This window comes from Thamnophis elegans, chromosome Z (assembly GCF_009769535.1).
Source record: "Thamnophis elegans isolate rThaEle1 chromosome Z, rThaEle1.pri, whole genome shotgun sequence".
NCBI lineage: Eukaryota > Metazoa > Chordata > Lepidosauria > Squamata > Colubridae > Thamnophis > Thamnophis elegans.
Genome location: NC_045558.1, coordinates 27,311,348 through 27,383,436, shown reverse-complemented (window position 1 = coordinate 27,383,436; position 72,089 = coordinate 27,311,348). Strand labels below are relative to the sequence as shown.

Sequence of the window (72,089 nt, the reverse complement as noted above, 5' to 3'; positions counted from 1 at the left end):
GAAAAGGAACCCTTGAGTTGGGAGGAAGAGGAACAGAACAGCTTTTTGGAATTGAAGCATGCTGTGACTCAGGCTCCTAGTTTTCTGACTTGACAGCCTTTTCAGTTGTTTGTGGACATTAAGCAGAATATGGCCATTGGGATACTGACCCAAAAAATTGGGAACATGGTATCGTCCGGTTGCATATTTGTCCAAACAGCTGGATCAGGTGGCCGAAGGGTGGTCAGCCTGTCTCAAGGCTGTAACAGGAACTGCCCTACTTACCCAGGAAGCCAATAAGCTCACTTTTGGACAGCAATTAAATATCTACACCCCCCATGCTCTTCGAGCTGTCCTAGACCAGAAAGGTCATTTGTGGCTTACCAATCCACGAATGTTGAAGTATCAGGGGCTTATCACACATAACCCCCTCATCAAACTTGTTCAGTCATATGCTTTGAATCCAGCAACCCTGTGGCCTAAACCAGACTCTGAAATTACTCATGATTGTTTGCAAACCATTGAAGAAACCTATGCCAGTCACCCAGATTTGAAGGATAAACCCCCATCGCACAAAGATGCAACTCTTTGTACAGATGGAACCAGCTTTCTACATGAGGGCATGCGAAAAGCAGCTTATGCTGTAGTCACCCTTGATGATGTGTGGGAAGCCATACCCCTACCACCAGAAACCAGTGCCCACTTGGCAGAACTACATGCCCTCACAAGGCTTTGGAATTGGCATGAGATCTACGAGTCAACATTTACACAGAGTCCAAATAGGCCTTCCTAACCGTCCAAGTCCATGGAGCTTTAGGAAAAAGCTCGTCACAGGAAAAAGGCCTCATCACAGCTGGAGGAAAGGACATCAGATATGACCCCAAATTATGCATTTGTTGGACAGTGTGTGGGCCCCCAAACAAGTTGCCATTATGCATGTATGGGTCATCAGGAAGGGGTTTCAACAGCTGAAAGAGGAAACAAGAAAGCTGATCGAGTTGCCGGAGCAGTGGCCTTGGATCCCCTTCTTTAACAGGCCACATGCCTTACTCTGTGGACCCCGGCCCAGGAAGAACAACCCCCATTGTATAGTCACTCAGGAACCCAGCAAGCTGAAACAATAGGGGTGGAACTACTAGATGGGTGGTGGGTTCTGCCGGACAAAAAGGTGTTTGTTTCCCAGCAGTTGGCATGGGATGCTGTCTCCTCCCTGCATAAGCATTTGCACTTAGGAAAAACGGCTTTGAAATAAAGCCTTGGCTCAGGGAGGTCTATATCAACAATTTGTCTAGCCTGGCAGCTGCTGTTTGCTCTCAATGTCAGGTATGTGCTGCTAATAACCCTCCGTCAAGGCCCAGTTTAGGTGGGAGGGTCAAGAGGGCAGATCACACCATAGAGGATAAGTTGGCCAAAATTTGTCAGGAAACTCATCTCAAATGGCCGGATGATGCCCACAGCATGGCGTTTCTGGCAAAGAGGTGCACTCTCACCGAGGAGTTGGGTGTCTCGCCATTTGAATTGTTGTATGGAAGGGTTCCTAATTTGCGTGGCCCACAGGTGTTGCCCAACCCCAAGTTACAGACAAGGTGAAGCTCAAACAGTTGCAAGCCCTGAATGCCATAATCCACAAATTGCAAAAATATGTTTTGTCTTGTCGTTCTCATGAAATTGTAACTCCAGTCCACAACTTCCACCCAGGACAAGAAGTCTGGGTGAAGGACTGGTAGAAGGAACTATTGGGCCCCAAATGGTGTGGGCCGTATACTGTTGTTGTTTTTTCTCCCCTTGTTGTTAAGGTAACTGAAATTAGGCCTTGGATTCACTGGACCCATTTTAAATTGGCTGCGAAAGCTTACTGGAAGGCCTCCAGTGACCCTGCCAAGCCTCTATACCTCACGTTTTGGAAACACCAGGAGGAACGCCACCTCTTCTGCGGACACACGGGAAGCTGTCGCTCTACGAACAGGTGGTGAAGAACCAACGCCCTCTGCAGGTGTCGCTCCAGGTGCCGTCGACACCCATCGCACAGGCAACGTATCGCGTCTACCATGGACACTCCGCCCCGTCCAATGCCCAGGCACAACCATGAAGACTGACTAGCGCCTACGCCGAGCTGCGTGCATTAGGAGAGGCCTGATGCCGGCAGTTCTGATCGTGTTTTTTTCTCCTATTCATTTCTATTCTCATTGACTCTCTTTATCTCTATCAGGCAATCTTGGCCAGAGCAAAGGGTGAGGCCCATTGGTGGTGTGGGAAGTTCCGAATGATTACGGGGACCCCCGCTCCATCCTTTCCTATAGGGGGGAATGAGGATAATGAGGGTACTCCCCAACAAACAGAAGCTAGGCCCCTCACCTCTACAAATGACTCCCCTCCGCAGGTAACTTCTGAGCCAATGCTAGAAGAAATGGGTTCAGGGCCTTTCCCCCTTTGCAAAGACTGCTTTTATCAGGGTGAACAGGGACTGCATTTTGTGTATAATGAACGCTGGTTAGTAAATTGCCATCCGGAGGAGGGGCTATCCCCCTGTTCAGAGGAGACAGGGAACTATTGGCAGTGTTGCATGAACCCCAATGTCACAACTTGGGCACCAAACAAATGATACACTTTGACCATTAGGTGCCATCGCAAAAAAGCCCATTCAGAGACCCTTCCCAGACCCCTTTCCAGAAAGGACAAGGGCTCAGGTGAAGCGGGCCCCCCTTGATTTCAGTCTGAAAATGGAATATGACATAACTTATGACCAGATTCCCATAATAGTGGAGATAACTTGTCAGCTTATTGGGGATATAGCGAATCAGTGGTTTCTACAATGGTGGTCAGAGGATGAAAATCTGTCAAGCATGGATGCACAAGACCTGAGTAAGTACTGGCGCCTAGGTGTAACGTGCAACACTAGTGCTAAAGCCAGTTGCCTGGAGGTATGGATAACCCAATCCAACTACTTGGAAACATATCAATGCCATGCGGGGACACTTGACAAGAACCTCAGCAGAACAGCTATAGCCACCCTAAATACACAGGGAAAGGGAACGGTGGTTCTGGAGCCACTCCTACAACAAGGTAGGAACCCCCATCCCACACGCACCCCTCAGGAGGATGGGAGGGGCGGCTCACAAGGGAAGGAGAAGGGAGTCCCAAGGGAACCCAGGGCCACAAGGGAGGCCATTACCCCCTCTCCATTGGAATGCCCTCAATGCCTGCAGGATCCACAGAAGGACAACATGGGAAAAAAAAAACACAAAACCCCATCTAGCACTTGGGAAGCCCTGGAGAACATGTATTGGATTCGTGGCACATTGGCCTACGAAGTCCTCCCTGTGTTCTTGGATGGATAAAACTTTCGTTCTTTCTGTTGCCCATCCAATCACGACAGGTGCTAGGGGCCCTGGTGTATGACTCAGTAGGCCCCATCCGTCAGAAGAGGAAGGTGGACACAGCCTTCTCTAACTTTCCTTGTAAGGAACTGGCTGAATACGAGAAATCTGACATGTGGAGCTCAGAGAGAATCGTATGCACATATGGGAGGGCCACTAGGGCAGAGGATGGGTATTGGGGTTACCGCACCCCCAATCTACATGATCAACTGGATCATGCATTTGCAGGCAGTATTGGACTTGGCTGGGGAGAGGATTGATAAATCTTTGAATATCCTCTCCAGTGCCACTGGCAAACTCTGTACTGCAGTGTACCAAAATCGATTGGCTCTTGATTACCTCCACGCAAGGGAAGGAGGGTCTGTGGGAAGTTCAACTTGTTTAATTGCTGCCTTCACATTGGTGAGACTGGACGTGTCATTAAGCAGCTCACCACAGAAATGAGGCAACTCACTCATTTCCCAGGGTAGGAATGGAAAGGTTTTGATTTAACCTCCACTTCTAACTCCTGGTTCCCGAAAGTGCCAGGGTTTCACCCCTCTTGATGGAGAAATGGGCCACTGCAAAGGTCCTGGCCCTGGTGGGACGCTCAGGAGAAGGACGCTCGAGCAAATATGTTGGGCTCATGCTTCATGGAGAGGAACCTGCCATTTATGAAACTACACAGTAATCTTGGGATTGGGTGAAGTTTCAATAGGGGGGAATGATACAGCATGGGTTGCACAGGTAAACCCACCAGTGGCTGGCCAGGTTAGGTGGTCTTAATAGAATGGACCTTATAGATTCATTTTAGTTTGGCTTTTACTCCAGTGCCCTGGAGTCCCAAAGTTGACTTTTAACTTCCTCATATTACAAATAGGGCTGAACAGTGTGGCAAGACTCTGTAAAGGAGGGGCACAGGAAGCCAGACGTGGGGGAGAGATAGTACAGAGAAGTTGCAGAAAACTGTTGGTATGAATATTTGCTTTTGTATTTTTCCAAGATGTACTTCCCTGTTCTGAACAGGGGTTTTTACGTTTTGTATGAATACGCCTCTTTAAACGCCCTCTGATTGACGAAGTTTGATTAAAGGTATAAAATCACTGCCCTGGGCGTAGCCAGGGCAGTTCAGATGTTGGTGTGTGAACACGCTGAACTCGATGCATCCAATAAACCTGTTTCTCTTCCTTCGTGGTCTCAAGTCCTGATCTTTCGTAAGTAGATTACAAACCTCAATCTGCTGCAACATTTGGGCTCCAGGAAAGAAAGCCTTCCGTTCCTTTCATTCTAGGTTAAGCTGAAAGAAAAGAGCTCACAAAGGGCCACATAATACTGTACTACACCCACTCCTGCCAAATGATCTCACCTAATGGTTTCATCTACTGTTGGGATTAAAAAGGAGCAGCAACAAACTCTGGACACTCAGACCATGCTATTCATATGCTTGCCCAGTGCTTGGAGGTTTTGAATTTCACCATAGGGAGGAATGGGGTCCACCCACCTCAACCCTGGCTCTCAGTGGGGGACGTGCTCCTCAAGAGATAGCCGCTAGGCAGTTTGGGTTTTCTCTGGACTCACAACTATTGTTCCAGGAGTGGCTGGTAACTGCCTTTGCACAGAGCTATCTCCTGCAGCCATTCTTGGACTGAGAGGAATGCTCACAGTCTGTCAAAAATTGGTCCTTTCACAGTTGGAGTCATGCAACGGGCTGTATAGCTAGTCATGTTGTGGAAACTTTCTGTTTTTTTCTTAGGCACAATACAAAGTCCTGGGCATCACTTTTCAAGCCACAAATACAGAGATCCAGGATACGTGCCTCTCTCTGAGGGTACATGCCCATCCGACCACGTCAGATAGGGTGGGTCCCTCTTGGCCCTCTCGCTTAGATGTTGTCACCCAGTGAAACTTAGTTAGCGCATCTTTCCCATAGCTGCCCTGCCCTGTGAAAGAGGATTATGTGATCCAGCAACCTATCTCCATCCCCTTACTGGGTGGTAAGGAGACCGCAAACAGCTGGTTCTTTCCCCAATACATGGGGTAGGTTGAGACTACAGTCCAGAAGGTGTGGTGGTAGCGGGTGGGAAATGGTTTCGCAGGTACCATACGGTGTACAGTTTGTAGTTACTATCGTTTTGTTGGTTTTTATATTTTATTGTTTTGCACTGACCCATCAGGCTTATTGTGTATAAGATGTGTGTCCCCATCAATCTCTTAAAGTGAATGAGTTCAGATTCCGGGTTCTTTTGGTCTCTGGTATGGTTCCCTGGGTTTGTTTGCTTGGATCTACAGGGGAAGAATTTCTGTGGTTTTAAAGACTGATTCTAAAATGGCAAAAAAACTCTGACCGATTAGCATTGTGTATGTTATAGTTGAGGCCTTTCTGGCATATTGTGCTTCCCAGTAGAGAATGGTCAACTGGATGTGTTGACTATTCATTTGGGCTCATTTGCCTCTTTGTTTGTGGAGTTTAGCTTGAGTAGTTTGATTTGGAAGTTTGTTTTCCTTTTTTCGGCTTAGAGATGGAGTCATGACAGTGTCAACATTTTTGGGTTTGTTCCAGTTTCTCCTTGAGGTTGTTTACGGTGCATCACCATAAAACACAAATCAACTAAGTAGCTTAAGAAACCAGAGGCCATCTACAACATGTGGAATAAGGGCCGCTATGTAGGACAGAGAGACAGACTGCATCCATAAACACCAACTGGCAGTCAGAAGACACATACACACAAAAACCCCTTAATCTTACAACACATACACAGACTCAACTATAGTTTCAATTGGGAAACTGTGACCATCCTAGACCAAGCCAAATCCAAAAAGAGAGATTAACACAGTGGGAAGGGACTTTGTAGGTCCTCTAGTTCAACTCCTCCCCCCCACACACACAAGCAGGAGACTCTACTCAGATGACAGTTGAGTCCCTTCTTGAAAGCTTCCAGTGATGAAGCTTCCACAACATCTTAAGGCAAGCTATTCCATTGGTTGATTGCTCTCACTGTCAGAAAATGTCTCCTTATTTCCAGGTTGAATCTCTCCTTGTTCAGTTTCCATCCATTATTTGTTGTCTGGCCTTCAGGTGCTTTGAAAAACAGATTGACCCCCTTGTCTCTGTGGCAGCCCCTCAAATATTGGAACACTGCTATCATGTCTCCCCTGGTCCTTCTCTTCACTAGACATTGAGCCATCCAGCAATGGACACATAGAGATAAATCACATTTACACTTCATTCAAAAGAGACAATAAAAAGGCTAAGAAGGAAACAAAAAGACTAGAATGAATCCTCTCCAGTAGGGAGAAGGGAATCCTCTCCCTTTTAAGCAGGGATTAACACCAAACAACCACACCGAAAAGAATATCCTAACCAAGGAGAAAATCATACCCCCAACACTGACATGGCAAATTACAAGTAGTCCTCAATTTATGGCCATAATTCAGATTAGAATTTCTACTGTTAAGAAAGGCAGTTGTTAGGTGATTCAAACCCAATTTTATGATTTTTTTGGCATGGTTCTAAAGTGACAATGGTAGATCAAAGACAAAAAGGGATGATCAAGATTGTATATGACATACACCTTAGCTAGAGAACAGCTCACTGAATCAAAGAGATCCTTGGGAACTAGGAATTATGCCAGTGAGAGCTGGATGATTCAGGAAGATAACCATCAAAGTTAAAAGAGTCCTCAATGATAGCCTATCAAGAAATCTCAAGCCAATGGAATATGTTCAAGGACTGACAATAGCATATTTGGCAAGGAAAAAAAAGAAAGAAAAACAAGAACTATTGGAGGAAGAACTTTAAAAATTGGAAGCGGATCTGCAAAAAGATCTATAAAAAACCAACATAAAGGGAAAGAGAGATTTGAGAAAACATAAACTTAATTTGAAGTTTTGAAGAAGAAATGGTTCAGAAAATTAAAATAGCTAAACAACTTTTTTTTGACAACGCAAACAAGTGTGGTTAGCCCACAAACTAAAAAAAGAAAAAGAGAAGAGAATAATGCATTAATTACAAGATGAAAAGGAAAACATACAACACTGGAGGGAAGGAAAAAAAATATAATACAAAATTTATTTTAATATTATACAGCCATGAAAACATACCCACAAAATAACATTGAACAATACTTAAATAACATGAATTTTTAAAAAAATTGGGGAGACCAAAAGATAAATGTTAAATGGAAAAATTACAGTGATGGAATTATCACAGGCAGTGAAGATCCCCAAAAAATAACAAGACACCGAGCCCAGATGGAATACCTGTTGAATTCTATAAGAACTTACAGGAACGGGGCTTCCGGGGAGGAACTTGGCCGTCGGCAGCGGCTTAATTGAGCCGCTCCCAGATTTCTGGTTCGTTATCTAATTAAACACCCTTTAGATAACTCAAACTTCAGATAAGAAGATTGTAGTGAGCGTCTCAGCTGGTAAGAACTTTTCCTTGCAGTTTGTAGCTTTTTTTTTCTGCTGCAAACGAGGGGGGGGTTGTTTTTTTTTAAGCTGAGTCATCTCCGGCCAGATCTCTCTGCTGTATTAACGCACAAGGCCAAGATCCCCCTCTTAGGACAAATTATTGAAATTATTTTTTTTTCTTATGAAATTAATACAAGCAGAGCTCATATTTGAGAACTTTACGTCTGTTTTTTTAGGAAAACTCAAGCTTCAGTGTTAAAAAATTTTTTAAGATGGCGATTCTCCAGCCTTTGTATTTGCAATGATGGTACATTCCGGCAGCCTTTCTAATCAGCCTTATTCCCTTTGAAGACTCTTCGTTATTTAATTAAAAGTTCTCAAAGGCCCTTTGTTGACACAGAGACATTCCGAACAGGGCTTTTCTCTGATTTTTGTTTTGTTTTGCTGAACTGTTTTGGAGTAATGCCAGCCCTTTGAAATCCTCCGTAAAATTCTTGGCAAAAAAGGGAGAATTTTTTTTTCTCTTCTCGGCATAGTGGTTTGTTAAGTGCTTGAAGCAAAGATATTATGGCTTCCAAGTCGAATCCTGCGAAATTACCTCCTAAATCTGCTTCTCCCATACCTGGCACAAAGTCACAGCCCCCACCTTCTATGCCCCCTAGTGGAGATGTATTAACAAAAGAATTTTTGTTGGAAATGTTTAGAGAATCAAGGGAACAGAATTTGGAAGCTCTCAGAGAGTTCAGAGATGAAAGTGCCCCCTTCATGGAAGACAACGTTCATATCGTTGATACCCAAAGAAGACCAAGATCTTACTCAGCCGAAAAATTATAGATCTATTTCATTACTTAATGTAGATTATAAAATTTTTACCAAAATATTAGCAAATAGGTTAATGGTGGTTATCCAACAACTGATACATACTGACCAAACAGGTTTTATACAGGGCAGACAGATGAAGAGCAATGTCAGGTTAATTACTAATGCTTTAGAATACTTGGGAAAGAATAATCAAATCCCTGCCACATTCATATTTTTGGACGCTGAGAAAGCCTTTGATCGAGTCAATTGGCAATTCTTGTTGAAGATACTGCAAAAAATGCAGATAGGAGATGGCTTTTTAAGGTCAATTGGTGCAATATATCAGCAGCAAAAAGCCCAAATTATAGTTAATGGAAGTTTAACAGATTCCTTTCAAATAGAAAAAGGTACAAGACAGGGTTGTCCTTTGTCCCCACTATTGTTTATTATAACTTGGGAAGTATTGCTGAACAAGATACGGGCCTTGGATGCTTTAAAAGGGATCAAGATCAGACAGCAAGAATACAGAGTCCGCGCTTTTGCGGACGACTTGGTTATAATATTGAAACAACCGCAGGAATCCAGTAAGGTTTTAATGAATACGATTAATCAATATGGTCAAGTCTCTGGATTTAAAATCAATTTAGGAAAAACCAAAATATTAGCAATGAATATGAATACCAAACAGAAGGAAGAATTGGGAGTGATGTTAGGATGTGAGGTTGTTAAAAAAGTCAAATATCTTGGAGTTAATATTTTAACTTCAAATGGGAAATTATACAAGCATAATTATGAACCACTCTGGCATAGTATACAAATGGAGATGAAAAGGTGGGAGAAACTGCATTTATCTTTGTTGGGAAGGATAGCGGCAGTGAAAATGAATATTTTACCAAAATTTTTATTTTTGTTTCAAATGTTACCAATACTCAAAAGAGATGTGAATCTTTTAGAATGGCAGAAGGGTATCAACAAATTTGTATGGGCAGGAAAGAAGCCGAGGGTTAAGATGAAAATAATGCAAGATGTACGTGAAAGAGGAGGATTGAAATTACCAAATTTAAAATTATATTATGATGCAGTGGCTTTATCTGCAATTAGTGATTGGATCCATTTAACCAATGACAGAATATTGAATATTGAGGGACATGATTTGGTATATGGTTGGCATGCTTACTTGTTATTTAACAAAAAACTGGATAAGAATTTCAAAAATCATATTTTAAGAAATGCCTTATTGCGGGTTTGGAAAAAATATCAACATAAACTAAATGACAAATTGCCCATGTGGGCAATTCCTAGACATGCAATTGAAAATATGAATATAGAACAAAAACACGATAGAACCACTTATAGACAACTCCTTATTACAGAAAGAGGGGTGTTGCAATTAAAATCCTTAGAGGTACTTAAAAAAGAGAAGGTAGTTCAAACGTGGTTTCAGTATGGCCAACTACAGGCCAGGTGGAAAATAGACCAAAAAATAGGTTTTGTAATAGCTGAGGATAACTTGTTTAAACAAATAAGAGATCAAAGTTTAATGCACATAAAGAGGATATATAATGTATTAGTACAGATGGACTCAGAAACCGAAATGGTTAAAGATTGTATGATAAAATGGGCTCAGAATATTGAAGAACCTATAATGCTCGACACATGGGAAAAAATATGGGTAAGAAATGTAAAATTTACACAAGCACAAAATTTGAGAGAAAATTTTTATAAGATGTTTTATAGATGGCACTTAGATCCCAAAAAGCTTGCTTCTATGTATTCAAATGTTCAGCCTAAATGTTGGAGATGTGGTTCTTTTGATGCTACGTATTTTCATATATGGTGGACATGTCGTAATGTCAAGGCATTTTGGATAAAAATTTGGTGGATCCTGCAAAATATCTTCAAAAAAATGATAAAATTCACTCCCAAACTGTTTTTACTAGGTATATGTATTGACTTTGTAGCAGTAGAGATTAATTTGGTTCTGTACTTAATAACGGCAGCAAGACTCTTGGTGGCGCAATACTGGAAGAAGAAAGACCTGCCTACAATTCAAGAATGGACTTTGAAGGTTACAAACTTAGCCGAAATGGCAAAAATTTCAGCATATCTTAAAGAACATTCAAATGAGAGGTATAAACGAGACTGGAAAAAATGGATTGATTATATACAAAGCAAACATGGAACTAGGAAATTCCAGATAGCTTATGCTTAAAATTAGTAATAACTTAAATTGTTAAAAATTTGGGTAACAGCAAGAAGCTGAGTTCAATGTAGAGATATTTTAGACTGTGATTGTCAAAAAGTTATACCATGTATGGGCTCTGGGAAGTCGGGGGGAGGGAAGGGAGGCGGGGATCTAGGGGGAGGGGGGGAGGGGGGAAATATAATATGTGTTAAATTTTAAAGCATGATTGCACTTGTATACTGTGGTTTTCTTAATGTTAGTGTCAAAACAGAACAAACCGAATATATTGGAAAGTAATAGAAGTATACCGAAGGGAGGAGCTGAATGAAAGAAGAAGGAGAGTAGAGAGGGTGAGAGAGAGGAGGAGGAGAAGGAAGGGAGGGAATGGATTAGAGGGAGTGATAGGGTTAGGGTTAGATAGAGGGGGAGGGGAAGTAGGTGTAGAGGGGTATGAGAGAAGGAAGAATGAAAGTTGGAGGGGGATGAAAGAGGGTGTATGGTGGGCTAAGGCGGTATATTGGGTTTATATTGTAGGGGGCATTTTCTATAAAAGTGAGGGCTGTGTTTATTACCCAATGTTATATGCCCCGGTTGCACAGTAAACATGTGATTGTATAGAATGAAATGGAAATAAAAAGATTTGTACAAAAAAAAAAAGAACTTACAGGAACTAATAGGAACAGTAATCCTGGATTTGTATAATGAAGCACTTACAGAGACTAAATTACCAAAACATGGATGGAAGCATACATAGCACTTATACCCAAAGAAGATTCGGACCATCAAGAAATAAAAAAATTACAGACCCATTTCATTATTGAATACAGACTAAAAAATGTTTACATCTGTAATTGTGGAATGATTTAAAAAAAATACTAAATGAAACTATTCACGCAGATCAAAATGGATTTCTACCGAAACGACAATTGAAAAATAATATGAGAATAATTATAAACACACTAGAATATTATGAAGCAGAGCCCAGGAAACAAGTTGCACTGATTTTTTTGGACGTCCAAATGACCTTTGACAACTTGAATTGGCAATTCATTACTACACAATTAAAAAACAGGCAATTTGGAAGGAAATTTATGAAGATGGTAGAATCCATATATTCAATTCAAATGGCAAAAGTATTAATAATGCAGATGTTACAGAGAAATATAATATTTTGAAAAGCTTAAGACAAGGATGCCCCCTATCACCCTTATTATTTACTTTAAGTTTAGAGGGGCAACTAACAGAAATTAAACAGGGACAAGAAATAAAAGGACTAAAAATTGAAAAAGAAGAATATAAAGTCCAGGCGTTGCGGATGACTTAGCATTCATTTTAGAAGAACCATTAGAAATGGGGTCCAAATTAATAGGAAAATATAGAGGAATTCGGCAAAGTGGCAGGACTTAAAATCAGCAAGAGCAAAACAAAGATCATACCCCAAAAATCTTACTAAAAAACAAGAAAGAGAATCAGAAGAAATAATGGGCATGCAGATAGCAAAAAAAAGTGAAATATTTAGGAATTTGGTTAACAGGAAAATGTTCAACAATCAAAGAAGACAACTATAATAAGACTATGCAATGAATAAAAAAAGATTTGGAAAATTGGAAAAAACTGCAACTTTCACTTACAGGAAGATTAGCTGCAGTTAAAATAAATAATAAAATAAAATAATGTTTCAATGGTGTTCTAGCCCAAGCTCCAGTATCACATCATAGTGGACAGCCATTGGTTGATTTGTGCACTAGAGGGGATTGGAGGGGGTGTATGGTACAGAAGAACCTCTGGTCATGACCATAATTCATTCCATAATTTTGGTTGCAACCTGATTAGGTCATGACCCAAACCTAACCAAAATTAAAGCAAAATTAATGCAACGGCCACATGAGGACGTTGTGGCTTGTTGTTTACAAAAAAATGGCCTGGAAGAGGAAATTGGCAGTGGCCATGGTTGATCACATGGTTCATCATGGCCATTAATTATCTAATATTCTCTCCCTTCACTTTAGAATGTTCCCCTAATGTCCAGCTGAAAACCTTCCATTTTTTGATTAACCAGTGTTATGTTCTGGGCACAGATGTGTCCAAAGGTTTTCCCCACAGGCAATATAGGATGGTAAAGTTAGATGATAATTCACCAGAGGGACAAAACAAAGCAGACACATGGTGGACATTGAGAAATCCTCAATAGTTTTTGGAATCGTTTGTTGAAATGGTGTGACTTCAAGATAGCCATTGTTGCAGAAAGGAATCCACCCACTGAGATGTTCTCATGACCTGCAATGTTCTACTCCATCACACTCCAAAGTCAAAGAACTTTTGGTATAATGAACATAGTAGAAGCATTCCTAAAGTCCAACTTGATAAACAACCAAGAGGTTTTCAGGTGTTCTAGTTGTTCTGAAATTAGTAAAAAAGGAAATAATGTTTCAATGGTGTTCTAGCCCAAGCTCCAGTATCACATCATAGTGGACAGCCATTGGTTGATTTGTGCACTAGAGGAGATTGGAGGGTGTGTATGCTACAGAAGAGCCTCTGGTCATGACCATAATTCATTCCATAATTTGTTTCATAATTTTGGTTGCAACCTGATTAGGTCATGACCCAAACCTAATCAAAATTAAAGCAAAATTAATGCAACGGCCACATGAGGATGTTGTTGCTCAGTGCTTACAAAAAAATGGCCTGGAAGGGGAAATTGGCAGTGGGCATGGTTGATCACCATCCAAGTATGTGTTCGTGACCAGATTCAAAACTTTTGTGAATTTCTTGGTCAGAACCCGATTTGGTCATGATCAGAAGTGTTCATGACCAGAGGTTCTACTGTATCTGCCATGGCATTGAAACTCTAGGTGTTTTGAAAAAGGAGGACATGATGTTTGGGCTTGGTTTGCCAGAACGTATCTCCATGACAACAGGTTTGTGACTTCAGACTGACATTTTGCTGTTATAAGTACCCGCAAGCACAGCTGAATTGTTGAATTGGGCCCGGATCCTCGGTTTCTGCTAACTCTTTCTGAATTTCTGCCAATCCTTCCTGAAACTAGATGTTCGGGGTGAATTTCATTCTAGAAAGCATGTTTTCCAAAGACGAGCATGCAACACCAGTCAGTCCAAAGCTTAAGAGCAGAGTTAGGGTTGTCAGCCAGTCCAAGGATCGAAGGTTCAAATGTGAAATTAATACACAGGGATCACATTTGAGCTAACCCTCCTTTCCTGCTAAGAGCAGAGAGGGAGCCAAGTCTGTTCTGTAGGCCGTCACTCCTCAGAATGTTGTTGCAGCAAACTGCCACTGTCTGATTCTTTACTCTGTTGTTAGGCAACTAACCGAATGGAACTTTCCATATGTTCTCCTCTTCTCCTTTCATGGGCCATGACTGGTCAATGCTTCAGGAGCCAAAATAAAACAGCCAAAGGGACAAAGCACAACCTAATCTTGCCCCCTTCTGGATATAACATGGTTTAGTTAGATCACCATTGATCATAATTTGAACCTTCTGAGATGTACATATTGACTTAATTCCTTGAATAAAATTGTTGTCAAAGTGCATAATTTCCAGAACTTTAAACAAAAAAGACCAATTCCATTCAAAAGCTTTCTCTGCAAAACATGCCTTGTTTTTTATGTTGTAAATATCCTAAGGCATCCAATAAAGTTTTCTTTGATTAATAGAATAATAGAGCTGGAAGAGACATTGGATGACTTCTACTCCAACCCACCCTGCTCAAGAAGAAGACCCGACACCATAACTGGCTGTCCAATCTCTTCTTAAAAACCACCAGTGATGATGCAACCACGACTTCTGGAGACAAGGCGTTCCACTGATTAATTGATTTGGAATTTCTGAAATAGGCTGAATTCAGATCCCCCATCAAATTCAAAACCACTAAAACCATTTCTGGGGTAGGACTCTCAGCCAAGAAGCAGATGAGACCACCACATATATGAGGAACCATTGGGAATTTAGGGCAAAGGTTTGCCATTCACCTTTGCTATTAGAACTATGATATCCTTATATTGGTGGCATGAGGGCACCCCTTGTCCCCCTTCATATTCAAAGATGCCCAGTTCTTGTGAGCCATGTGAGATTCACCCATAGCACCTATCCACAGCTAGATAAAACATTATGTCTGTGTCATGAAACACTGATTGTGATGACTTTGACTGCTAAAAGAGACAATAAAATAGGCTAAGAAGGAAACAAAAAGACTAGAATGAATCCTCTCCAGTAGTCTACACCCTTATAAGCAAGGATTAATACCAAACAACCAAACAGAAGAGAAGATCCTAAGCAAGGAGAAAATTATAACCACAACCCTGACATGGCAAATTACAAGTAGCCCTCAATTTATTACGTAATTGATAACAATGTTGTTAACAAGTGAATATTGCTTCCCCCCCATTGACTTTGCTTGTTAGAAGCTGGATGAATAAGTTGCAAATAGAGATCATATGACCTGGGGAACTCCAACCACTAAAAATACATGCCTATTGCCAAGCACCCAAATTTTGATCACACGACCATGGGAATCATGCAATGGTTGTCAGTGTATTGATTATAAATCACTTTTCCCTGTGCTGTTGTAACTTTGAATAGTCATTAAACAAATGGTTATAAGTCAAGAACTAGCTGTACTGTATATGAATAGGGATCAAACCCTCATACTGATGGTGATGATACAGTGACATGCGGTGAGCTTTATGGCTGGTGAGGCAGCAATTGTTTTAGACTTGTGGACTTCAACTCCCAGAATTCCACAGCCATGCTCAGTTCCAATTTAAAGCGACAGCATTTTCCCCCCTTGCAAAATAAGTTTTCCCATTCTTTTTCTTCTCCCTCCCTCCCCCTCCTTCCTCCCTCTCTCCCTCCCTCCCCCCCTCTCTCAAAGAGACACACACACAGAGAGAAGTTGGATCCCTCTCTCACTCACTCACTCTCAAACAAACACAAACACAGAAATTGGATTGGATATATTTTCCAAAGGCTTGAAAGCAGCTCCTCTGCCATACCCCCCCCCCCATTCCCCTGCTGCCTTCCAATCGGGGCCTTTGATTGCAGGTGAATCACGTTGCCTTTTCAAACTTGTAATCAGTGAAGCTGGGCTTATATACTTTTATCCAGCTGTGTGTGTGTGTGGGGGGGTGTTTGTGTGTGTTTGAAAAGGCAACATGGTTTTGTATGCAATCAAACTTTTTGAATTCCTCCCCCCTCCCCACACACGCACCTTTTCCAGCCGTTTCAGAGACAATTTCAACTCTGCTTCTCCCTGCCCTGCCCTGCCCTCCCCTCATGAAAGGCCAGAGCTCTGTCAGACTGAGCTAGTTGCTCCCAGAGAACTCTAAAAAGCCTCTAAAAATGCCCTTTACAGGAGGCGAGAGAATACGTGCCTCATTTGCATAAGGAATTCTTCGCTTTTTAACCCTTGGTTAACTCTTAAAAGGCAAAAAATTCCTAATGAACAGGAGGCCCCTAGTTCTCTGACCTCCTCCTATGGTTAACACAAAGCACTGTTCCAAGTCAATGTGAATCTGGCAGCAACTACCTTGGCTTTAATTATTTTTAAAAAAATCTTTAAAATTCTTTTTCTTTTCCTCATGACTGGTGAGACCCCGCCTCCCTTGCCTCTAGTGACTGCACGTACCTGTCCTATATTATATTAAATTACTGCTACTCCTGGAAACATGGAAAGGCAATATTACTTGGCCAGTAATGAATTAAGTGCCATCAAGTTCAGGCTCAGCTCCTGATGAATATGTGGATAAATATTTGCTAACTCAATGTATTTATTTATTTTTATTTATTTATTAAATTTGTTTGCTGCCTATCTCACTGTGAGGATAGTTTTTAATAGTACTTTACAAATCTCCCCCCCCCAACACTTCCACTAATGGTTTTGAATGTGTCCGCTCACCTCAACCTTGACCTTAGTCTTCTTCTTTTTCCCTGATGCTTGCAAAACATGATTTTTTTCTTAGTCTACCATCCATTCAGATCACATACCCCAAATGCGTATGTTTCTGTTTGTTGATCATTGTATTGGCCTGATACTTTCAAATTTGTCTGTCAATAAAGAAGTCAGTACGGAAGTTTGCAAGTGTCAGTACGGAGTTGCTCTGTAAGTCCCTGGGTTTTCCTGTATTCACGCCATGCCATCTATTATCTGGTCTTCGCTTGCACTGCACTGCCTGTCTAAGGGCTTCCTGTTGGCCCTGTGAGGCAAATCAAACAAGAAACCTGACCAAATGATTTCATTCTACTTTCAACATTCAATTCTACAGTTCTCCCCCCATCCCCCACCCAAGAAACTAGAGAAATTCTCTTCTGAGCCACTTGTTCAACTGTCGACCTTATTTTACCAATCCCTTGGCAGCATCTCTTCCAAATTTCTCAAGGTCATTCCCGCATACCATTACACTTCCTATACACATGCAGATAGGGTCTGTAAAGCTCTCCACCGCCCTTGCCAATTCATACATGATCTGCACCAGACCTCAGAGGTTGTCCCTCTCATTTCATAATGTACCCCACGTTACTCCTATGTCAAAATTTAGAAATTTTTCCAGCTGATATTCACAAAGAAAGGGATAAATAGTTTCAGTGACCTGTAGCTTACTTCTATTTGGATTACTGTATTGTGCTCTATCTCATACGGAATTGAAAACTATTCTTCAGATTTAAATTGGTAGAGAATCTGATTGCAGAAAAATAATTATGTTCCGACACTGTAAGAATTGCATTATCTTCACTTACTCTTCTGGGCCCCATTCAAGGAACAGAATAAACATTGATATGGAAAGATCCTCTATATCTATTTTTGCATGTGAAGGCCTTTTCAAGTGCCCATGAGCAAGTGAAAGGTAGCAAGCAAAAATGAGTGAAAGGAATTGACACTATCCTATCACAAAGACCTTGTTTCTATGTTCAGGACCAAGACGTATTTTTTTGGCCAAATTTTTAAAATTCTGCAAGGCATGGTGGCGTGATTTATTTATGATTTCTGAATTTCATTATCATCTTGTTTTTAATTTTATTTTTTTTCTGTGTCCTGCCAGATATCTTTCTGATGAAGGCAATTTAGAAATAGCATAAAATACAATAACAGACTTCTCTTGATCTTATATTCACAATAAATTCCTGCTCTATTAGCACTATCTAATCCTCCTTCATCTATAACATCAATTTTTCAACTTACAAATTGGTAAAAGGAGACCCATCTGGTGTGGGAACAGTGGGGTGTTTTCTAGTTGTTTCTCCTCCTAATGTATTTGGGAAATCATGAAAAAATATTACAGGTAATCCTCACTTAACTAACCACAAGTTTAACAAATGTTTGAAATTGCAACAGTGTTGCAGTGTATTTATTCATTAGTCTTCTAAGTTCATTAAATTGCCATTTGGGCATTCAGCAATTAATTTGCAATTAACAATAGTAGCAATATCCTGCCCGTCCCTATGTGATTGCCATTTGTGACCTTCCTTGCCACTTTTCCATAAGTACCCACACCTTTCTCAACTTTTGCACATCTTGTTCTGGGCCTCCCAGGACAACCTATATCACCTGCATCAGCCTTCTGTTCTTTAGTTGGGACTCCCCCTCACTGGTTAATGATTTGTGCATCTTGTTATTAGAGTGAGTCGCCTCTAGACCAGACAGGTTATAGAAGGAAGGAAAGAAGAAAGAAAGAAAGAAAGAAAGAAAGGAAGGAAGGAAGGAAGGAAGGAAGGAAGGAAGGAAGAAAGAAAGAAAGAAAGAAAGAAAGAAAGAAAGAAAGAAAGAAAGAAAGAAAGAAACTGAGACTATCTGGATTGCCGTTGCTAAGAGTTGTTGTCATATGACATCAGGGTTTAAAACTGCATTGCTTAGCAATGGTATTTCCAGTCCCAAATGGCATCATAATCTGACCATTACATGTAATTATCTGTGCAACTATCATCTATCATGTAAACTTTCATAATGTGTGAAATATTTTCTTTAAAAAACTAGTTTTCAATGCCATAATATATAAAATAAATTAAAAGGAAGAAAATGTGTTTTTTTTAAAATATATATTGATTGGATAACTGTCATGGTTGACTTACTACACAGCCCCACTCACAACCAGATAACATAATGGGAAAGGGGGAGGGAATGCATTGGAATGTAAGGGAGGCTTGGAAGAGAAATTTGGAATGCAAGTGTGCTGACTGGAAGCCTCAGACGGACCTAACAACCCAAGGCTGGGAACATCTGAGGCATAAAAACTAATCCCAAAACAAAGCAAGTATAAATGATTGGTGGACAATGGACAATGGGAGGTCCAGAAAGAGGTAGGTTTTCCTATGCTGTTTGCACACAAAATAGTTAAACTGACTTTTCTACTTCTATGGAATCCTCAGTAAAATTATACACTTGGTTAAAAATAATGTCCCAGTGGTTTCTTTTGCTGTCTAATCCAGTGGTACGGTTGACAATATCATTGTCAAGCTTTTTGCTTGATACAAGACTGAATAATTTGGGCCCTCAGAAATGACTAAGGATGCTGCTGAACAATTATTCACAGTGGATCCAGTTAACACAGTGGCTGGTGAAAGATGCTTTCTAGTTTAGTAACATAGATTTGCATTGCTGGCTTGAATTAAATTTTATACTAAAATACAATTAAACATGCAGTTTTATTTATATCAGTCTTTATTATTTTTTATAAATAATTTAAGATGGGAAACATTTCCAACACACCTTCCTCCTCCATTTTCTACAGAACAGCAACCCTGTGGGCTGAGAAAAAGGGCCTGGCACAAAGTCACCCAGGCAGCTTTCATATCTAAGACAACACTAGAACTTACAGTCTCCTGGCCTTTGCCTTGTAATGGGTAATAATTTGAAAACAACTTTTGAAGGGAAAGTTTTGGTGTCTACACACAGAGATTTAGATTTACTTCCTTTGTTTTTTCTTCACTAGTCATTTTATTTCTTTCATCAAAGTGTCTAAGCAGCATTTGCAAAACTATTTCCTAACTGCTATTTGTGGTTTCAACCAGCTTTAGACTGAAGCTTTATATATGCAGTTCAAAAAGAAGATATTTTTCTTTTTCATTGTTTCATTCTTTGCTTCTATAGGGCTAAAAGCCTTAAGAACTTGATCACTTTATGGTAGCAATCCTGCGTACCAGGTGGAAGACATTTCCTAAGCCAGATCTTTGTGCAAATGCACCAGCCAAAAGTCCTGGGCAGGGAAGTCAAGTGCCCATGTCAGCCCACAAGCTCCTGGGGTACCAAAACCCCACCACCCAGCCCAGTCCTGCTTCTCCAAGGGGGTGCCCAGCCATGCTTGCTTACTCCTTGAGGCTACTACTGCTGTACTCTCTCTACTTGGCCAGGTTGCTATCATGGTTGTGGGAGGGCAAAAAGCATCAGTTAGAGAGAGCCCCAATCTTTCTCCATGTGAGGAGACCCAGCTTTGTAAGCAAAGCATCCTCAGAGATAGGATGCGAGACCACCAGGACAGGACAGGAGAAGGGGGCAAGAGAGCAGCAGAGCTGCAGTGGCCAAGTTCTAAAGCAGACCTTCCCTCTTTCTCATTCCAATCTCCTTCTTTCCTTCTTTCCTTTCCTCCCTCCCAGTGGAGAAATGATTCTTTAAAAAAACCCTTCAATTTGAAAGTACACAGAATATATTTTAACTCAATAACTATAATAAGTTTAATATTTTCATATCATGGATCTGGCCAATACATATTGTTAACAGAGTCCAAATTTTTCCATATATTTGAAAGTATTATGAACAGTGTAATTTTAAATTTCTTCAATTTTAAATTTCTTCAAGATGTTGTGAATCCTTAGGAAGAATAACCACATTGTCTTTATACAAAGAATTGTCAAATCCAGCAGAGACTTGTTGTGGTCTGTTTCTTCTTCTACAGAAAATATAGGCTGCGATTCCTATACTGATGACTATGAGGATAATTGAGATAACTACCACCGCAGCTGTGCCATGTGTTGATAGAGGTGCCACTCCTTTCATCACTAAAATACCAGAGAGAAAAAAAGGCACTGAATGCAGTTATATTATGATAAAAATCTGACTTAAAAAAAAAGATTGAGAAAGAAGCCAGGAGATATTGCATCTTATCTAGTAGTGTAATAAAGGTAGAGTTAACAAGAATCAACTACCAATCCCAGGAATTTGTGAACGGTAGCTCAGTAAAAAAAAAAAACTGTAATGCATGGGGTTTTTTCTCCCATTCATTACAGATCCCAAAGGAAATTGATATGTTGTCTTTTCATATAAATTGATGTTAGAAATGTGATTTCTTCCATAGCAAAACTAATTACAAATTACTATGGCTATCATTTATTGCTAATTCTTTATTTGGGAACTGAAAATAATCATAATTAACTGAAAATAATCATAAATATTCAGTCACACTAACTGAAAAAGGAAGACTTTCAAGTCTTGGCTTCATAAATATCATCCAAGTAATCTCAATTATGGCAAGGGAAATTATGAATACAATTTTGGACTTTGACAGTGTGAGAAACAAAAACCTTTAGAGATTTAATGAGATGTTATATTATCTTTTGCTGGCTTATTTTTTATCTTTTTCCCATCTCTCTTTCTCTCTTTCTATTCTGCAACAAAACATGTTAGAGAGCTGTCATTTTATTTTATTTTTTCTAATGTATAATGGTAATTGAATGATATACTATATCTATAGAAATATAGTGGCTTATGATTGACAGGCATGATATTTGCGAAGTAGCTGCCAAAATCTCAAAGTTGTCTAGAATAATATTATTTCTGATCCCTTCTGAGAAGAAAAGAAAAGAAAATGGAAATAGGTAGCCACCTCAAGTATCTTCGTGGCTTCCATTCTATTAATATAGGAAAATTATGTAAAACAAAATTTAACCATTGTTATTTAACAATTTAGTAGAGATAAAGTAAGTCTTACCACAATGCTGAATTCATGCTGTTATCATCTAAATCTTTTAATCTACAAAAATGTATTCATCTATATTTGAGCTATGTATTAGAATTTTCAACTCACAACTTTGGAAAATGTATTACTGAACTTCAAAAATATCATTCTTACTTCTTTTAAAATTATTTTCTTACCTGATATTTTTGTAGCGTTTACAGCTGATTCTTCAATAACTAGAAAATAATCAAATATATTTTCAGTATGTAACTACTGTATATGTATTACTGCATACCACTAAGATAACAATGGAGAAGGATTTGCAAGGCAAATTTTTTAAAAATGAATTCTCTGAATCAGTAGCATTTTTTATAGTGAACCTTTATGATTATTGAAGAAAGAATTATACACCATGGGATAATGTCAGGGTTTTTCCCCAGAAATATTTGAGTTTCCATTAACAGTTGAAATTGCTTGATACGAATCTGAGTTCATGGAATATTCAATAGTTTAATGAAGCTTTCATGACTATTTAAAGCATCTTACAGATTAAAAATGAAACTAATATTTTAGTCTATAGGTAGAATAGATAAAGAGAAATACAAAATGTCAGAATTACAGATACCAAGCAAGCCAAAGTCTCTTACTTTCAACATTTGCCTAAAATGTTATGAAATAAACTTTGGGTAGCATCATTCTTGGCTAGTGGTAATCATTTTATTAATTCTATGTCCTGTAAGCATTAATTTTATTAATGCTATAAAACAGGTGACATAATAATTAAGGGGCAGGAAATGATGCAAAAGAAATTTGTTCATTAAACTTTTATCAATTGCTAAAATTATAATTATCTATTTTAAAATATTACATTCAATCACTGGTAGCAGAAATTAATATATGTTTCAATTGATTCTACTTTCATTCCTACTATTTTATTTCAGATATACTATTTGAAACAAAAATTAAATAAGGAAAAAAATTATAAGATGAAAGAGAAAGAGGGAGGGAGGGAGGGGGAAGGAAGGAAGAAAGGAAAGAAAGTATAATATATTTTATAGTAGATAAATTCTAATTAATAGTCTAGAAAAGTAAGAAAAGATATAAGAAAAAATAATAAGAACAACAAAAGGTAATAACTATAGATCAAGAAGAAATCTCTTAAAATATGTAAGTTAGAAAAACCTGCTCATGAAGAAATTAGAAACAAAGAAAAACTTTTCAAATATCCTTGGATATGTTTAAAAAGTGAGCAAATAATGACGTAGTAAGAATAATTCCAAGGAGCACCATTTAGGCAGACAAAGAGAAACTGCAGAATTTTAGGGAAGCAATTTAATGCAGAGGTCCCCACCATTGGGCTATGGCCAACTAGCCGGCCATGAGCCATTCAGAACCAAGCCACAGAAGTGTTGGATAAGCGTGTACACCCAAATGCAGCCCTGCTTGTGTAAGCGAATGTCAGGCAGAAAGGGTGTTATGTGTATGCACACACTTGCCTTCCACTCATACAGAACCAATAGCAGTAGACTTATATACCGCTTCATAGGGCTTTCAGCCCTCTCTAAGCGGTTTACAGAGAGTCAGCATATTGCCCCCAACAATCCGGGTCCTCAACTACTCTCTTTCCCTTCTGGCCAGTCTGCAAAGCCAGTAAGGTTGGGGAACTCTGACTTAATGTCTATTTAGTATGCAAATAATGTTTTCAATATAATATTATGGTAATGATAATAATAAGGCTTACTTTTGTTTCTTTTACAAATGTATGATCTTGATGCCCGAGAATCACAGTGGCTTTTGAACCATAGTCCAGATCTACTATTCACAAAAATGCAAATGTTACTTAAGGACTCTCCTCCATCATTTTGTCCGTGATCATTCGGTTTATTCCAGTTGACAAAAGCAATGTTACTATTATCTTGCCATATCCATTCTCCTAAAGTTAAAATAAATATATAGCATCATGATTAAAAAGAAAAAGAACTGCCCTGTGAAGAAAAGGTATATCCAATAGGTTCCCCCACCCCTAAAATTCCTGTAAACTCTGAAAAATTGGCCACCCATGGACACAGGGACATAAACAACATCTACACACTGTGCAAAAAAGAGAATTGACAAGCCAAAAAGGTAACAAAAACACAAAAACCCTTCCCATCAGCACTCAATGCCTAGATGAGCATAGCTTAATACCAAGATTAATAGCAAGATTTACACCATACCAATAGTCAGGAAGTAAATAATACCCCTAAAAAGGAACTGCCAAATAAGCTAATAGTTAACACCCCAACCAAAACCCCTCAAGACCAGCCCCACCAATGCTGATAGGACAAGCCATTAGAAGATAAATTGAGAGCAAACCCCATCCTTACTAGCACTAATTATGTTACCTATTTGGGTAAAATGAAAGGTCTGCAAGAAAACAACCAGGTTTCCTCATTTCAATTCTGAACTACAGCCTCTGTCATGTTATTTCTGTTTCTGTCCAGAATGTCCAGAACTGGGCATTCTTTTCAGATCTCGTGGACTTAATTAGTGATATCAGATCATTATTTCTTTGTTTTACAAAGGGTAAATGAATTTCATCAGGTAATCCTGCAGCAGTTGACCCTGGTTGCTGAATCTGAGTCCTGTAGTCCATTTGTCATGAGATATCGAGGAACTTTACAATTAAATATGTAATGGTCCTTTTTTGTACAGGATGATGACTGATCTGATATGGATTTCTGTAAATCACATCTCACCATATTATTTATGGGAGACACACTCATCTCTGATGAGATCTATCTTGTATGATTGAACATCTGGTATACCTTTCATCTTCTCCAGAGTACACAAACCCCACAACTATGTCAAGATAGTGTTTCACTGGGGGATTATTATTATTATTGTTATTATTATTATTAACTACATAGTTAAATATTAATTAAATAATTACCTTGCTGATTAGTGTATAAACCTATCCAAAACGCATCACTTCCAAGTATTTCCATTTCTTCCTTTAAAAAGTGTAATTCATCTGAGTCTTTAATTGAAGTTAAGGCACCACCTATGAAACATGAGATGATCAAAGAAGCTTGCCCTTTGAGTATAATGATACAGAAGTTAAACATGATAATTTAAGCAAACATTTTGCAAAAATAGTATTCCACACAATGTACAGAAAAACAAACTTCTGTTCTAAACCTTTCAAAATGTTTGAGAGGCCTCATTCCCAAAGAGAAAGGAAAAAAAAGAAAAGAAAATGATCAAGTCTTCCATAGTAGCTGATATTTCAAAATATTCTCTATGTATACGATGCTTTAAAAAGCTTTTCAGTATCATATATGCAGTCCTTCTTTAAAAAAAGAAATAAATTCATTCTTATAATTTGGAGAGCACATGTATCATTATCTATAGAAAGAAAACAAAATTATAGCAAACAATAAAAGATAAGTACCTAGGCACACTCTATGTTTTAATGACCAAAGTATTTCTCTTGATTCACTCCCTGAAGGTGAACAGCAGTTGTTTGAAGCCTCATAAAAGCCTCCTGCTTTTATTTTTTGATTCATAGAATCAAAAAATAAAAGAGCTGGAATGAACCTTAGAAATCTCCAGGTCCAACCTCCTGCCCAAAGCAGAATCCTTATACCATTCTGGACAAATAAATGTATAATCTTTTCTCCTCCAGCAATGGAGCACCTAAATTTTGGGAGGCAAGATGTTCCAATAGTTAATTATTCTTGCTGCTATCCTTAACAAACTTACACTCATTGTTTCTGGTCCTAACTTTAGGTCCTTTGAAAAAAGTCCACCCCCTCATCTCTGAGACTGCCCAACAAGTACTGGAAAACAGCTAACATGTCATCCCTAATCTTTGTTTTTGTTGGGCTAGAATAGACATATCTATTTTCCTTAACTGTCCTCAAGATTAATGTTAACATTTAAGGTTAAGGTTACATCAAGATCTTCCTGAGCTCAGCTGAGTATATGAGAACATGCTCAGAAGATAATTTTACCAGGGCTGCTACTAAAATAAAGCTGCTGCCTCTTTGATTTCTGAACTGTCATGTGCAAATGTTTTCTAGGCATGACATATTGAAGACTCTTAAGCAACCATACCTAGAGTCAATTGACTACACCTGCTATGTGGCTTCAAGGAATGTATCCCTACCTTAAATAAATAATTTTATAGTACCATGAAATTCAAAGTAAGTTTCTGTGGGTGAAATACAGAGTTTTTCATCCCACCAGAGGATTTTGCTCAGGGAAACCTTCCTTTTATTAATTATTTTCAGCATATGTGAAAAATAGAAAGGTATTTATTTATCTTTGTATTATACCCATTCCATATGGTATCTTCCTACATTCTCAGTCTGTTCTTTCAAGAGCTTTATATGGAATATAATATGATAAAAATTAGGGTTGCTGGCTGAATTTTGACACAGATTTGTTATTCAAATCATTGTAAATATAGACACTAGCAAGATTTCCCTATGTATGAAAAATTGCTGTTATTATTATGTAGCTCAAAATGATACTAACCTAACTGAGTACATTTCAAGGCTGAGTGTGGCCAAGATGTTCCATAAATAAAAAATTTGTAGCAATTATCCCCAAAAGGAATCCAAGATTCGTGTTTGTTTTTGGAAGTTTGGCATTTTCCTGCTGATTGTGGCCTCTCAGTTGGTACTATACCTGTTATCAAACAAATAGGTTTTTAATAGTTTCACTATTAAAAAAATCCATTCTTAGTAACTATCCACTAAGAAAAATATTAGTAATATTAATTAAAACTTGTAACATTAATAAATAAGCAATAATTACAATGAAATAATGCAGTAAGGTATAACATAAATTTGTCATTTTCCAAATTACTAGGTCTATACTGTTTTTAAAAATTTAGCTTATCACTTTGTTCATACATGCCACTTTTTATTAATTTGTCACTAACTGAAATTAAAATGTAAATGCTATTAAAATAGACATATTAATTTACTTACCATTATATCTCTCACAAACAGAGGAGTGTTTTTCACTGTAATTTCCTGTTTTCCAATAACCATCAATATCTAAGTAGACAAAGGCTGTGTTATGCCTTGGTTCTTCAGCAGCCCAGTTAGTGTATGCTAGCCTCCTGTTACTTACCCATTTGTACCCAGAATCAATCTAAAACCAAAATGCATAAGGGAATAATTACAGGAAGTGCAAGGAAAAGTATTATTCATTTAATTTCAGTTAAAACTAGTCCTAAAATGATAACTGGGACAGGAGTTTGACATTATTAAGCAAAGCACTTATTAGGTTAAAATCATGTGAAGTATTAGTACCACTTTATAAAGCCTTGATAAGATCACATTTGGAATATTGCATACAATTTTGGTTACCGCGATATAAAAAAAATGCTGAGGTTTTAGAAAGAGTGCAGATAAGAGTAACAAAGATGATTAGGGGACTGGAGGCTAAAACATATGAAGAAGGTTTTCAGGAATTGAGTATGTCTTGTCCAGTGAAAAAAAGGACTAGCAGTAACATGATAGTAGTGTTCCAATATTTGAGCGCCTGCTGCAAAAAAGAGGGGGGATCAAGCTATTTGACAAAGCTATTTGACAAATTACAGGAAGTGCAAGGAAAAGTATTATTCATTTAATTTCAGTTAAAACTAGTCCTAAAATGATAACTGGGACAGGAGTTTGACATTATTAAGCAAAGCACTGAAAGAAGGACAAGAAATAATATATGGAGAGAAGCAACCTAGAAATAAGGAAAAATTTTCTGACAGTTAAAATAATTAATCAGTGGAACTTTCCTCTAGAGATTTTGGATGTTCCATTGCTGAAAGTTTTTAAGAAGAGCTGGAGAGCAATTTGTCTAAAATGGTACAGAGTCTCCTGTTAGAAGAAGGGTTGGACAAGAAGACTTTCCAACTCTGTTATTCTGTATCCATGTGAACACATCACTTAGCAGCAGCCGTTATGACAATCCTAGTTGTGATCATTAGTGAGATTGCATCATTGTTAGGTAGCAACCTCATATTTTTCTTACACTAGCACACATACCTCTGCTTCTACTCCTCACACATACTTACCCCCGCCCACATTCTGCCATTTTGACTACCCTGCACACTCAACCATTGTGCCATTACCTACTCCTGCCCAGATCAGCTTCACAGAAGGCCAGCACCTGCCCCAGCCAGATGGACCTTGTCAGCAGCAGAATGAAGGAAAGGTCAGCTGGGATAATGAAGAGTGGCAGAGGTAGATGTGGGCAGGGATGCAGTCCAGGGACAAAAGGGCAGGGAGAGATACAGAGGCAGGGAGAAGTTGAAGCACTTTCTGTCATCTGAAAAGAGGTCAGGCTGCCAAGAACATGAATTTTGATTATGTGACCATAGGGATACTGCAATTGGCATAACTTTGAGGACCAGGCATAACTACCATTGAGCACTATTGTAACTTCAAATGGTTACTGAGTAGATGGTTGTTAAGTGAAAACTACCTGTGCCCCTTTTTCATTGCCAACTGGACTCCATGTCCTCTTTCTTAACTGTGAGAAAAAGCCACCCAGAGCTGCTTAAACTAGGAATCATATAAATCTTTTACAGAAATAAATCAATTATGTGAAAGCATTTAGTCTTCAAGGTCCATTTAGAAAACTGTCACATATATGTTGGGGTCTCATTTAGTGACCATGGACACTTACAGCACAGATGAAAAAGGAACTTCATCAGTCATCTTTGCAGATCAGTAAAAATAAGGGAAAGCTGAAGTAAGATCATAAGCAGAGTTGCAATTTCATTTAGTGGCCTCTTTGTTTAACAATAGAGTTGTCAGTCCCAAATATGATTGCTAAACAAGGACCACCTCTACCCACAACACTTTCTACTCATAGAAATCCACTTCTTGAATGTTTTATCTTTGTGTTAATTTTTCCAAGTGTACAATTTTAAATATAGGGCTTCATTGTGAACCATTGCTGGGTTGCAATTTATTTTACTACCAGTTCACTCATGAACTAGTCCTTGCATGCTTGTGCAATGCTTGTGTGCATGTGCAAAAGTGTCCGGGTGGGTGGGTGGAGCTTCCCACCACTGCCACTACCAGTTCGCCTGATCCAGGGCGAACTGGCAACAACCCATTCTGTTGTGAATGTGTAGATTCTATTCTTACCTCTTTGCTGCTTAGTCCAATCCATACAGGCTCCTTATGTTGGAGCACTTGCAGCCATATGAATGATTCTGCATAGGGGTCTACAATGGTGGCAAGTTTTGCATTTTCAGATTCACATTTCTTCCTTGCTTCTTCCCAGGTCATCTTGGGACTAACCATAGAATAGCTGCTATTTCCATAACTGATATAGTGAGATGCTGGAACTGTTGGTTCAGAGTAAGGTTCAGGACCTATTTTAAAAAAAAATCAGTCAAGATCTCACACTGTCCCACTATTTTTTTTTAATTTTGAAAACCCTTAATATTTAAGTTCTAACTTTTCTTAAAATATCCTCTCAGTTCCATACCAAGATAATGCTTAATACTAAAAAACCAAAAGCACATTAAACAAATTGGTACAGTAAGACACTTTAAGGAAGCCTTGAGGTATAATATAAATGTATATTTTTAGTTATCACAAATATGTGAACTTATGAACACAAGACATCTGTTGATTATCTTTGGCCAATTAACTGATTCAATGCTACTAAAAGCCTTTATATTGGACTTCAGATAGTTGGTATCACGATTGTGTTTGTTAGTTCACTTTATTTAAATACTTCCAGAAATTGATGGTACTGTGATTTAAATTTACAATTTCTATACATTCCTTCACAATGTATTTTCTTGTTTACCAATATCTGACCTGTTGCAATCTTATTTGGCTCAAACATGTTTGTTCACCCAGGTTTTTCTTTTTATATGTACATTTTTTATTAAAACTTTTTAAATAGATGATAAAATCTAATGCAAACTAACATAAAGTTGAGAAGAAGAAAAAAGAAAAGTAATCAAGCAAAAATAAAAATTCAAGAAAAGAAAAAAGGTTGTATATTAGGAAAGAAAGAAAGAAAGAAAGAAAGAAAGAAAGAAAGAAAGATTCCAATGTTCTTCATAGCAGTTATAACTATATATATCAATGTAATAATATGCTTAACCTCTTCAACTATCCTAAGTTGCATCATATTGATCTTCTTCTTAGAATCTATTTAATTAGATTGATTATAATTGATCATGTATGATCAGAATCTTAGCTCACAAATTCACTTTTTTCAAATTCTGATAATGACCTGTAGAAGATAATCTAAATCAGAGTTCCCCAATGTTTCCGGCTTTGCGGATTGGTGAGGGAATGGCTCATGCAAGCTTCAGCAAGCATGCGTGCATGAGGTCCATTTGTGTAACCACTATGCATGCACGCCTGCTGTTCATACAAATGGAACACATGCACCCACACTCACCTGCTGTTCACACAAGTGAGGTTGCAAACGCATGTGCACATGCTCAACACCATTTCCATGGTCCAGTTGCAAACCCTACACAGCCAACTAGTGAGCCATGGACCACAGGTTGGAAACCCCTGATATAAATTACATGTCCTTATTCTCTGAAACTGAATTATTTCCCAAGATTTCTACAAACCTACCAGTATTTTTTTGGCAGATGTAGGTCATCTTAGAAGAACAGGATCCAACTCTCCAACATCCTGCAAGCCTTTCAGGTTTTGTCATCATAAAAACGCAGTCACCCTATAATGTATTTGCATAGCAAGAAATCCAAATACAGTCACTGGTATCATGATTGGAACAGTCTTTCTCGAACCCTCCTTAATAACATCAAAAGAAAATAAATTTCTGTTTCTGGTAACTATAGAAGATGATTGCCATGTCAGTATCTGTCATTTGTCATGATATCCTATGGAGTCTAGCACAGAAGCATCCTGAAGCACATACTACAGAAGCATATTGAGACTCCATCATTGGATGAAATCTTTTATTCAAAGGAAGATGCTGCCACTGACTATGGTTTAGAATGGAGGGGCTAGAAGGAAGTCAGAGGTTTCTAACAATAGCTTCAATGACTCTTTATAGCCAGAGTACTTCAGGAATGTTAGTGGATAACATGCTAAAGTTGTTCAGAATATGTGCTGTCTCAGGCAAAGGAACCATTTAGACAGCCATCTCTTCCCAAAAGTCCCATTCAGAGCCACTATGTCTTCTTCAAGAGGGATATCCGCACAACCACAATCATGGAGACAAACTGGAGAAGCCTTCAAAGAAGCCACACACTGGACCTTCTAGGCACCAAGATGGAAATGGAGTTCTTTGCTTGTGTCACCAAGCTTTGCCCTTTGGGATACTGTGCACAGCTCACTATATACATCAAAGCTAAGCAGGCATGAGAATCAAATCACTTCTATGAATTTGAAGGTTGTAACCAGCTTAATGTATCAGGCATTCTAAATCTGGCAGGGTCCTTTCTTCTCCATACTTATTTTAATTTTACATATTTATTTATTTATTTGCTTCTATAGATTTTTTTATTTTAAATTTCATTTTACTGGATTGTTTTTCCCCCTTTAATTGAGTGTTGGCAATAGTAAAATTCTCCAAAACATAATATTCATGGGATATTTTTTATTCATAAAAAGAGCAACAGGAGTAACACTGATTTTTTTTCCCAGTATTATATCACCCTCTGTTGATGAGGAGAAAGTACAGCAGACTTTTCTTATTTAATAGACAGAAAAATCTGAAATATCCCCCATTTTATTCATTTATGCATTCATTCATTAAATTTATATAGCCAGCCATATCACAAAAAAGGGACTCCTTTCCATATAAATTTTGTATCATTGTAGGAATTCAATATCAAGAGATTAACTACACATTTGTGGGGAAATAGAACAGAAAAAAATCCAACAAATAGGACTTACATCGTGTGAACGAGGTGACCCTTTAGCCCAATTTGTAAAATAGACTCCACTCCCATCAGTCCACATGAAATGTCCGCCCCAATTCTTGTCAGTAAATCCAGTCCAAATATTACCACTAGCACTTTTTAATTGCACTGTGAGAAAAGCTGGAGGGGGGGAGGAATACAGATATATTTTACAATAAATTATTGTCAGGCTCGTGACCAATTACATGTTGTTCCAACTTTTCAAAAGTTTACATTGATTATATTAGATTGTAAAAACTACCTCAGTATATCAGACCAAACTCTGCTCACATACAATCTTTATGACAGCCATTTCTATGTTCCCATCTTAAGAACATTCCAGGTGATCATCTATAAAGCCTTTCATGGCATAGGGCTTGGCTATCTGAGGAATCTCCTTTATCCAATTGTTTCTGCCTGCGAGGTATATTCTGGCAGGAGGATTCGTTGCTTTAGTATACTAGAAGGTACCAAAACCACAGAACAGAATTAAAAAAGGATGGCAGAAGAATAGATGCACATTTTATTCTGCTGCGATAAATTGAGTTATCCAGATTGTAGCTTCAATCTCATGTTTTTGACATTTTAGTAGCCAAAAACCAAGCAATTTTCCTCTGTATTAGAGACACCAAAATAATCCAGACAATGTAAGGTTTCCTGCTGCAGCAGGAGGTTGGACCAGATGACTTCTGAGTAGCCTCTAGTCCTAAATTGCTGTGCTGTTTTTTCTTTCTTTCTTTCTTTCTTTCTTTCTTTCTTTCTTTCTTTCTTTCTTTCTTTCTTCCTTCCTTCCTTCCTTCCTCCCTCCCTCCCTCCCTCTCTTCTTCCCTCCCTCCCTTCCCTTTATGGGAAGCAAATCCCCCCCCAAAAAATAACTGCTGAATGTCACTTTGCAAACCTCCTTCCGAGCAGCTTTTCAACTTAAAGCAGGACTCCAAAGTTTGCAGCTTTAAGACTTGTGGACTTCAATTCCCAGAATTCCACAGCCAGGAATGCTCAGTTCCAATTTAAAGCGACAGCATTTGTTTTTCTCCTTTGCTGAATCTCCTGGCTGAAAAGTAAGCCTCCTTCCTTCTTTTTCTTTCTTTTTTTTTCTTTCTCTTTCTTTCTCCCTTCCCTTCCTCCCTCCCCCGTTCTCTCTCTTACTTTTTAAAGCTTTTCCCCCTTGCTTGAACAGGCAGGAAAAAAACATTTTTTAACAAAAGCTTCTGACAAAGCTTTTGACGGGAGCATGGCCAAGATTCGGGGGCATGACCAAGCCACCATTACCACTGGTCTATCTGGTATACCAGATTTTCACTACCTGTTGTGGTGTACCAGACCGGGAGGAACCCACCTCTGGTCTTAAGGGGTCTGCCTGAGTGTTGTCAGTAGCTCTGGGAAGTTTCTGCTCCAGAGCGTGTGGGGGAGGTGGAGCTGAAATACAGAGGACAAACTTCTTCGATCCCACAGGATGACATTTAATAAAAGGGACCAAGAAAGAATGTACTTGGCAAGCAGAAACCATTGGATTCTGGCAATTCCAAGCTCCATGACATGATAGGCTTTATAAATCACCAATCACTTAAACCACACCTGGCAGCTGACTGGCAATCTACCTTAAAATGTCTTTTATCAAGTGGGGCCAAATAGCTAAACAGTTCTAACTACTTAGTCATATCAGGATTGAACTGAAAACAAAATCTGCTTTGAAACAATCCAGTTACACATTTGTAACTGCTTTAAACTGATACTTAACTCATATATTATTACCGATGCACACTTTTTATATTATTGTGAAATTGCTTTGGGTTCTTACTGCCTTTATATTTTCAGCATGGCAACCTTTGAATTGGAATAGCAATAGCAGTTAGACTTATATACCGCTTCATAGGGCTTTAGGCCCTCTCTAAGTGGTTTACAGAGTCAGCATATCACCCCCACAGTCTGGGTCCTCATTTCATCCACCTCGGAAGGATGGAAGACTGAGTCAACCTTGAGCCGGTAAGATTAGAACCGCTGAACTGCAGATAACAGTCAGCTGAAGTGGCCTGCAGTACTGCACCCTAACCACTGCGCCACCTCGGCTCTGGAGTAAGAATGGGCATGGGACCATGAAGTAAGAATGGGCGTGGGACCATAGAGAAGGAGCAGATCCTAAGAATTGTGCCAACATTTTCATATCAACATTTGAAAAGCATCTAGAATCTCCAGTTGGTTCAGAATGCAGCAACTCAGATTGTTTTTGGGAGGCCTTAGTGTGCACATGTGTCACCTCTGCTGTGGGAACTTCATTGGTTGCCGATTTGTTTCAGGGTATAATTCAACCTTCTCACCGGCTCAGGGTTGACTCAGCCTTCCATCCTTCCGAGGTGGGTAAAATGAGGACCCAGATTGTTGGGGGCAATATGCTGACTCTCTGTAAACCGCTTAGAGAGGCCTGAAAGGCCTATGAAGCGGTATATAAGTCTACTGCTATTGCTATTGCTATTGGTTACCACCCTTAAAGCTCTTCATTGCTTGGAACCAGGTTATCTGAGGGACTGTCTCTTGCCAATCACATCCACCCAACCCACTAGAGCGGGGAGGAAGGAATGTTGCAGACCCTATTCCATAAAGGGATACATCTGATGAGACCCAGAAGAAGGGCCTTCTATGTGGTGACTCCTTCCCTCTGGAACATCATCTCTCCTGGAAATTAGATTCTTTCTTAAGGTCCTGAATATGAGGTTTTGCTGGAGAACCCAGAGTGGGATGGAGCTCATTAGATAGCTGATTTGAGTGTGTGTTGTCACTGAGGGTGGTTGGATGGGGGTTTTATTTTATTTTATTATTACTTTATTATTTTCATTTTTTCTACATTGTGTTTTTATTATCTATAATCCACTTAGAGTAACTGTGAGCAAATAGGCAGCTACATAAATTTAAATACGTAAGTAAGCAGGTAGTAAGTAAATAAGTAAGTAAACAATAAACAAACAAACAAACAAATATATTTCACCTTTTTCTAAGTGGCAAAAGATTATATATACTGGAGGTTAGGAAAGAAGATTGGGCATAAAAATTCTTATCATTAAAGTAAGAGCTGGATTTTAAAAGAAATGTTAATAGTCAGTATGGTTTAGAGAAGTGATTATACCTTGAACAGCTTTGCTTGGTATACTAGCCAGGTTTCCTCCTAGGTTTCTGCAGTGATCACGTGCAGCGCTCCAGTTTTTCTTCTCCTCTTCTACGAAGCCAAATACTTGGAAGCACTAGAAGGATAAAAAGGGATTAAATAATCCCTTGGTTAATTGATTAATCAATCAATCAATCAATCAATCAAGGGAGGATTAATTAAACAAAAGAATAGAAACAACCAACATATAATCATCAATCATGACATAATATAACTTTTTAGTTATGTAGAACTTATTAAGTAATTATCTATTAATAAAATTAAACTGTCCACTTTTTTGGGAAAGAATATAAGCAATAATAAAAGTTATCATCTTTGTCTTGGTTATATGCATCCTTATCTATTCTTTGTGATGTAATAGACTTCTTAATATTTTTATATTAATGATAGTTAAGACAGCCAAGTTTGTACCTGCCATGCTAGTTCTTATTATACCCAGGAGAGAGGGGCTGATTAAAAAAAAAAGGAAGTGCCCAAGTCTTTCAGAATCTTGGTGGCTGCTTTGGAGATACCATTCAAGGAAGCAAGACTTTTCAAATGACCTTGCTTATAGATATGTACCACAACACTGTAAGTTACAGCGAGACCTTGACACTCTGTCGCTTAGTCACTGTTCAAAGTTATGAGAGGTCCATGAAAAGATAATTATGACTTAATGTTTCGATGGCTGTCACCCTCCCACAGCCATGTGATCACATTTTGGACATTTGGCAATGAGCTCACACTTACAGACATTTACAGTGTTCCACAGTCACAAGGCAAAAGTGTATTACTTTTTTCTTTTTTTTTGCTGAAAACTGAATGTTGCTGGATGTTTATTTCTGTTTTCCATGAAAAAAATATCCATTGTAGAAGTGGGTTCATTTAATGACAATGGCATTTGCTTAATGATAGCTGCATTCACTTTACAACTAACACATTTACTAAAAAATTGCTGCATTTAAAAAATTGTAAAAGGAAGTTGGTCACATGATAACCTGCTTAATGTTCAGCATGACTCATGGCAGTAGTTCGTTGTTAAATTATAGTTGTAGGATGAGGACTACTGATAATAATAACTAATATATTATATAAGTAATATAATAAATATTATTAAAGGGTAAACATTTAAAATTCCATTTACACCTATGGAAGCAAAAGTAAAAATGGCATTTACATGAAATGTTAAATCTATTTCTAAAAAACATGGCTGTTTTTGTACTGGTAACATTCATATTTTTCACTTTTACTGTTACGGATATTTCTGTTTTGTGGCCAGTAGTGGGTTTCAAAATTTTTTAGAACCTCTTCTGTAGGTGTGACCTGTTTTTGTGGAAGTGGCTTGCCGGTCATGTGACTGAGTGGGAGAGGCTTGCCAGTCATGTGACTGGGTGGGTGTGGCCAACTTGTAAAATGTGGTGAAACTCACTTAACAATGCTCTTGCTTAGCAACCAAAATGTTGGTCAGAAACTGGCATTTGAAGCACGCAAATCTTAAAGCTGTCAAGTTATAAGACCCTTGCACCCTACCCCTTTAGGAAAAAAAACCTCAGGAGTGTTCAAACTTGACATCTTTAAGACTTGTGGACTTCAATTCCCAGAATTCCTCCTCCAGTCATGTTGGCTCAGGAATTCTGGCATTGAAGTGTGCAAGTCTTAAAGCTGTCAAGTTACAAGACCCTTGCATCCCTAACCCTTTAGAAAAATAACCCCAGGGATATTCAAACTTGACAGCTTAAAGACTTTAAGGTTTAGATAGAACTCTTAGAGGCAGGCGGGGCGATTGGGTGATTGGTGAGCCAGCTAATCAGTGCCCCAGCAGCCAGGGCAAGTGTGGTGTGGATGGGCGGGGAGAGGGAGCTGGAACTGGTTCTAAATGGCACAGTAGATTTGTGGAACCTCTTCTATAGAAGAGGTTAGAACTGGCAGGAACCCACCCCTCTTTGTGGCACAGTTACTCTGTTCAAATATTACCTAATACAATAGATGTAATGTAGGACATGAAGCTATCTTTCCCTGAATTACCTGTGTTCACTGAGAGGTCTAAAAAGACCACTGGCTACCTGTGACAAAATTCATGTATTTTACATACATAGAGGTAGTCTTCAATTTGCAACGGTTCATTTAAAGTCTGTTCAAAGTTATAACAGTACTGGAAAATGACCATTTTTCATGCTTATGACCATTGCAGCATCCTCATGGTGACAAAATTTATATTTGGATGCTTGGCAACTGACTCATATTTATGATGACTCAAGTGTCCCAGGGCCATTGATCTCATTTTGCGACCTTCTGACAAGCAAATACAATGGGGAAACCAGATTCACTTAACAATTGTGTTACTAATTTAAGAACTGCAGTGATTCGCTTAACAAATGTGGCAAGAGAAGTGGTAAAAATGGGGCAAAACTTGCCTTAACAAATTTTTCACTTATCAACATAAATTTTGGTCTCAATTGTGATCGTACGTTGAGGACCACATATATTGTCTATAGGATATTTGTATAAGGATCATTTCTCAATATATTTACAATTTACAATCAGTTACCTTGTCATTAAACCAAAGCCAACCCTCACTGCACCCTTTTGGAATTGCAGGTAATGTGGGCGCTGCAGTTGTACGGACAGAGCTATTGTGTCTCTCGCAGATGAAGGTTGTCTCAACACCACAGTTTAAATCATTCCATACACCTGATCAAAGAAATTATATTGTCACCTCGGAAGATTAAATTATTCTTAAATAGCAACAGCTCATATAATGTATATGTTGTAATTGAAATAATGAGGATAAGAATAATAGAAAGTGCAATAATACATACTGGAATGCTACAGTATTTGTGAAGCAATAGAAGCAGTTCTCCCTTATTGATCACTCATTCAATAACCACTTAAAATTGCAATGGCATTAAAAAAGATTTAGGGCTAGTCCTCAAAGTGGCAGCCATTGCCACATCTCTATGGTCACATGATTATTATGCAGGATCGTGGGAGTTGACATATGTTTAAGACTGTTTCAGTTACGCATGGTCACTTGATTGTCATTTATGACCTTCACAACCAGCGTTCAACAAGCAGAACCAATGGAAAAAGATGGCAGAAACCTACAAGTCACACACATGACATCATGCTTAATGACTGCAGGTAATTTCACAAACATGTGCAGCTGGAACTATCATGGTAAATCAGGTGCAGCCATGACTGTTTCATCTTATGATTGTATGGTTTAGTGATGGAGTTGTTAGTTCCAGGTGTGATAAGTAAGTGAGGATTACTTGTTTCTTATTTTCATATGTTAATAATTCCAAAATATGGTTCTATAGAAGAGATAGATAGGTGATTGTCTATCTCTTTTGGAATACAATTGCCTTAATCCCTGACTATTAACAAGACTATTTGGGGTTTATGAGAATTGCAAATTAGAAATTGGTTTTTCCTGGGATAATATAATACAGTAAAGAAGTAAAGTAGGATTGGATTTATGGATAAAACTTTAAATTCTTGGTTGGAGAATATGCTACACTATTATTAAGTATTTTGTTAATGTACATATATCATAATATAAAACATACTAATTAGAATTATAAAATAATGGTTTTCCAATGATAGGTTCTATGATAATGTGTGCCAGTTAGCTCAAAATAAACAATGCTGTGCCTTATCCTGAACATATGCATACAGAGAACTGTTTAAAACATGAAGTTTTTATTACTTGCCTGAATCAGAATACATAACTACACAGTTTTCATCATCATTTGCAAAGTTGGGTTCACCGGGGGACCAGGCTTCATATGTCACTGGAGTTCCATCCATCCATCTGAAGAAAAAAAATCGACAGTCACCTATGATGCATGAATTTATTAAACTTACTTTTTTTTTTGTATTACCTTTTTTTTTTGTATTTTTCTTTTACCAAAGAGATAGCAGGATGAGGAGTGGGGGGAATGAGGTAGCTTTTGAAATATCATCTGTAAAATATTGGCCTGAAGCTGTTTCTGACCATTCTAAGTTTTGGAAAAGTCTGATTCAATCCTGAAACTTCAAAATCCAAGCAAAACCATTTCTGAATCACAATATTTATGAAATGGTTTGTACAGTAATAAAACATCCCTGTTGAGGTCCAAATAGTGCTCTGAATGCACAACAACTGTTGAAAGCTTAAGAAGATTGTGAGGCTAGGAAATGGTTGCAAATGGTTTATACACTTCCATTATTTAATATAATGGTATAAACCAGGGGTAGTCAACCTTTTTATACCTACCACCCACTTTTTTTATCTCTGTTAGTAGTAAAATTTTCTAACCGCCCATGGTTCCACAGTAATGGTGATTTATAAAGTAGGGAAGTAACTTTACTTTATAAAATTTATAAAGCAGAGTTACAGCAAACCCCTACCGCCCACCATGAAAGCTGGAATGCCCACTAGTGGGCAGTATGGACTAGGTTTGACTACCACTGGTATAAACCATTATAATGGCATAAACCATTATTTAATGTCCACATTATTTAAAGACAAAATAATCCCACCAAGTGGACATTGTAAAACAAAAGTAACTGAAATAATGCAAGCAATCCATGACGTTTCTTGAGTTTGGCTGATCACATGACCAAAGGATGCCGTAACGAATCATATGCTGCTTGCCTGCTGCTTTCCAAATTTTACTCATGCAATCATGGCCAGAACTTTGAGGACCAGTTGAGAGTCCCTTCACTCAGTGCCACCCTAATTTTAAACAATCATTGAATGAAGGGTCGAAATTATAAAAGCATACTGGATTGTCAATTATCTAGATTTACAAGAAAAGAAGAAAATGATGAGACTCTAATACAAGTACGCCTTAATTTACAACAATCCATTTAGTGGCAATTCAAAGTTGTAGCAGCACTGTAAAAAGTTATTTATGACCATTTTTCACACTTATGACCATTGCACCATCCCTATGATCACATGGTCAGAATTCAGATGCTTGATAACTGACTCATATTTGGGATAGTTGCAGTTTCCTGGTGTCATGTGGAATCATCTTTTGTAACTTTCTGATGAGTAAAGTCCACAGGGAAGTCATATTCAACCATGTTACTAACTTAACAGCAGTGATTTGCTTAACAACTGAGTTAAGATAAGTGGTAAAATGAGGCAAAATTCACTTAACAACTGTATTGCTTAGCAACATAAATTTGGGGTTCAATTGTGATTGTAACCTAATAATGTTCAAAAGGTTGAAATATCACATGGCAATATTGATTGTTGCATAGAGTTAAATGTCTGTGCTTGGGGTTTTTTATTATCAAATCTCTAATGGTATCTTGGGGGCTTGAGAAAGATTCACAGCATGCCTACCTGCACATTCCTTGGTGAACCGTTTCCTCTCTGGCTCAAAGATGGTTATTAGTAAAAACCGAAGAATCACTTATCTTAAGAAATGAAGTGATAAATTGTGTTCCAAAATGAAAGCAATGCAATGAAAGCTGAATTTTTAAAAAGTCTTATTGTTATCCCTTTCATTGAATCTCGTTTTTTTTAAAAAGGCCTGTCAAAATCTTGGCAAGGCTTTTGACAAGACCTTAATAAGATCTTTATTTATATTTTTTCAGGTTTATTATTAAAAATAATTTTAAAACAGAATTACATTGCACACTGCAGCATTTTGTTAATGTTTTATATACCTTGTTTACGTACCCGAACTTTTTGTCAAGGCCCAAGGTTAAACCAATGTAAGTATTATGATTTTCATAATGGAAGATCTAATACATAAAAGAAAGAATAGGAAATAAAAATAATTATTTACTGCTTTAATATACAGTAATGGTGATTTGCAAATCATTTTGAATGGAAGGAACTAAATATAAAATAAATGACATAATTTTGAAATATGTTCTGCTTTTTAATATGATAGTACTTTTGAAAATTCATTTGAGTAAAATGGTAGCATCTAAATTATTGTGTTTTTTAAAATAATTTGTTTCTAAGTTGACTGCATTAAACTTCCATTGATGTTAATGGGTCTCATCTTAATATATATTTTATCCAACTCCAGTTTCTGAAAACTTCTGGCTATCACATCACACACACCTGTATTACACAGAAACACATTTCCCTCTCATTTTGAATAAGTAATTTTTGCATATATTTCTTACATATTTCCACAAAAATATATTTTCTTCTTTACTCTCAATGGTGGTAAGATCGCCACCATGTTGTTTGCAGAACTTCCTGGCTTTTTCTGCAGGCATTATTGTATTACTGAAATAATACTCATTGCTTTTATATTCAATCCAGCCATCTTCAATTCTTATAAAAGAATGTTCTGCAAAAGAAGATGTAGAAGAAACGATTTATATGTTCTAGGATCCCTTTGCATGCATTCCACAAAATCATAAAGCAAACAGAACAACTTGAAGATTATGTGCTATCATTTGGGGCAAAGCTCTTCCTTCCAAAATCTTCTGGATATGAACAAGCACACCCAAAACACGCATTCCTGTAATAGCTGACAAATTGATCTCAACTCAGTGCTTCCAATAACTGGAAAATGGCTTCTACACAAATGTTCCAAAATACCCAAAAGTCTCTTCTGGGACAAAGCAGTATAAAACGAAGCAATGAGGAGGCCATTTTAATTTGCCTACAGAACTAGCTGGAGAGAGAAATGGGTTGTTGCCTTAGGCAACTGCTTAGCTCATTTGATTCAATCAAATCACTATCAAATGCAAACATTTCATCAAAGCTTTGTATATTTGGTAATGTTTTCTAAACATGTCCAATGATTTCTTATGGATATGAAAAGTGCCGTAATTTTTAGTAACTCTTCTTTGGTTATATTTCTACATATGCTTGGGAAACCCCTACTCAATTAATGCCTATAAAGAGAAAAATGACACCTTCCTTTCACTTAGGGAAAATCACAATGTCTGTAGTTTCACACCATGCAGAGCCAATATCTGGCTTTCTTCAGTGTTCTGAGAAATCGGTCTGCTTACAAACTCAACTGTCATGCATCACATTTTAGGAATGTTTCTTTATGTTATGCAGCCAAATTTAGCTCAAAGCAGTCTGATTCAAATCAAACTAAAATACAATGCACAACCATAGTTTTTAGTAAACATTGCATACAATATTTTTGACATTAAATTGCTCAACGTACCAAAGTCGTCGACTGGTTGGTTTGTTGGTATGGTTAAACCTGCAAAATTAAATATTTTAATTACAAGAAATTCAAGCCAATCTTATCACATTACTCCATTTTGCAAAAAGCAATCCACAAAAACTGAAATGTTGTACTAGCTTAATGTATTTCTATATTTACAAGGAAATAAAATCATAGAAATCTAGATCCCAGTTTTGCCCAAAATCCAAATGGCCCCCATTTTTGAAAGAGCTATAAAGCCCTGGCTCTTCACTTATGCCCTTGGCAAGGAAGAATAAGTTTCCTTCCTTCATTGCCCTTGCCATCTTTTAACTTTTTATTGGTTTTATTGTAATTTCTTTGATTCTTATGAGCCCAGAGCGATTGAAAGTCAGACAGTGTATAGGTTAGTAAATTATTAATATTATTGCTATTATTATTATTATTATTATTATTATTATTATTATTATTATTATTAATTTTTTTGGCACCAATAATGCCATCAGTGTACTACATTCTTGAGCATCATTTAGATATATTTGACATTGTACTCTGTTATTTAGGTTGTATATACAAATATAAAATCTGCAGTAAAAGTGAATTGTATTTAAGACCCTCAAATTTCTCTCCCAAAAGAAAGGGGACCATCACATAAATGCTAAAAGAACCATAAATGCTTTTTAAAAAGTTGCGCAATGAATACATTCTCTATTGTCTGTACTAATAAACTACATGAGAATGAAAAACATATTACCTCTTGCAATTTGACAGATCCAATATCCTAATAGGCTGCATCTCTTTGAAGACCAATATCTAGTATTTCCCCATATTGATTTGCATCTTTCATTATTTTCACTTTCTGAATAATACCAACGTGAGTTTGGTTCATAATTTACCTATAGTAAAATTAAAATATATTTACATATTTATTTTCTAAAGCCATAGATTTTAATATTCAGAAAAAGCAACAAATGTACCATAATTGCCTTTTAATAATGTCCACATGTTTGATGGGCTATTAGCAAAAATTTTCTAATGTGGTTCTGAGTACTGAAATAGAAGAAGTGGCAGCTGGCATGTACTTTTCACATCAGCCTGATTCACTAACTCAGTGTATTTATATACAACTTCATATATTTTAACACAAAATATGGTGTAACTCTAAAAGAGGAACTAACTATAGTTGTAACTTTTATAAGATATCTGTACGGCTTTGTTCTTATGTTGTTCCTGGGATAGGATCAGTGGTGGGATTCAACCAGTTCGCACCTATTCAGGGGAACTATTTGTTAAATTTCTGAGCAGTTCAGAAAACAGGTTATTGGAAGAAATCTTCCAACAGACTTTTGGTTTTTTCCACTTTACAGGGCTAATCCTGCCAGGAAGGCAGGAAGGAAATATTCTCGTATTGTTTTCAACCTAATCCTTATCTTTATTTCCCTGTTTACAGAAACTGCCTTATTACATTGTAACAGCTAATGATTCTTGGCAGTACACCCAGAATTTCTGTCTCTTCTCCGGAAGTTTTTTTCCCCTTTTGTTGGTAATAGGGATTTGACTTTCTTAAAAGGAAATGGTTGTTTTAAGCTTTTTACATTGCTTTAGTGGTTTCTGGCACTGTCCTTTTGGGGTGTACTTCCAAGAGGTATGAGGCAAGCTTGGCATTCTGTCTGATTTTTTTTTTACTATCTATCTGGGGACATGTGATCTTTTCTTAAATCTGTATGATTTCCTTAGGATATCTTGTGAGGTGAGTGAGACCAGCTGGTATCTTTAAGTTGTGGAAATGGATCTAAGGATTGCTTCTTCTGGGTGTGCTTTGTAAGTTCACTGAGTACAGGAGTCTCTTGTCTATGGGGATTCTTCAGTCATCCAGGTCAAGGCTATCCCAAAGGTGTTTTTTTTTCAAAAGACAACTGGACTTTCTTGGATTCCAGAAAATCCAGTTGCCTCTTGGAAAAGCACCTTTAAGACAGGAGTCTCTTGTATTGCTTTGGAATGGCTATGGCACAACATTACTCACTGATAGTAAGATTTTAAAAGCGGGGGGAGGTAGGGGTGTGGATCCTCCAGTTCATTTTAGTTTTCTCTCATGACAGTAACATGGCACCAAGTCTGAAGTTTATTTAAGGCACATATTGATTTTATTGTGATCCTGACAAGCTTGGAAAGCTTGAACCTGGATCTCCTATATAATTTGTTAATTTGTCTCTTTAGCTTGGCATTTTGTAGCCAAAATATGCTCACTCACTTTCTGGTGAGCTTAAATGATGTCTCTGCTGAAGGGTTTCACTTTATGAGCAAGAATTGGCTGCTGATAGTTATCATTGCATTTTAATTATTTCAATTTCTCAAGATGCTCTGGAACCCTGCCTGATTTGTAACTCCAGCTTGCAGATATTTCTAATCTAATGATTGCTGTTTAGGGGAGCATTTTGCAATCAAAGAAGCTTTTTGTATTTTTGTACAGGTAATCCTTGACTTACAACAGTTCATTTGGTGACAATTCAAAGTTACAATGGCACTGAAAAAAGTGACATGACTGTTTTTCACATTCATGACCATAGCAGTATTGCCACAGTCATGAGATACCAGGTGAGGTGAAGCACCTCTCCACATGAGCGATGTCAAATTGGCCACACCCACCAAGCCACATGACCATCCAGCCACACCTATCCAGCTGATCATTAGGGCAGAGAACCAGCTGTTAAATTATTTAAATCCCACCACTGGAGAGGATGCTTATGAAATGTTGTTGGTTGCATCTTGAAGGTCAAGGAGACAAAGGGTTTGAGGGTAGGACAAGAATCAATAGGGGAAGCATCTATATAGTCTTTAAAAGCAACCCCATGTACAGCACATTTCAGCAGTCCAAATAAAAAAGCATGATAAGTGTGACTGTGGATGGTGTCTCACATTCTAAGAAAGGCTGTAAATGGCACAATAGATGAAGTTGTGCAAAAGTCCCTCCTCATCATAAATGCAGCATACCTCAAGGGAGCATGTTGCCATCCATAATTAGAAATGGAATCTCCCTGCAGTCAGTTGGCTTCTTAATTCCAAACTGCCTCAATTTGCTGGGATTAAGATCCCTAAGGTTTTATTTAAATATTCTCAATTTTAACTGTTTTTATGTTTATTTTTTTACTATTTTGTAAGTCATTCAGAGTAGCCTTATGGGCATAATTAGTAGCATATAAATTAAATAAATTAATGAAAGAATATTTATTGCCTCCAGAACCTAGCAAACTACAGACATGAGGAAAAGGGGCTCAAATGAATCACCCGTTCATTCAATGGCTGAGATATAAGGTTATATATCCCTCATTGATCATATTTAACTTTGTGTCAATGGATCATATTACTGACCAGTTTTAGGTAGATGCTAAATAAAAGTGGAAAGGGTATTAGGCTCTGAGACAAACCATAATCTATGGTTTAGAAATTAACAGCCATGCCAATTGAAATCCCTCCTTCAGAAAGAAGGATAATGACAATAAAGTGTTCCTCTTTCCAAGTTCACGGAGTTGATCCAGAAGGATACCATGGTTGATAGCAATGAAAAGCCCACTGAGAAGTCAAGTAATATCAACAAAGGTGCAATCCTCCATCATGACCTTGCCAAAAATCAGCTATAAGTACGTATGACTTGTGTGTCTCCACTTCCAAACCTAAAGATATGGTTTCATGTAATTAACTTCTTCCAGAGTTCTTTACACTACAGCAAGGAAATACCTAAAGAAAGTTGGATATAGGTCAATAATTATCTAATATTTTCTGAAAAAACTATTCTTCTGAAAAGGTACAACATACTTCTTCAAGGCATGTGTACTGGTCCATCATCCAAGAATGCATTCATTGCTCCCCCTACACTAAATCCTTGTTACTTTTCCTTTGCCTTCCATAGTAATACAGGTTTTTCTGTTAGCAGGGAAAATGAGTGAAATCCAGTATTTAGAAATGTTGCTTGCTCAGTTCACTCCTTCCTCCCCAAAGGGGATCTTCCTTGCATTGGTCCTCTTTCTGGGTCACCCCCACTGTGATTAATTTCCACCTATCTCCTACATTTCTGTAGATCTCTTTTACTCTTCAATTGCTTTGGAGGTTTTCAGCCTTTTTTCCAGGGGCTCATGGTCAGCCACCATGCCATCTGCTTTTGGTAAGTGCAATGAAAATTATCTTCTTAATCTGGCAATAGCATCATCAGTATCAAAATAATCTGAATCAAGTCAAATAACGACCTTGTGTTTATATTAAGACTGTAATAATTCATTTAACAGTTAACTAGACTACTGTTATATGTATGAAAATATCTATAAAATATTACTAATACTGTACTACATTAAATATTAAGAATACCAGCAATTCCACTTAGCATCTATATTTTGCACATTACTTATATACTTACAGGAGACCCATCAGTCCAAGTATATCCTGGGCTAGAATCCACAATTCTTAAACCAACCCAGCTGTGTTGATATTGCAGCCTAAAATGCAAGAATCAGCGAATACATTAAAATATAATTTATGCATGTCTTATTTAATGCAACACTGAAATTTCTTTTCTGTGTTTTTTTCCACATGCAGAATATAAGCATGTCAGTAAATGAACAACCCCAAGAAATATCCAAGATCTCAAATATGACATATGCCCTTACAGCTGAAATATACCCATTTGAATGGGAATAGATTCTGATGACTAATATAGAATTTAAGTATTCATGTATGGGATAATACTAAAAGGCTTGTTACTTTGATGATAATTGTAACTTAATCTATGCTTTTGAACATTCATTATTATTTCTGTTGTAACCACTTAAGGAGGTTTTACTTAAAAAAAAAAGAAAAATAGTTATGGCGAACTTAGTCACTGATTATTGACATAAATTGGATCTCTAATTCTTAAGGCCCTGAGAGAAAACTCAACTATATGCGAAGTACTTCAGAATGAATATATCTAGGGTTATGAGGTTTACACTAATTATATATTCTATGATGATGAATTCAGTGCTCCAATAAACCATTTGTCAGGAGTTTCTGCCTTGACATATAAAAAAATTAAGTTTATTATACTCACAGTTTGTTTACTAAATAAAACTCTTGTTTACTATGAAAAGAAGCCAGGTCTCCTCCAATTGATTTACAAAAGTCATGTGCCTCAAACCAAGTTTTCTTTTCAGTTTTCTTCTCTGTATAGCCCTAAATGCATATATATAAATACATCTCATTACAAATAAGCATTAACACTGCAGTTATCTACTACCCTTCTTAGCTCATATTTGATTATCTTTTCAATTAATTATCCAATTTTTTTTTACATTTTTCTAACCAATAGAATACCTTTTCATCATCATCATCATCTTTTAACAACCTCATAATCCCTTGTGGGGTGGAGTCTGGGCAACTGAATGGAGCTGAGTGGCCAGATGCCCTTTATGTCGCCAGTGCAGAGTTATGTTCAGAAGATACATTCTCATTCTGCCCAGAGAGAGAAATAGCTGCCTCTACCTAAGATCAAACTCACAGCCTCCTGATTTTAAGGTGAGAGCTCCACTTTTAGGCCATTGCACCAGGGTGGGTTGCTGCCAGCGTTACTGCCGGTTAGCAACCCGCACACAACCTGAATGCAACCTGCACACTCATTTTGCTCATGGGTGCAATGTAAATTATTCTGTGTGTGCAGAACAATTTACAGTGAACTTTGCATGCATAGTCACTAAAATCCAAAATGGCGGCGGGCAAGCAGTAGCAAGGAAAATGGTTTGGGGGCATGGCAGGCCTGGGTCACTGCCAGTTCTGCGACCCAGGCCTGAATTCCCCTATCGGTTTGCCTGAACTAGGCTGAACCTGTAGCAACCCACCTCTGCACTGCACCACTCCTAATAGAATACCTATTGATGTTAAAGAGAAGTTAAAGGGAGAGGGGTTGATTTTTTTTCTTTTTTGCTACTGTCATAAATAGAGCTATGCAAATTGGATATAAAAGAACACTTGCTGAATTTTCTACACCCATTCCCCTCTCTAAGAGCTGAGGTAACGCAGTGGTTAGGGTGCAGTACTGCAGGCCACTTCAGCTGACTGTTAACTGCAGTTCAGCGGTTCTAATCTCACCGGCTCAAGGTTGACTCAGCCTTCCATCCTTCCGAGGTGGGTGAAATGAGCACCCAGACTGTGGGGGCGATATGCTGACTCTGTAAACCGCTTAGAGAGGGCTGAAAGCCCTATGAAGCGGTATATAAGTCTAACTGCTATTGCTATTGCTATTCCCAATTCAAAGGTTGTAAGTTGATGATAATGATAATAATGATGATTTAGACATGTGATGATTCAGACATCTGTTTAAAAGACAGTTAGGCAGATAGTTTGGTGTACTGATTAGGGCATCAGGCTACAAACTGGGAGATAATGAGTTTTAATCTTGCCTTAGACATAAAGCCAGCTGGGTAACTGGACCTGTTACTCCCTCTCAGTCTTAGGAAGGAGGAAAACGACGAACTATTAATAAAAAAAACTTTGCCAAAGTAACTGAATGGATTTATCCAGGCAGTCTCTGAGAAACAAACACAATTGAATGGTAGAAAAAAAAAGTTATGACAAATCTACACAAATGAAGTTGTAAAGAGTTAAAAATATATGAAGCGTTGATTGCAACAAAAATGCCAAGTTGCAACCTTTCTGTTAGGGCCATAACTGTCTTAGGTTAATTCAATAATAATAATCATCTTAACTGGGTTTCTTAAGCCCAGATTTCTTGGGTCATAGTAGCCGAAAGTGTCTCAAGACAATTAATGGGGATTTCAGAGAAAGGGCCAAAGATATGCTGGCTGCAAAGGAATGTGACCAGTTTCCATGATTTCTATGATTCCTTCCTTGTTCTATTTCCTTTTCAGAGGAGGGGTTAGTTATGGCTGAAGGGCTTCAAATTCCCCCCGGAATGGACAGGAGGAGAGGCTGGAATGCCAACTCCTGTTGCAGTGTCTGCCTCTTGACCTGGCTGGTCTCAAAGGGTGAATCTGGTTGAGCAAGCAAATGCTTTGATTCCAAAATGGGCTGACTTACCTTGAAGCAGATATTCCTTGTTGGGCTTGCGATCCATCCCTCAGGACAGTTGGCAAGGGGTGTTGGTTCTGGGATTGGAGGAGGCGTCACGCCTTCAGCCAATTGCTTGCAAAGGAAGGCGGCCTTCTCTTCACAATTGACAACATCCCACAGTCCAGCAGCATCTCCCGTTCTCATGGCAACGCAGCCAAGATTTTGGCCTGGCAGGATGGAAGACCAGAGCCAGTTAAATTTAATGCATCACCATAGACAAGCTAAAAAGGATAAAAGCTTTCCTGCTAGGATGTATTTTCTCTGACAGATTCCATACCAGGCATTTTTGCATTCCAGTGAGTGAACTGAACGGGGTCTCCATTGGTCCAGTTGAAAGTGCCTGGATTTGCTACATCCGAAAGGCCAATCCAGAAATATGTTTCAGGACGGTGTCCAATTTGGCTGGTCAGGAAGGCCTGCTCAAATCTGTGGTAAAAATAATTCATATCAGGATGGTCTCTGATTTTCTCCATTTTCAAATTCTGCATCTCAGACCCATTTTACACTTTTACCAGTCAATCCACCTCAAAGGGTTGTTGAAGAGAAAATAGGAGGCAGGAGGATTCAGTACATTTAAAACAGTGGGGATAAAATTATCACTATCACCATCATTATACTCTCAGATCTGAAAGTACAATACTATATTTACAGATTCTTGATCAGAGCTAATATATGCTCCCATAACATATGTTAAGGCTACCAGGACTGGAGTTTAATCTTCCTTACAGCAAAGACTACATATTTGCCTGAATATTTAGGATAAGGACAGGCCTTTGGATAAGGACATCTTACTGAGGTCTCTTAGTAAATGCTTAGTAAATGCTGCCATGGTCAATGAAAAGGCCTGCCCAATCCCTGCTACAAATAAAATAAAAAAGTCACATGCTGTAGCTCTCTTGACCTAGCTGTCTGAACAAGACATCAGTTGCATCATAACATTCTCTACAGCAGTATTTCCCAATTTTGACAGTTTTAAGATTGTGGGCTTCAACTCCCAGAATTCCCTGGCTATCTGGGGAATTCTGGGAGCTGAAGTGCACATATCTTAAAGTTGCTGAGTTTGGGAAATACTATTCTACAGCAGTGCTCTCCATAATTTTTTAATCACACATCCTTATCAGTAGAAACATTAAACGTGTACCTCAATAAAACTATGTTTAGTGTAAATTATATCTATGTATTATTTTACTCCTGTCTTATGTGTATTATAAAACATAATCCAAATATATACTATACATTTTATATTTTTTATATTGTCTTATTTTTTATTTTTGAGAAACAATAGACATCCTAATGTTGTCTTCTTGCACAGCAGTGGACAAAAATATACATCCCAAGTTGGAGAGCACTGCTCCAAAAAATTCTTCATAGTATACTAATATAGCATTCCTATCTGGAATGTCATAAAAGAGGCTGGTTTAGTGTTGCAGCTAGGTGCTACATCTCATTCTTACACACTCTGAAAAATCTTTTGGAAACTGGAAAAACTGAAGAGCTGAATTAACATTAAAATATATCCTGGAAAACATTTAGTTTGAAATATTCATTAATCACAACAATAATCAGTAATCCATATAAATAAATCAGTAATCAGGGAAATTACCAAGTTTTAGATGATATGCCAAATGAACTCATGTAAAATTAGTATAAAAATTAGGCATAATTCAGAAAAATGAATAATCCACAAACATGAGGATAAAATAATAAACAAAATTTAGAATCAAGGAATGAAATTGGCAAAAATGTTTTCCATGCCTAGATTTTTTTTTCATATGTCTCTAGATATCACAGCAGAGTTTACTTTAAAGTAAATTAGTTTAAAAAGCAGATTAAAAAACTATTTACTATTTTCTTTGCTAAGTAAAGTGAAGAAAAAAGTGAACAATCCTCTGCAAATAGTTGATCTTGAGCTCATTCATAGATGATAAATAGATGGGGGATTAAGACAGACAGACAGACAGACAGAGACAGACAGACAGACAGACAGACAGACAGATAGACATGGATGGATGGATGGATGGATGGATGGATGGATGGATGGATGGTTGGTTGGTTGGTTGGTTGGTTGGTTGGTTGGTTGGTTAAATATTTAGTTCTATCCCGTTCAACATATTTACCTATTCTCCACAGAGATAAGAAATCCTTGGTTTGTTTCACAAGATGTCTTTGCTTCTGAAAATGATCCAAGTGTCTTTCCAATTAAGTAACAATAGAAACCATATCTTTTCCAGCCCTGTTAATGTAGCATACATATAAATAGAATTATATTAGCCTAAATTTATTTATTTTATATTTTCATCCTGCCCAAATGAAAGATTCTCAGATTCACCCAAGTTATCTTTATCAAAGAGTGACCTTTAATTATTTTAAGTTCATATTTTATGTGGCACATAGTAATAGGCTCAGAATCTAAAAGATGCTGTAAAATCAATAAATGTTGATAGACATAAATTTGTAAAATTTAACTTCTGTGTCAGCAGCTTCAAATTGGTTTAATTTTGTAAGAACGTTGCTTAAATTTGGATGTCCAAAGACAGCACAGTTTACTATAAAGTAAATTTGTACTTGTGCCAGTAGACATCACCATTTTTCAGTTTCAGATTGTGTGCGTGTGTGTGTGTGTGTGTGTGTGTGTGTGTGTGTGTGTGTGTTCCTTATGTTTAACCATTATCTCAGGTTTTTTTGTCATATGGAAATGTGAATAAATTATCTTCTTAAAATATTGCAGAGAAAATCTTTCTATCTATGTGATTGCTAAGAGTCGACACCAATGTTAGGCGTGAAGGCAAAAGTAGCTTTCTCGTTGATATTTCCAAAACTTCATAAGAGGATGAATAATTATTATAAAAGATCAAGAACTACACAGTTCTTTAGGCTTACTTTCTGGCATTTTGGATCAGCAACCTCATCTGTTTCAGGAAGAAATTCTGAAGACTCTTTTTTACAGATGTATCCTAATTCCTCTTCACAGAAATGATCTGCCATGTATCCATTCTGAGGATGGAAGGATGAACAAACCTCACTGAAAAGGAGTCCATTACTTTTACCCCTTCCTATTTTTGTCATTAATTATATTTTTGTTTTTCCCCCCATGAGCTGGATTACTGCACAATACTTGTTATAACTTCATTTGCCTAAAATCTGCAGCCAGACTAACATTTTGCAAAAAGATGCAAATGTTTAAATTAAAGTTGGGAATGGTAAACATAGACCACAAAAATTAAATTATTTCAATATATAATTCATTAATATTACAAATTTCCAAAATACAAAATAAAATTGTATTAGGTTTTTTCCCCCACCAAATATACAGCCAGTAGCACACTTAAATCCAAATTTAGCACACCTAAATAAGCTTTTGTTCTTCAGTCAATACAGATTAAACGTTTATTCCCAGTTTTCTGAATAAAATGCCCAATTGAACTCAGCATGTATTTCTTCATTTACTTACTTATTATAATGTACTATACATATTAAAGCAAAATATTAATTACATAGTAGCAATCCATTTCAATATGAATAGACATATAATGGCTCCATGAGGTTTCTGAATGTTTGTTTAGTAGCTTCCAGAGCAGTGGTGGGTTTCCAATTTTTTACTATTGGTTCATTTGTACACATGTGCATGCTTTCATGTCTGCATGATGCTTTTGTGCATACACAGAAGCATCCAGGCAGGTGGGTGGAACCTCCAGCCATTGCTACTACCAGTTTGCCCGATCTGGGCTGAACCAGGAACAAGCCACCTCTATCCCAGAGCCCTCTGTAATTACCAAACTGTAGAATAAGCCAAAAAGTAGGCTTTATGGTGCTTTTATAAATGAAGATTTCCCCAACAAATAATGTTTATGAGTGTGACTAATCACAGTTACCCAACATAATTAATAACTTTATTACTAACATTCTGTCCTTTCCCCGAGTATTCAGTTATCTCCTTAATCACAAAAGCTCAGTCTTTCTATATAGAGTTAAATACCTTTATATATTCATTCCTTACTCTGATAAATAATAATGCCTTATCAAACAATATTGTTAAACAAAAATACAATCAACATGGTCAATAAAATTAGCTCATTACTTAATAGCAATCCAGCAGGGGTGGGTTTCAACCGGTTCGCGGCGGTCCCTGCGAACCGGTTGGTCGGTAACTTCCGGGAATGGTGAAGGGCGCGCCTGCCTGCCTGCGGTCCTTACCCGGTTTTGATGAGTTCTGCGCTTCTACGCATGCGCAGGACGCATACAGCGCCTGCGTGATCCTCCAGGAGCAGCTGGAGCGTCGTGCAGACGCTAGTATGCATGCGTGCACCGCGCGCGTGCACTAGGATGCCACCGGCCCCATTCCAACCGAACCGGTTGGAACGGGGCGAGAAACCCACCCCTGCGAATCCAACAAGCAAAAATTATCATGAAAAAAAGAACACATCAAAAATATTTAAAAGCAATATTCTGGAATAAGCTCCAGAATATACACATCCATAATAATTTAAATCAGATCTTAACCTAGAGCTGTCAGATAACTTAGAACAAAACAACTCTATTTAATCAAATAAAAAAACCTCCAACCATGTTTTGGAGGCTCTCAAAATGGGAACCATGATGGCGCAGTGGTTAGAAAGCACTATTGCAGACTAATTTTGTTGATCACCAGCTACCAGCAGTTTGGCAATTTGATTGTCACCAGCTCCAGGTTGACTCAGACCCACATGATTCCAGGGTTGGTAAAAGGAGGACCCAGATTATTGGGGGCAATATGCTGATGCTGTAAACCACTTAGAGAGGGCTGTAAAAGCACTGTGAGTTTTATTGCTATTGCTATTATCAAAAGTACTGATTCTTAAAATGTGGTCATAGGGGTCCTGGAGCTATGAGATTAGAATTTATTCCAGCGCACATTGAAAAAACAGCAACACAATATTGAAATTCCATCCAAACAATTGTGAGAAGAGTTAGCAGCAGCGAATATGTCAGTTTTAATTTTTCATATGTCAATTTCAATTTTTAATATGATAAATATAAGTTATTCATAAAAACAAAAACTCTTTTGGGGTTGTCTATAATTTTAAAAGTAGAAGAAGGAAAAAAAGAAATGTGGAAAGATCAAAGATCAAAAAAGATCTATGGAATAAATTGTTATGGAAAATAGGTTACATTAAACAAATGGTTTAGACACAAATTTTATCCAATAGATAACTGAAGAGAGAGAAAAAATCTCCACCAGACAATTAAGGGTTCTTATTGTTACCTTCCCAGTCATGATGACACAGTCTTCCTGCATGTTGCTTATAAGTGTGGGTTCTCCTTTCTGCCATTTGATGAATCTCACTGTAGTACCATCACTCCATTCAAAATATGAAGAAGTCTTCTGGTCATTTAGTCCTATCCACAAATTATCTGTTGATTCTAAAAAGATAAATCCATTTTATTCATTTCTTCTCAAATGTAATGAATAAAGTCCAGAGGTTGTAGATAATCCTCCAGCCCATAGAACTCTGTGCTATGTTGGTCAGAATGTAATCTGGACATATACAGCAGGATGTGTGCCATGAATGTATGCAGCACTTGTTGCATCATTTAAACCACATAAGCTGAGTAGATTTTTTACAAATGTTTTAAGGCCTAAAAAATGTTGTTGTTGTTTTTTTTTGGGGGGGGGGGGGTTTGATGGCACATCAGCAGCTTTTTTTTTCTCCTGACATTCATGTCCCACAGAGTATACGAAACAGGAAATAAGGCTTCTAAATATACTCACCATAGCCAAGCTGAGAAAAAACAAAGCTGTATTCCTCAATATCATGTATACTTAGTAAATGTCCACCATCCTTTTGGCAGGAGACTGAAGCATCCTTCCACGTTTTGCGATCTCTATTCAGACGGTAACAGTGTTTTGCATATCCAACCCAGTTATTTGGACATTTAATTGGCTTAAGATCATCTAAAAAAGACAGTAGTTATATGTAAACCATCAAGATTTGGGAGTGGAGGTAGGAAATATATCCTGATCTAGTATTAGGATGTAATTGATTCAATAAACAGAATTTGTTAGAAGCAAATTTGAAGCAATGCATCTTAAATATAAGGTATTTTGTCTATTGTTTTGAGGATATCATCCTGAAGAGTCATCAGGATTTATTGAATCAGATCTAATTTTCCAGTCTAATCTTTCGTGAATCAGGAGGTACTAAAGAAGCAACTTATTATGTCCTACATGATTGTTTAACTGTTCTTAAATTATTAATGCTTTTATAGTGTATATTAATTGGCATAACTATTTTTTACTAGATCATTGCTTTTCTTCAAAACTTTCATCTTATTTTATTGAAATTTACAGAGAACAAACTAAAAATAAATTTGGCAGCAGCATACATACATATATACATACATATATATCATATATATGTGTGTTTGTGTGTATCTATGTTTGTATATCTATATGTGTATGTATGTATGTGTGTGTGTATGTATGCATGCATGCATGCAGGCAGGCAGGCATGCAGGCATGCAGGCAGGCAGGCAGGCAGGCAGGCATGCATGCAGGCAGGCAGGCATGCAGGCAGGCAGGCAGGCATGCAGGCAGGCAGGCAGGCAGGTAGGCAAGTAGGTAGTAAGTAGGTAGGTAGGTAGGTAGGTAGGTAGGTAGGTAGGTAGGTCTTGGTGTATTGTAATCTTACATGGGAAAAGACCCGAATACGTCAAGACCTGCATACTTGGACTGGGGAAAATCTATGAAAACATACACATATATACATACATACATACATACACTTTGAACTTTGAACTTTAATAAAATTTGTATGCCACCCACTCCCTTGGGACTCTGGGCGGCTCAGAACAAATTAAAAACATTTAAAATATATAAAATACAATGTTAAAAATTAATACAACATTCATTCCATCAGGTGGGGCTGGAAATTAATCAACAGCCCCAGGCCTGCCGGAACAGCCAGGTCTTGGTCGCTTTACAGAAGGCCGGGAGAGTAGTGAGAGTGGTGTGTATTTATATGTATCTATATGTATCTATATGTATCCTATACATATATGATATACATATATGATATATATGTATGTATCTATATGTATCGTATGTATCGTATGTATCGTAAATATGTATGTATGTATGTATGTATGTATGTATGTATGTGATATAGGATATATAGGATATATGTGTGCGTTGTTTGTGTGTGTGTGTGTGTGTATACACATACATACATGCATACACACACATACACACACACACACACACTCAAGATAGTCCTTGAGTTCCGATCAGATTTTTTGTTATAAGTTATTATGATCATAAGTTGAGTTATAAGCATCCATATAATGGGACTTGATTTTACCACATCTTTTGTAGCATTCACTAAACAAGTCATTGAGTTAGTTAAGCAAATGTGTATTTGTAAGTGAGAATCCATTCTTTCAGGCAACCCCCTGCCCCCCAGTAAAAATCATGTTCTGTGATTGTGGGACATAGTATTGGTCCTAAAGGTAAACTGGTTGCCGAATCTTCCAAAGACAGTTTGGAGGTGAGGGATGGGATGAGATTTTATGATGGCTAGAGATGCTTTGCATCACCTGGTTCTGGATCTTAATTCTGAATGATTGTTACGCGACTTGTCATAAGACGAAGGCTGTCTGCAGTTTAGGATCTTTTCTATATATGCATAGCTTTAGTTCTGCAAATTTTCAGAATTAAACTCGTCTAAGAGGTATGCAACATTTCATATTAACATTTTCTGAAATTAAAATTATGCTAAATACATTTTTTTTCCTATTTCCTCAGGATCTTGGATCATCAGAATAGTCATGAGAATTCAGTATCTCCCCATCCCGACCCCAGCTATAAGCATAAGTATGCACATAGGATTTTTAGGTTACCTTACCTCCTGCCATTTAGTGGACCTTTTTGGTTTAAACAAAATTGGTTTTGCATAATGTGAATTTCTGCACGTTCTCCAGCTCAGGTATCTATTATTTCACATTATTCTAAATAGTTGCTCTGGGACCAAAATCATCAATAGGAATTGTTTTTTTAAAAAAATGTTACTTGGGCATGAGTGCTGTGCATATCAGTGAAAAAATATTTATTCAGTTAACTTAATTTTCAGTTTGCAACCTACCTAAAGAAGGCAAAGATGCCTGTATTGAAGAGTTTATTCTCTTACAGATGTATCCATTCTTCAGTTCACACAGATTATTTTCCCATTTGCCATTCCGACCCTGTAACAATCCACAGGTTTTTCCTGTTTCTGAAGAGGGACTACCTGCAACAGAGAGTGAGCCAGATTTCCCTATCACTGCTTGATGTTCAAGATGATAAGATAAACATTTTTTTAATCGTAAAACATCATAATGGTTTTCTGCCTTCTTCTTCAATTGTATCTCAAGATACAATTTTATCTGCTATAATAAATATATAGGAGCTTTCCTATATCTACTGTGGAAGTTTCCCTCTGTAGCTATGTATCTATCATTTGGGTAAGGTATTGTATTTCTGTATTTCATATTTAATTGACCAATGGTGGCTTGTGACAAATGCCATTTTTCTCCTTGTTATAATGCTAACTATTAAAACAGTTCAGTGCTTTGAAAGGATGCATCATTTCAACAAAGCTTCAATGCAAGCTCTCAGAGCAACATAGTCAAACTGGTATTCTCCTTCGATGAACTGGACTGTAATGGCTGCCTACTTCCAATCAGTGACCTTTTGGGCCCAGCCAGATTAAGTCTGTATATGAGGCAGAACAATTTTTCAAGTCAAGGCTAAGCCTCCACCTCAACTGTCATGAGCGACAGGAATTATGTGGCACATCAGTGAGGAATGGAGCCATCTTGCACAGGCCTACAAACTCTACACAAGATGATTAGTTTACTTTAATGTCATTGCACTTCATACAATGAAATTAAGTGCCATCTTCAGTGTACATCATACATAAGAAAACCATAAAAATAAAACAAAAACACACATCCTTCACATTCTATACAATTCAACTAAAAACCCTTAACACTGTATTAGTATTACACTATATACTATACTATCATTACCACATTGAGCTAAACACAGCTACTGAGTTTCTTTTAAGAGTTTTCTGTCAGGATCAAAGGCATCTTTGGGGTGATGAAAAAAGTGAAGATGACAATACTGTCAGAATCAATGTTTATATACTTCATATAAGAAACTAGAGCATTTCTAAATAAAGTGTGGGTTAAATAAAAAATATAATAAATACATCTCATTACAAAAAAAGACTACAAAATATTTAAATGCTTCCCTGACCTACTTAAGATAATACAACAAGAATTTCCAAATATTCTAATCTTATTATCCTTAAATGTTTACAATTTTCTTTATGAAATACCAATGGCCTTTTAACTATAAACTTTTACTCACCTGGAGCCCAGTTTAAATATTTTAAAGGTTGGTCACTAATCCACTGCCATCCATTGTCAAAATCTGGATTATTAAGACCAATCCAGTAGTTGGCTTCTGAATTTTGTGTTAATCCTAGTTGAGAAAGAAAATCCACATATTGATCAACTCTGTAGCTCTGAGGCTGAAGACAAAATAGACAAAGTACAACTGAACCTGAAGTACAACTATCATTCCCTTAGTCTGAAGCTATAACCTTAATATATACATATACGTGTTTGTGTGTGTGTGTGTGTGTGTGTGTGTTATATATGTATGTAACAGCCACTACATAGGACAGACACGCAAAAGTACCATAAAATCAACTAGCAATCAGACACAATCGAAGCACAATGAAAATTTTACTGAATATGTTAACTAATCTGCATGAAAACCACCAAGCATCAAGGAATCTTCAATTTGAGCATGACCTACTTATATTCTCTTCTATTTGTACAACGAAAACTCCTTAACCTCACAATACATGGACAGACATAACCATGATTTTCACTGGGAAACCATGAGTAGCTTATTTATTTTTTATTTTATTTATTTATTTTATTTGTCAATCATTTACAAGATAATAAGCATAAGAATGAACATGAGTATGAATGAAATGGGTACGAATGAATGGGGACAGTAGGGCAGGGATGGTAGGCACGATGATGCGCTTATGCCTGCTCCTTACAGACTCTTAGGAATGGAATGAGGTCAATAGTAGACAGTTAAATTTAATCAAGTTAAATTTAAAAATGCTAGGGAACTTTTGGAATTTGGCACTCAGACACATAAGTATGATGTTTTCTCCCTGTTCTTTGGTGAGATTATTGTTTTATGCTTAATTATTTGGTGTTGATGTCTCCTTATGGAATGCGGTGGTTCAGTAGCTAAGATGCTGAGCTTGTTGATCAGAAAGGACAGCAGTTCAAATCCCTAATGCCACATAACAGAGTGAGTTCCCGTTATTTTTCCCAGCTTCTGCCAACCTAGCAGTTTGAAAGCATGTAAAAATGCAAGTAGAAAAATAAGAATCACATTTGATGGGAAGATAATAGTGTTCCGTGTGCCTTTGGCATTTAGTCATGACGGCCACATGACCATGGAGATGTCTGCAGAGAGCGCTGGCTCTTCAGCTTTGAAGTCAGGAACGACTAGCACATATGTACGAGGGAAATCTTTATCTTTACCTTTAATGTCTCCTTATCTTAGTGTTAAGTGGTTGAAGAGGATGTGTTCTGATTTTTTTGTTTCCGTCTTAGCTTTTTAATTGTCACTTTTGAATGGTATGTAAATCTATATTGATATAGACACAAAGAGATAGCACCATTTACACCCTATTCAAAAGTGAAAGGAGTCATTAACACCAAATAATTAAGCAGAGCACAATACTTTAACCAAAGAAGAGGGAGAAAACACCACACTGAGGATGTTGCCTAGTTAGGTAATGAAACATCTTCAAGCAAACAACCAAGTTTAGAGGGCACCAAGAACTCAACAATTCAACCTGAGCTACAAGTATTTTCTTCTATTAATATTTAAGTATTAATTTCAAATCAATCAGATAAATGTTCATCTTTGGAATTCAAATTCAGTGAAATACTTGAAATACTTGTTCCTTGAAAGTGGATAATTCAAACAAAGACTGTTTCAAAGCATCAAATATTTTTGAGAAGATAATTTCTCTGGAGGAAAAATGATGTTTCTTATATGAATCTTTTGAGATTGCTTACCACAGATGAAAACATTTTTTTAAAATCAGGAATGCCTTTAGAAGTCTTCTAAGAAATGCTTTGTTATGTGATACCTGTCAAATATGCTTGCTCATATAATTCGTTGATGCTCAATAATTCTGAATTTTGTTGCTGGCAGCTTTTTCTTGCTTCATCCCATGTTAGAGCTGAGCCAGAATTGATCTGGTAGAGATCTTCTGTCCAATGATTTTTGGTCCAGAAAAAGTTATCATTTTTATCTGTAAGCATTATGGAAAATAGAGTTATTAGTAACAAAGTCCAAGTAGCAAGTAGCAAAGTGTTTATATTTTCATTGCATAGTTTTAGTTATTGAACAAGTAATCTGCAGATTTTGAATGGTGCTTTTCTTCATCAAACCACAGTGAAGTAAATCAATTCCCCACTTCTAAACAGCAACATTGCTATACAACTTTCCCGGATAACAGAGACTTTTGTCCATATGTTCTAGGAGTAAAGCCAAGCAGCGCTTTAGATATTCTCCTTCAAGACACCCTTGGATATCATGCACCTCATTTTTAAATGAGATGTTCATGGAGCAACAAAATGATCTCAATCATCCAGATCATGGTTGTTCCAAGGTACTTTTTCTAGAAGGCAATTGGACTTTGTTAGATTTTAATTTGAAAACATTTTCCTTCTCATTCAAGAAGCTTCTTTAGTTCAAGAAACTTCAGAATTGAATAAGCTTCTTGGATGAGAAGTCAAAGAAAATAAACCAAGAAAGTCCAGTTGCCTTTTGGAAAAAGGATAAGGGGACACGTTTAGACTATTGCAACATGCTTGTATGGGACTTTCTGTGTAAATGGGTGGTGGAGAGCTCTTAAAGCAATCAGATAAAATTCATATGTTGTCATGCTAGCTTCATCCTAGCAAATCATGGTTGCCTGGCTTCTTCTGCCAGGCATGAGAATAATGCTGCTAGTGGGGTCCATGAGGAAACATACAGATGCCTCCAGGCAATCAGGAATCCCATGAAAATATTAGTATCTCACTATTATACTTTGATACCAAATTATATACAGGAAGTCCTCGACTTACATCAGTTCCTTTGGTGACCATTCAAAGTTACAATGGCACTGAAAAAAGTGACTTATGACCATTTTCACACTTATGACCATTGCAGCATCCCCTATGGTCACATGATCAAAATTCAGATCATTGGTAACTGGTTCATATTTATGATGTTGCAGTGTCCTGGAGTCGTGTGATCAGATTTTGTGACCTTCTGACAAGCAAATCAATGGGGAAAACAGATTCACTTAATGATTGTATTACTAATTTAAGAACCGCAGTTATTCGCTTAACGAATGTGGCAAGAAAAGTCATAAAATGGGACAAAACTCGCTTTAACAAATTTTTCACTTAGCAACATAAATTTTGGTCTTAATTGTGGTTGTAAGTTGAGGACTACCCGATCCAGAATCCAGACTCACTTAATAACCATGTTACTTACTTAACAATTGCAATAATTCACTTAACAGTGGCAAGAAGAATCATAAAATGGGAAAAAAACTCACTTAATACATATTTCATTTAGCAACATGATTATGGTTGTAAGTTGAGGAATATCTGCATATGTATTAAAATATTATAAGACTATATAAAAAAATTAAGATTCCCTGAAAAGAAGTTTGATCCTGACACTGAAAACAGAACAAAAGTGCTTTGTGACTTATTTCTTTTGGGATTTTTTTCCTAAAATCTTAGCGTAGCCTATAATCCTCAGATTTCCTGATGCTCTCCTCCCACCCCACTACTGATGCTTTCTGGTCAATCAAGATCAGTGTTGCCGATTAATGCAGAAAAGGTACAATTGAAGCCAGTTTTATGTAATATTTTGATATAGTACACTGGTGGGTTGCTAATTTTGTTGCTACTGGTTCAGGTGCACTCTCACACACGTGATGCTTCTACTCATGCACAGAAGTATCCTGGGGGTGGGGGGACAGAGCATCCTGCTGCTGCTACTACTGGTTCAGCCGATCCAGGACGAACCGGGAGCAACCCACCTCTGATATAGTCTCTAAAAAAAGAGGGTTCCACATTTTGTGAAAATATGAACTCACAGTATAAAACATTAATAAAATGCATAAGAGATAACTTTATGCCAAAATTATTCTGCTGACATTCTGATCCATCTTTCCTTCCTTCCTTCCTTCCTTCCTTCCTTCCTTCCTTCCTTCCTTCCTTTCTTCCTTCCTTTTGCAGGGCCTCAAGGTAGTACACAAAACATTCTCTTCCCATTTCTTCCCACAATTGCAATCTAAACACCTTAACTATGAAAAAAATAGTTACTTCTAATTATATTGCAAGGGTGATTTGAAAATTTAATTAATTTTATTTTAAAATGTACTATATTAAGTTGTAATTGATAACCCATTGCCAAGATGTTGTGACACTACCTATAGGGCACAGCTGCTTTAAAATATTGCAGTAGTGAACATGACACAGTCTATTATAAAAGGCTTGTTTTTAAACATAGATATAGATATTCTATAGCATGAAAGCCAGTTCAAACATTAGGCTAAAAAAGAGAGATTGTGAGTTCAAATCCTGTCTTAGCTGTCCATGTAAGCTAGTTGGTGATTTTTAGCCAGTTACTCTCTCTCAGTCCAACCCACCTCAATGAGTTGTTGTAGTAGGGAAAATAGGGGGAAGAATAGCAATAGCAATAGTTAGGCTTATATACCGCTTCATAGGGCTTTCAGCCCTCTCTAAGCGGTTTACAGAGTCAGCATATTGCCCCCAACAACAATCTGGGTCCTCATTTTACCCACCTCGGAAGGATGGAAGGCTGAGTCAACCTTGAGTCTGGTGGGATTTGAACAGCCAAACTGCTGAACTGCAGTCAGCTGAAGTAGCCTGCAGTGCTGCATTTAACCACTGCGCCACCTCGGCTCTCGGCATTTAACCACTGCGCCACCTCATACCAAGAAGGTATGTTTGTTGCCTTGAGTTGTTTGTAAAAATAATAAAGGTAAAAATAATAATAAATAAATACAAAATAAATAAATGTATCATCAAATAAGAGTTTACCGTTTATGGGGCAATATCCAGTTAAAGAGTCTTTGTCCACATCTGGAGTTGTTCCACACCAAAGTCGTTGGCGTTCATCATCATTAACTATGCATTCAGCATACCATTTATTCATATACTTAAAAGGAAACACACAAGGTGCTCCCAAGGAATTGCCTTCTATAGTGAATAGAGCTATTACAAAAATCAAAAATATGCAAGTTAGATTGAGAATATAATCTATCAATTTCAGAATTTATATCTTAGAATACAGTAATCATATATTCATTTAGTGACAATTCAAAGTTACAACTGCATTGAATAAAGTGACATGACTGGTTTTCATACTCATGAATGTTTCAGCATCCCGATGGTCACAGGAGCAAAATTTCAAATGTCCTTTGATCATCTTCAAACAAAGTCAATGGGAAAGCCAGATTTACTTAATAACCATGTTACTAACTTAACAACTACAATGATTCTATGGCAAGAAAGGTCATAAAGTGGAGCACAACTCATTTGACAACTGCTCTGATTAGCAAAAATTTTGGGCTGTACGTTAAAGACTATCTGAATATTCCATTTTTTCTCAGATGATGTAAAAGACAACACTAATATGTTAAAGGACAACTAGGAAATAATATAATTTGAAATTATACCTTTAGTATCATTTTTTTTCAATTTTCAGGTAAAGAGATTCAAAGAGGAAGAGAATTTAGGTAAGCAAATTCAGGAAGAAGGATTAATGTTCAGATATTTACCTTCATATTTCTGGGAGCATAAGATTTTCTGTGTTCCGTAAATCTTCCAAACACTCTTTTTGGTGGAGTTTGCTGATACTATAACCTTATTCTCATGCCCATTAGCAGGATTTAAAAATAGTTCTTCTGTTGCAAGGACAAGCGTGTCATTTCTGCATCCCCATTTTTGTTCATCAAGGGTTTTGTTGCATGGTGACAGTGTAACTGGAACCATGTTTGTTTTGGAAGGTACACTCAGACATAACCTTACAGCCATATTCAATAACTGATAATCGGATGCCCACTTAAACTTTTGCTGGTCGCTATACTTGTTGCAGATTTCAAGGGAGAAGGAACGAGATTCTTGAAGTTTTAGGCAACGATTAAGATTTTCATTGTATATCAAAAAAGTTTCACTGTCTATAAAATGAAATAAACAATAATAATAAATATAGAGTAACAACATTCATGCTATGGAAATGATATATAATCATTTTCAGCCATAAAAATGTATAGTTTTATACTATACTGTGTTATTCTACTTTTATACTATGCTATTTATACTATTACTGTGTTTTCCATCTTCTATACATTTTAAATATTGAAACAATTATATTGTATCTCATCTATTTAAATTTAAACATTTTCTATTCTTAATTATTAAAATATACCAACCAGTAGGAAAAAAATGTTTTTTTAAAAAGGTATAAAAAGTTTTTAAAAACTTTATAATGTTAATCTCTAAAAGATTATTTAGATACAATCAGTAATTATAGAGAATGCATCCATACATTAGTGCTGCCAAAAAAACAAACTGAAGAACTGTGACCGAATAAAAATAAATTAAACAATTTAACAGTTAAATAATTGAATTTAAATGCATATAGTTTAAAACAATTTAAATAATTGAATACATTTTACCTGATAATTGAAAAGCTGGCTGAATGAGAAATAAAAAATTTAGGAACAAAAAAGTATTCATTGTAAATAATAAAACATTCCAGAAACTCCTGAAATTAAGAACCAACTGAGGAAGCTTTTTTTCAGGAACTCTTTTATATATAAGAGCAAAGAAGACAGCAATATTTACTTCTGCTTTCAATATTATGAAATGTGTATTGTAATAATAACTAGGGCTATAAATAATATTCAGCTTCTATGTAAAAGACCTATTTCCAAAGAAATGTACTCATGAATTTACAGCTAATCATTAAACACTCATCATTCATATATCTATACATACTTACTCTGCCTATTAAATATGCCTTTTGTGAATAAGAAATAGTTTACATGAAATTAAACTTAGAACTAAGGAAAAATTTCCTGACAGTTAGAACAATTAATCAGTGGAACAACTAGTTGTGAACGCTCCAACACGGGATGTTTTAAAGAAGATATTAGATATTCATTTGTCTGAAGTGGTGTACCGTTTCCTGCCTAAGCAAGGGGTTGGACTAGAAGACCTTCAAGGTCCCTTCCAACTCTGTTATTCTCTTCTCTTCTAAATACTATTTATTCAGTTAGTGACTAGCAAATTTGAAAACATATAGTGTAAATGTAAAATCAAATGAGTGAGTTAAAACAACAGCATAACAATAATATAGTTTCTAATTGCAGGGATGTCAAACTTGATTTCATTGACGGCTGCATCATTGTTGTGTTTGACCTGGGGGAGGTGGGTTCGGCATGGCCAGGGTGGGTGTGGCCAGTTCAACATCACTCGTGTCAGGGCACCTGTTTTGGCCTGAGTGTTGTGCCAGAGAAAACAGGCTCACAAACTTCATTTTCAGCTGCGATGGCTTCCTGCAACCCTCTACCAGCGAAAACAATTTTTTAAAAAATAAAATAAATGAAGACTCACCGTCCCACCTCCACAAGCTGAAGAAACTCCTGTTAATAATCCATGATTAATTGCCGGGTGGTTTTTGCTCTGGGTCACAAGGTAATGCGTGTGCGCACGTGCAGAGTGCGGTTTATCTTAATTACCAATGTAACTATAAAAGGTGGTGGGAAGTACAGGGTGGCAGCTCTGACAATTTATTCATTGCCTTAGTACTTTGTTGGTCAGTTCGTGCCGAAGGAAGAATGCAAACTGCATTTACAAACCGTTTCTGTGTTTGGCTGGTTTCATTAACCCTTCAGAACCTGACATACTAATTTATATAAGAAACAGAACACCTCCTTAGAAAGTATTGGTGATTATACATCAACCCAAAATCTTCCTAAACTATCAGAAAACTACAAGCAAATTCTGAACAGTCCATTAACAACCTTTGAAATAACAGAAGCAAATAAAAAAGGCAAAATAGCTAAAGCTCCAGGACCTGATAGTGTATTTTATAAAATCTTTGAAGATCAATTACTTCTTCTGATAAAGGACTTAATGAACTCTATTTTACAGGAACACCCTATTCATGGAAGGATGCCTACCAAGGGTGTGTTGCTGCTGATTCACTGCACACATGCGCAGAGTTGCCTGTAAATTGTAAATTGTGTAAATTGCATGTAAAATGAAAAAATGACTTTAAAAAGCCAGCAACAGCAGAGGCATCTAGGGAACAGGTTTGGGGGTGTGGCCAGTCTGCTGTTCCTACCAGTTTGGCAACGCAGTCCCAATCTCTACTACCGGTTTGCTTGAACCAGTGTGAACTGGTAGCAACCCACCTCTGATGCCTACATCTGTTTAATATCCAAAGAAGGAGTGGTTGCACCTTAGTGAAGAATTACAGGTTTATAATTGCTCTTCTTAATAATGCTTACACACTTTTTATATCTATCTTAGCTGAAAGACTTTCAAAAGTTTTACAAGGTTACATACATAAAGACACCAGGGTATATTTTTATCCAAAAGACAACTAAAAGGTAATGTAAGAATAATCTTGGATATAATTATACATTTACAACAGCGTAGTGACAAACAAATCACATTGTTTTTTCTAGATGCAGAACAACCATTTTATAAACTGGGACTTTATGTTCAAAGTAGTGGACAAGATGGATTTTGGATTGAGCTTTATACAGAGTTTGAAGCAGGGGTGAAATGCTACTAGTTCAGGTGAACTGCGATTTCCAATGATCAGGTGTGTTGCATGAATTATATTCGCTAAAGTCGTTGGACTTCCTGCTTTCTAGCTAATCTAAATTGTGTGGCACAGCAGATTACCCCCACTCTCTGTTCTACTTACCTGGAAGGCTTCAAAATGTTCCTTTTTTATTGCTGAATGGACATGCCTCAGGTGCACATGCGCGCAAAGCGTGCATTCTGTAGCAGATTCACCGAACCAGTAGCAGACTTCAGAGGAATTCACCGCTCATTTGAAGCCCATTTGTACAGTCCAAAAAGCTCAGATTATGGTGAATGGAGACCTAAGAAAACCATGTGAAATCCAGAAAGGGACAAGACAGGGATGTCCTTTATTATTTATTCTGGTGTTGGGATTGTTAAACAGGAACATTAGACAAAGTAAAAGGGTTGCAAATTAAAGTGCACAACTATAAACGTTTGCTGATGATTTGGTATTGATTGTGCAAGACCAGCTAGAGAATATTGAATATGTTATAAGGAAGATTAAACTATTTGGAAAAATTGAAGCTTAAAAATAAATAAGCTAAATACAACCATATTGACCAAGAATAAGGACATGTGAGATTGGCAGAATTTGGAACTTAAATCTGGTTTTAGTTATGAAAAAGGTAAAGTATATGAGGTGAAGAAGAAAAGTGCAAACATTGGCTTGAAACGTAACATTAAGAAAACTAAGATCATGGCATCTGGCCTGCAGTCTGGGATGGGAACTGCAGTCGAGATATTAAAAGACGCTTGCTCCTGGGGAGGAAAGCTATGGCAAATCTAGACAGCATACTAAAAAGTAGAGACATCATCCTGAGAACAAAAATCTGTATAGTCAAGGCTATGGTTTTCCAAGTAACAATATATGGCTGTGAACGTTGGACCATAAGAAAGACTGAGCATCAAAGAATTGAGGGCTTTGAACTACGGTGCTGGTGGAGAAGACTCCTGAGAGTCCCTTGGACTGCAAGGGGAACAAATCAGTCAGTCATAGAGGAGATCAACCCTGACTGCTCTTTAGAAGGATAGATCCTGAAGATAAAACTCAGATACTTTGGTCACCTAATGAGACGGAGGGACTCACTGGAGAAGAGCCTAATGCTGAGAAAGACTGAGGGCAAAAGAAGAAGGAGATGACAGAGAATGAGGTGGCTGGATGGAGTCACCGAAGCAGTAGGCGTGAGTTTAATTGGACTCCAGAGAATGTTAGAGGGCAAAAAGGCCTGGAGGAACATTGTCCATGGGGTTGCGATGGGTTTATTTATTTATTTATTTATTTATTTATTTATTTATTTATTTATTTATTTATTTATTTATTTATTTGTATTGTGTGTCGCCCACTCCCGGAGGACTCCGGGCAGCTCACAAAAGACAAGGGAAAGGGGGGAACAAGACAAAGACAACATATTAAAAACAAAACCAACATTCACAATTTCTATGGAGGTAGATGCTTCTCAGCTCGCCCCAGCCTGCTGGAACAGCCAGGACTTGGTGGCTTTGCGGAAGGCCGGGAGGGTAGTAAGGATCCGGATCTCAACAGGGAGCTCGTTCCAGAGGGCCGGAGCTGCAACAGAGAAGGCTCTCCCCCGGGGAGTCGCCAGCCGACATTAGCTGGCAGATGGAATCCGGAGGAGACCCAACCTGTGCGATCTAATTGGTCTGAGAGAGGTAATCGGCAGGAGGCGGTCTCTCAGGCACTCAGGTCCGATGCCATGTAGGGCTTTATATGTAGCGACCAGCACCTTGAAGCAGATTCGGAGACTAATAGGTAGCCAGTGCAGCTCGCGGAGGATAGGTGTAACGTGGGTGTACCTTGGTGCACCCACAATCGCTCATGCGGCTGCATTCTGGACTAATTGGAGTCTTTGAACACTCTTCAAGGGCAGCCCCATGTAGAGTGCATTACAATAATCCAGTCTTGAGGTCACAAGGGCGTGAGTGACTGTCTGAAGGGCCTCCCGATCCAGGTAGGGTCGCAATTGGTGCACCAGGCGAACCTGGGCAAAGGTCCCCCTGGTCACAGCTGACAGATGGTGTTCTAGAGTCAGCTGTGGGTCCAGGAGGACTCCCAAATTGCGAACCCTCTCTGAGGGGCGTATAATTTCGCCCCCCAGCCTGAGAGATGGAACAGTTGGACAATCTTTGGGAGGGAACATCAGAAGCCACTCGGTCTTGTCTGGATTGAGTGCCAACTTGTTGGACATGACTTCGCAACTAACAACAACAAAGGTATATGAGGGTGATTCTTAATGATGAAAATTCTAAGTTATAGCAATAGCAACATCACCTAGACTTACATACCCCTTTACCATGCTTTACTGCCCTCTTTAGAGTCAGCATATTGCTCCCAACAATATTTTGGATATTTTTTTCTTTTTATATGTTGGGTCAATTTGATTATTAGATAAAGACTTGCCCATCTGAAATGTTTGTTTGCATAATATATTTTTCTTGTTAAATAAGGATGAGAACATTTATAACTGTTTGCAAAACCATTAGGTAAGGGGAAGAGAATTTATCTGTTTTTCTGGGGGTTTTTTTCAGCATCCAGCCAGAGTGGTGGATTGGTTTTTGTTTATGTTTAATGTTGGATGTTTGGGTCATTTTGGTTGTTGTTATTATTATTGGGTGTGTGTTTTTCTGTTTTTTTTTCTGTTATATATTTTATTCCCATTGATCAAACATAATACTTATATACATGAAAAACTTTCTAAAAGATCTTTCAGCTAAGGATTGTATGTTACCAAATGGTCTTTTTTCAGATATTATCCACATTTTGTTTGTCTGTAATCTGATATCTTGCTGCTCTGTGTAACTTAACAACAATAAATAAGGATAGTAGAAACAAAGAACACTGAAGCAAAGTGAAGAAATAGCTAAACAAGCAGAGAAGGTATTTTCTGGATATTTCTATCCAAAGTTAAAATAAAAATAAAAAATAAGCTATAAATGTTTTGCAAATTAATAAAAATGCAAAAGCCCTGTGTTGAGAATCTAATATAGATGTAAATCAAGTAGAAGCACTTTCAGTATCCAAGGATACAGGCTGTGGTTCCTTATGGAAAAGCAAAAGTTATTCAAAACAACAACATAAATCAAAGGGGGGGGGGGACCAGAACAGATAAATTCCAGCAGGAATTAAAACAAATCAGCTCACTAGTCAACTTTTAAAGAAAAAAACACCAGTATAAAACAGAAATTGAAAAAGTGAAAGTTAAAACCCAGGCATATTAAGAAAATGTATTGCTGAAAGGAAGATGGATGACCAGTGACTTTCTAATCACTCCCCCAGGTGACTGGAATCTTCAAGATTCCCTTTTCCAGCTGGGTCCACAGTCCTTTAAAAGCAATCTTGGTTCATTCCTAATTGCTCCCATTCAAATCCAGGGAGCAGCACTGCTAGGGAATCAATTATGGCAGCAAAATCAGCATTGTCAGCAGGAAAAAGAAAAATCAGCAGCCATTTTGGTGAGGAGTCATTAATATATAATAAATCTGAAGTGCTAAATAAAGTGTTCTACATACAAGTATCGGTGAATATATAAAATATATTAAACAATAAAAAAATCAATACAATAAAATTCTTATTTTATTCACTTTTTAGTTATGATCTCTTTAACAAGCATTTTCTTTATTATCCCATTCTTGCATCATATACTATTCTTATCTCATTCAGCAAATAAGTTTCTATAATCCAAATGCAACTTCATTTTTCATCTTCATATATTTCTTTATGATGTGCCAAAGAATAAAGCTTTGATCTTCCTACCCATGCATGACATAAAGCTAATGTACAATTTCCAAATTGCATTCATTCAATTTATATTCTGTTATTTTTCCAAGTAACTTATAAATCAATGTCATAAATACATAAGAATTAACAAAAGTTTGAAAATAGAATGATTAATGAGAATTATAATATAATCTATCTAATAAACCACTCCTTGCAAACTCTGTATTTCCTGAACAGCAGTACATTTCCAGGTTGGTAGGATGCAAGCAACAGTGTTTTGGCTCAAAATGTGGTTTGGCTTAAAATGTGCTTTCTAAGCTAAAAAGGTTAGCTTGCATAGAAAAATGTGGATATACCGGCCAAAATGCGCCCATACCGTCCATGATTGTTGTTACTATTAACAGTAAATGAGTCATGGAGACCGGGGGGGCGGAGCCTGTTGCCGAGGAGGGCTCAACCGAGCTCCTCTCAGAGATCTGGTCTGTATATCTAAATAAGATCATAGATATCACCCCTTTTTGGCTAAGAAAGGGGCAGGGAGTAGCTCTGTGTGCTAGGGTCTATTCATAATTCACAGCCTTTCTCTTCTTTTTTTTTGGCTGTGGATAAAGATTAGATCCAGCGTGAGCGGAGCTTTTATCTCCAGCCAGTTCTTCTCAGCTGCCTTTTTTGCAGCCCCAGACAGGCGAGCCCCCCCCCCCCAGGACAAAGCAAAGTTGTTTGAAGCTAGGATTAATACGGGCAGGTCCCACCCCTGTGAGATTTATGCTTTTATTACTATCTTAAACACCAGCACCATTTGTCTTAGAGGCTTCTTTGTTTAAACGGACTTCAAAATGGCGATTTCTCCCCGTTGGTGACTGATAGGGGATGTACTTAGCCGGTTTTACCTTCCTGCAGACCGCTCCTTAACAAAATAATTTTTTTATTTTTGGAAACAGAGGGGAGCGAAAGCGCTGTTTATTTGTTTATTTATAATGGCACCCAGGTCAAAATCGAAGCGTCTCTCTACAAATGTGCCTAAAGAATCTAAAGAATCTATACTGGAATCGCAGCCCTTGTCTCCTACGCCCTCTACTGGAGAATTTTTAACACAGGAATTTTTCTTTCAAATGCTTAATGATTTTAAACAAGAAATTAAGGAATTTGTATTGGAGCTATATGATGATTTAAAGTCTAAAATTGACCAAATGAAGGCGAATACGTTTGCAGCCGTGTCTGCCCTGTCAGATTATTCTGCTGAAATAGAGAATAAATTGGAAAGCTTGGAGGAGGCTAATTTTAATTTGACTACTAATATTCAAATATTACAACAAAAAATTAGAGACACTCAAGAACAGCTCGTGATGATAAACTTTAATAAGAAGGCATTCGCAATAAGAGTCAGAGGATTCCGCGAAAAGGAGCGAGAGAATCTGAAACAGACCTTTGTTGAAGCCTTCAGCCATGCGGTGGGAAGCCCGGGACTTAACTTTGATTGGCAG

At 37.5% G+C, this 72,089-nt stretch overlaps 1 protein-coding gene across 1 annotated transcript; it reads right to left on the bottom strand.

The window, feature by feature from the left end:
* Positions 1–20,523: 20,523 nt before the first annotated feature.
* On the bottom strand, positions 20,524–64,784 carry LOC116520744 (macrophage mannose receptor 1-like). The gene is made up of 29 exons (XM_032235071.1): positions 64,724–64,784; positions 63,824–64,222; positions 63,084–63,257; positions 60,101–60,265; positions 58,279–58,392; positions 57,008–57,151; positions 54,640–54,822; positions 54,133–54,290; positions 51,771–51,884; positions 51,008–51,123; positions 49,168–49,316; positions 48,858–49,057; positions 46,876–46,997; positions 46,207–46,285; positions 42,553–42,694; positions 40,810–40,979; positions 40,352–40,416; positions 38,388–38,488; positions 37,223–37,365; positions 34,657–34,771; positions 31,534–31,679; positions 30,244–30,346; positions 28,780–29,009; positions 26,614–26,779; positions 26,156–26,308; positions 24,567–24,710; positions 23,376–23,567; positions 21,832–21,870; positions 20,524–20,738 (listed from the first exon to the last, which is right to left on the bottom strand). The coding sequence occupies exons 1-29, from the start codon at positions 64,782–64,784 to the stop codon at positions 20,524–20,526; spliced, it is 4,302 nt and encodes a 1,433-aa protein (XP_032090962.1).
* Between the last annotated feature and the right edge of the window lie 7,305 nt (positions 64,785–72,089).

Coding starts and splice junctions, on each gene's coding strand:
- LOC116520744 (XM_032235071.1), bottom strand. CDS start 64,784: ATGAATACTTTTTTGTTCCTAAATTTTTTATTTCTCATTCAGCCAGCT. Junction 57,152..58,278: donor ATATTTAAACTGGGCTCCAG/GTGAGTAAAAGT, acceptor TCTCTGTTGCAG/GTAGTCCCTCTTCAGAAACA. Junction 49,058..49,167: donor CTGGAATGCAAAAATGCCTG/GTATGGAATCTG, acceptor CCATCCTGCCAG/GCCAAAATCTTGGCTGCGTT.